The sequence below is a fragment of the Pongo abelii genome, chromosome 10 (assembly GCF_028885655.2).
Source record: "Pongo abelii isolate AG06213 chromosome 10, NHGRI_mPonAbe1-v2.0_pri, whole genome shotgun sequence".
Taxonomy (NCBI): domain Eukaryota; kingdom Metazoa; phylum Chordata; class Mammalia; order Primates; family Hominidae; genus Pongo; species Pongo abelii.
Window position 1 is genome coordinate 119492240 of NC_071995.2, and position 69848 is coordinate 119562087.

At 49.6% G+C, this 69848-nt stretch overlaps 2 protein-coding genes and 1 long non-coding RNA gene across 11 annotated transcripts in view; 2 read left to right on the forward strand and 1 right to left on the reverse strand.

The window, feature by feature from the left end:
• Positions 1-2987: 2987 nt before the first annotated feature.
• LOC100938883 (uncharacterized) lies at positions 2988-14703 on the reverse strand. Its single transcript, XR_152045.3, has 2 exons — positions 14251-14703; positions 2988-4724 (listed from the first exon to the last, which is right to left on the reverse strand). It is a non-coding gene; the product is annotated as an uncharacterized LOC100938883 (long non-coding RNA).
• A 123-nt stretch (positions 14704-14826) lies between these two features.
• On the forward strand, positions 14827-41455 carry CABP1 (calcium binding protein 1). 4 transcript variants are annotated; one of them, XM_024257387.3, is made up of 7 exons: positions 23260-24863; positions 30204-30383; positions 33983-34013; positions 34301-34444; positions 34837-34946; positions 35172-35319; positions 41006-41455. In XM_024257387.3, exons 1-7 carry the CDS (start codon positions 24819-24821, stop codon positions 41029-41031), a joined length of 684 nt encoding a protein of 227 aa, XP_024113155.1. In that variant the 5' UTR covers positions 23260-24818; the 3' UTR covers positions 41032-41455. The 4 variants fall into 4 exon arrangements, with proteins under 4 accessions (XP_024113154.1, XP_024113155.1, XP_024113158.1 ...); XM_024257388.3 differs by having other exon boundaries at positions 23292-23808; XM_024257386.3 differs by lacking the exons at positions 23260-24863; positions 30204-30383 and adding an exon at positions 14827-15534.
• An 18909-nt stretch (positions 41456-60364) lies between these two features.
• The window catches only part of MLEC (malectin), a 16010-nt gene continuing 6526 nt past the window's right edge, over positions 60365-69848 (forward strand). Inside the window, exons 1-7 of one of the 6 annotated variants that reach the window (XM_054528326.2) lie at positions 62610-62677; positions 65151-65286; positions 66115-66267; positions 66767-66863; positions 68616-68794; positions 69345-69521; positions 69616-69673. In XM_054528326.2, the coding sequence (XP_054384301.1) occupies positions 62625-62677; positions 65151-65286; positions 66115-66267; positions 66767-66863; positions 68616-68794; positions 69345-69521; positions 69616-69673 (853 nt within the window). In that variant the 5' untranslated portion in view covers positions 62610-62624. Of the gene's footprint in view, positions 61911-62609; positions 62806-65150; positions 65287-66114; positions 66268-66766; positions 66864-68615; positions 68795-69344; positions 69522-69615; positions 69674-69848 lie in introns of those variants that run through there. The other 5 variants (XM_054528327.2, XM_054528328.2, XM_054528329.2 and 2 more) reach the window with 5 other exon arrangements.

Genomic DNA, 69848 nt, shown 5'->3' on the forward strand with positions numbered 1-69848 from the left:
AGCCCGTGGGAGTTACAGTGAGAGAATGCAGTTCAATGCCTGCCACCGGGTGGTGCTCAATATACTCACACCCCACCTTGACCTTTCAGGTGATCTCTGGAACCCCCCCAGCCCCACTGCTGCACCGTTGCCTGCCCTCACAACTTCGGGGCGGGGCTGGAGACAGCCTGCTGAATAATCGCCCTGCGCATGCGCAGCCGCCATGAGTCACGTGGCCCGACGCCACCGAAGTCCTCAAGAGCAAGGCCTCAGGAACTTTCTGTCGTCAGTGGGGACCCTTGGGACAGCTTTGTTCTCACCTCGGCTGGAGCTTGGGGTCCTTGGAACACCCGAGTGTGCAGTTGAGGGGCTGCGAGAGAAGGCAAAGACCTTCCAGAACTTCAAATGAGGGTTCTTTTGACCTTCGTATGTTTTCTGTTTTGAGACAGGGTCTAGCTCTGTTGCCCAGGCTGGAGTGCAGTGGTGCGATCACAGCTCACTGCAACCTCTGCCTCCCAGGTCAAGCGATCCTCTTGCTTCAGCCTCCTGAGTAGCTGGGACCACAGGTTCGCACAATCACCCAAGCTTTTTTTTTTTTTTTTGAGACCTAGTCTCATTTTGTCTCCCAAGCTGGAGTGCAGTGACGCGATCCTGTCTCACTGCAACCTCCACCTCCCGGGTTCAAGCGATTCTCTTGCCTCAGCCTCCCTAGTAGCTGGGATTACAGGCGGCTGCCGCCACGCCTGGCTAATTTTTGTATTTTGGTAGAGACGGCGTTTCACCGTGTTGCCCAGGCTGGTCTCGGGAACTCCTGAGCTCCGGCAATCCGCCTGCCTCGGCCTCCCAAAATGCTGGGATTACAGGCATGAGCCACCGCGCCCGGCCCACCCAAGCTATTTTTAAAATTTTTTTGTAGAGAGGGGGTCTCACTTTGTTGCCCAAGCTGGTCTGGAACTCCTGGCTTCAAGCGACCTGCCCGCTTTGGCCGCCCAAAGTGTTGGGATTACAGGAGGTGCTCCCAGCCACCCTTTCCATGTTTGAGGGAGGCTTTCCCAGGCCCCTGGGACTAAAGGAAACCAACCAGGGAAATGGATTCTGGGCAGCCCTTCCTCATTCGTTCACCCAGGTAAGAAATGAACCCTTCCCTGGTGTTCAGCACCAAAGATACCGTGACAAGGACCTAGCTGGGGAGATAGACTTTCCCTGGAAAGTGGAAACTGAGTGGAAACTGAAGGCATGCATCCGAGTTAATCTGGGGGAGCTGGGAGAGGAAGAGGTTGCAGACGGACCAGGGACATTGAGGAAGGTAAAAGCTTTCAAGGGGGAATGAGCCTGGATGGTCTCGAGAACTGATGGGTGTGGGAACAGTGGCCCTGGGAAGAATTTTGGACTTGATCCTAAGAGCGGCAGGAAGCCACTGAAGTTGGGGGATAATGTAATCTTTAGAGTCCTGCACTGAATCATTTTGCTTTTCTTTCTCATTCAGAAAAATGGATTTTGAATTCCACACCTGCCATACTAATTTTTAAAACTTTATTTTCAGAAATAGAAAATAAGAGAACGATGGACTATGTGTTTCTTCTCAGGGTTAAATATGCTAAAAGATGCAAATTGCCTAGCATTCTATATGTGGTCTATAAATGGTAATTCCCTATCTCTCTTCTAAATTCCATTCCACAATTTCCACCCTTCCAGGAGCATTGAATGAGATCAGTCCTCTCTACAGACTAAAGATAAATTTCATTTGAAGTACCTGGATGGATGAAAAATTTGATTGGTTCAAAAGATTACAGGGTAATTATTTTACAAATTATTATTCATATAGTATGCTCCCCATGAGCATACAACATATTATTTGATTTATGGAATTGCAATTTACATTCAACTTTTTAGGAGCACATTTATTTATTTACTTAAAAAAATCGTTTTGCGACGGAGTCTTGCTCTTTCATCCAGGCTGGAGTGAAGTGACATGATCATAGCTCAGGCAGCTTTGATCTCCCAGGCTCAAGCAATCCTCCCACCTCAGCCTCCCTAGTAGCTGGGATCATAGGCATGTGCTACCATGCCTGGAGGATTTTTTATTTTTAGTAGAGATGAGGTCTCATTATATTGCCTGAGCTGATCTCAAACTCCTGGGCCTGAGCAATCCTCCCACCTCAGCACCCCCAAAGTGCTAGGATTATAGGTGTGAGCCACTGAGCCCAGCCTAGAAGCATATTTATTTTAGAAAACAAGACTAAGTTTCAAAAAGGCAGGGGCCACATCTATGTTTTTCTCCACTGTAAGATCACCACCTTGCTGGACACGTAGTAGACTTTCAAATATCTGTTAGATAGATTTAAATACTGAAATATATTTTCTGCTACATTGAAAGTCAGGGTCCTCAATTCTAGGGTTTTCTCTTTACAGTTGTTAACATGAATTTTGATGGCATGAAAATGCTTGTTCTCTGAATTATATTTAGCTCATACAAACTCTACTGCACAATTATGTTGTAAAGGGGAATTAAGTTTTATCTTTAAGTTGTTATTATAGCCTTGGGAAAAGGTGAACATTGAGAATAACTACATGAAGTGGTAGCATATTGTATTGTTAATTTTGCTACTTTTCTTTTTCTTTTTTTTTTTGAGACGGAGACTCGCCCTGTTGCCCAGCCTGGAGTACAACGGCGCAATCTTGGCTCACTGCAACCTCCGCCTCCTGGGTTCAAACAATTCTCTTGCCTCAGCCTCCCGAGTAGCTGGGATTACAGGTGCCCGCCACCACGCCCAGCTACTTTTTGTATTTTTAGTAGAGACGGGGTTTCACCATGTTGGCCAGGCTGGTCTCGAGCTCCTGACCTCGTGATCTGCCTGCCTCGGCTTCTCAAAGTGCTGGGATTACGGGCGTGAGCCACTGTACCCAGCCCTACTTTTTCTTTTTAACGTGGTGTAGGGCCTAGAACAGACTGTCACATGTGAAAGGTATGTCAGGCAGGGTCTGTATAAGAAACAGATGGCACATTCAAATTAGATCATTAGAAGAATATTTAATAAATGGACTATTTACAAGGTTGAAGCAGGAAGTGGGGAAGCTATAAGGGATAGTGCCGTAGCCATGGGGCCTTTACCACTCTTAGATCTGAAGGTTGAGGGGAGGGAGAAATGACAGAACCCAGAAAGAGAGAGTTGTGTGGAGCAGGCTGCCTTGAGAAAGAGGGGTGACCTTTTATCAAAAGGCACAACCAACCTAAGGCCATCTGGCAGGAGGGAAGTGGGGAAAGAAACACTTCACCCGTGCTGTCCTCCTGCCCTCCCATCTCCTGCTGCCGCTCCCATTGGCTGTACCCGCCTGGAAGCTAGAGGGCAGGAGAGTGAGCTGCTGCAGTCCATGTAGGTCAGCCCGCCAGGGCCAAGGGCAGCACGGAGAAGGGTGGAAGAGCGGATCTGGAAGGCAAATGGAAACTATCTGGTACAGGAGACTTCATTTGCATGCTGGATAAAGACTTGATATTTAAATCCTGGTATCTTAGGGAGGCTGTGAAACCTTAAGGGATGGAACTATGGCAGCAGGTTCAGGGTTCTCATTTGTTCATTCCTCAGATCTCCTGAGGATACTAGAAAAAGTATTGTGCTGGGCATTTGAGAGACGCCCAGCAATGGCAAAGCACTCTGAGAAATTCAATGCATTTTCCTTCCTGATGCATATATATATATATATATATATTTTTTTTTTTTTTTTCTGATGCGTATATTTTTAAGAACACATCCCTCCTCTATCAAGAGCACTTGTTTAGAGCTCTGAATAGTAAATACAATCCTACTGGTCTCAGAATGAGACACTGCTTCCCCAGAAGCAAGAAAGTTCAGGCAAAGCTCACAGGTTCTGATTTTTTATTTTTATTTTTTTTGAGACAGCGTCTCACTCTGTTGCCCAGCCTGGAGTGCAGTGGCGTGATCTTGGCTCACTGCAACCTCTGCCTCTTGGGCTCAAGTGATTCTCGTGCGTCGGCCTCCCGAGTAGCTGGGGTTACAGGTGTGTGCCACCACACCCAGGTAATTTTTGTATTTTTAGTAGAGACGAGGTTTCACTGTGTTGGCCAGGCTGTCTTGAACTTCTGACCTCACATGATCCATCCACCTCGGCCTCCCAAAGTGCTGGGATTACCAGCATGAGCCATGACGCCTGGCCTCCAGCTCTGAATCTTATGGCTAGCAACTGACAATTATGTTCCTCACCAGGTCAGTACCCTTTAGGTTGTAGCTGGATGGACATTTTTTCAGGCCCAGGGACCAGAATAGAATGTGTGAGAGCGACTCTGGAAAGTGGACTTGCTCTTATGAATGGAGTGGCTTGTGGTCTCACATTTTCTGAATCTGTGAAATCATTCCACTCTTTAATGAGGTCCTCTTAGAAGGGGAGGGAATAGATCTCCTTTAGTGACATGACTTTGACAAGCAAATCAATTCGTTCCATTTGTTTCCTCTTTGAAAACAGCAATCCTCGAGTGTTACATAACCTAATCTTCATGCCTCACTGGTTTGTTCTGTCCTCCTGAGGAATTGGCAGATGGTGCCAATGCGGAGACCCGCGCACACGCCTTGCAAGCCTCATGGTAACAGGAGAGTTGCTCACAGTGTCTGTCTCTCTGCTGTGGGGTCCCTCGCTGGCATTTGTTTCCCTGGATCGGTTGGCTTTTTAGCATCCCTCAGGCACCGCTGGCTTCTTGCCCTCGGCTCTCATTCCAAGATTAATTGGAAATGCTGAAAGCAGATAAAAAGAGAACAGAAAGTGAAGTTGAAAGGGCAGAGAATTTGCTGGATTTTTTTCTAAAAGCCCTCCTCCGTTAAAGGCCGAGCATCTTTGGAGATTTTTAGCTTCAGAATGGTGACTCCCTCCTTCAGCCTGGTCCCTGTGCACATCTTTGTTGCTGGGTTACACACAGCACAGGGACAAGGCTGGCTGTGTCAGAGCTGGGAGAGTAGAGATCTGCTTGATAAGGTCTCTGAATTTCTCCAACAGCGAGTCACATATCTGCAGAAATGATTGTTCCCCAGATAGGGCAGTTACCTGGAGTCCACCTTCAGGTCGGTGATGTCACTTACGAAGGGAAAATTATCTCAGAACTCTGTAAGGTGAGGAGCCTCCTGGCAAGGCCCTGTCAGCCAGAACTACAATGCTGAGATGTCCTAGTAAAGGCACTGCCTATACATCTTGTTTAAAAATCTGGAAGTGGCAGCTTCCAAAGGAAAGGAGTGGTGGGCAGAGTTCTAATATTTAGGACTGGAAAGCGGCTGATGTGCTCTGGTATTGCTTTTCAATTGTTAAAATATTGAAATACTTCCATACTACTGGGTAAAGAGTTGGATCTTTGAATTCCCCATGCTCTCATCCCTCTGCTAATACTTAAGTCTGTTGAGAGGGTCTTATTTTATTCAATTTCATGAGGAGCTCTACCTGTCCATGCAGCAATGGGAGCTTCCTTTGCTGAACCCACTTTGCTTTCACCGTGCAGTACCAGTAGGTCTTCTTGGTGCAGGGCCAGGCACCACTCCAAGTGCCACAGATGTAACCGCCCTGCTCACAGACTGCACTGTTGGCTGACTGCTTTTGGACAGAACCTCCAGGCAATTAAAACATAGAACCCTCCTGCCTGTGGCGAAAACATGCCTGGTCCTTAAAGGTCACATACACCTTTATGCTTGCTGTCACTCAGGATCCAGGTTGTATTTGCACGCAACAGAAATGAGCTGTCTGAAGGAGAACCACAGCCCCTGCAGCATCTTCTTTTATGGCCACCCTCCCCCATGCACTGGGTCCAGGCATAGAGGACTCATTTCTATAAAAGCAATAATGGGCCGGTGCGGTGGCTCACACCTGTAATCCCAGCACTTTGGGAGGCCTAGGTGGGTGGATCACCTGAGGTCAGGAGTTGGAGACCAGCCTGGTCAACATGGCAAAACCCCGTCTCTACTAAAAATATAAAAATTAGCCAGGTGTGATGGTGCACGCCTGTGATCCCAGCTACTTGGGAGGCTGAGGCAGGAGAATTGCTTGAACCTGGGAGGCAGAGGTTGCAGTGAGCCGAGATTGCACCACTGCACTCTAGCCTGGGCGACAGAGCAAGACTCCATCGCAAAACAAACAAACAAAAAGCAATAATAGTTTTCTTTTTAAAAATTTGTTATTCATTCACTAAATAATATCGTGTGAGCACCTATCATGCTATTATGTTTTGGTCACTGTGCTAAGTGCAGGATGTGTATAAATCAGAGCTTGTCTCTGCTTTCATGGAACATATAGTTTAGTGGGATGTGGGAAGACAGACCATAAAGGAAGCCACGGTGGCTGGAATGTGGTGGGGTCATCTGAACATGGGTTGCATTTCGCCTCACGGAAACTGCATAGATGTCATGGGTGGCTTCTGGTGTGTGGTCGACTTATCGAATGTATCTACCCTGTTAGAACACTGGGGTGCATGGCACCAGTATTAAAGGTGCAAAGCATAGGGGGTGACCACTTCCTGCATCCAGTGAGGATCTCCGAGAGGTTGGGAACTGCTCTGGATTGGGCAGAGATAGGGGGGAATATTCTGAATGAGGAATGGAGACGATAGGTTCTAACATTTCGAGGTCAGGCGTGCTATTTATTTATATATTTATGTATTTATTTATTTATTTATGACAGAGTCCTGCTCTGTCGCCCAGGCTGGAGTGCAGCGACAGGATATCGGCTCACTGCAACCTCTGCCTCCCGGGTTCAAGCGATTCTTGTGCCTCAGCCTCCCAAGTAGCTGGGATTACAGGCTCCCGCCACCACGTGTGGCAAATTTTTGTATTTTTAGTAGACATGGGTTTCACCATGTTGGCCAGGCTGGTCTCAAACTCCTGACCTCAAGTGATCCACCCACCTTGGCCTCCCAAGGTGCTGGGATTACAGGCATGAGCCACTGTGCCTGGCCAAGTGTGCTGCTGGAGTGCAATGGCATGATCTTGGCTCTTAGCAACCTCCGCCTCCTGGGTTCAAACAATTCTCCTCCCTCAGCTTCCCGAGTAGCTGGGATTACAGGCATGCGCCACCGTGCCCGGCTAATTTTGTATTTTTAGTAGAGATGGGGTTTCTCCATGTTGGTCAGGCTGGTCCCGAACTCCTGACCTCAGGTGATCCGCCCACCTCAGCCTCCCAGAGTGCTGGGATTACAGGTGTGAGCCTCCATGCCCGGCCCCAAGTGTACTGTTTTTAAAAGACAGTAACTTCTGACCCATCAGTCATCTGTAAGGGACAGGATTTCCTTCATCAATGTTTATTCCCTCCTTTGCCTCATTAACCAAGTGAGTTCAGTCACCAAAATCATAATTCATGCCCCTAAGATGGTCCAGTCGACCGTTGTACTTATCAGTATTATTTTTGTTCTATCTGTCCTGATGGTTTGATTTTACTTTTTATTGAGTTATTATTTATATGCAGTGAGATGTACAGTCTTGAGTGTATAGTTCAGTTTTTGACCCATGCATATATTTCATTTTTATGTTAAAAATGGAGGCCGGCTACAGTGGCTCATGCCTGTAATCCCTGCACTTTGGGAGGCCGAGGTAGGAGGATCGTTTAAGCTAAGGAGTTTGAGACCAGCCTGGGCAACTGAGTGAGACCTCATCTCTACTACAAATAAAAAAAAAATTAGGCCGGGCGCAGTGGCTCATGCCTGTAATCCCAGCACTTTGGGAGGCCAAGACGAGCAGATAATGAGGTCAAGAGATCCAGACCATCCTGGCCAACACGGTAAAACCCCGTCTCTACTAAAAATACAAAAATTAGTTGGGTGTGGTGGTACGTGCCTGTAGTCCCAGCTACTTGGGAGGCTGAGGCAGGAGAATCGCTTGAACCCAGGAGGCGGAAGTTGCAGTGAGCCGAGATGGAGCCACTGCACTCCAGCCTGGCAACAGAGCGAGACTCTGTCTCAAAAAAAAAAAAAAAATTAGGTCCAGTCAACCGTTATACTTGTATTATTTTTGCTCTATCTGTCCTGATGGTTTAATTTTTCTTTTTATTGAATTATTATTTATACACAGTGAGATGTACAGTCTTAAGTGTATAGTTAGTTTTGATCCAGGCTTTTTTTTTTAAACCGAGTCTTGCTGTGTCACCCAGGCTGGAGAGCAATGGCACAATCTCCACTCACTGCAACCTCTGCCTCCTGGGTTCAAGTGATTCTCCTGACTCAGCCTCCCAAGTAGCTGGGACTATAGGCATGTGCCAGCACACCCAGCTAATTTTTGTATTTTTAGTAGAGCCAGGATTTCACCATGTTGGCCAGGCTAGTCTCGAACTCCTGACTCAAGTGATCACCTGCCTTGGCCTCCCAAAGTGCTGGGATTACAGGCATGGGCTGCTGCGCCCAGTCCCAGGCATAAATTCTTGTAACCCATAAAAACCCTTTTCATTTTTACTTTAAAAATCTTGGAGGCCGGACGTGGTGGCTCACACCTGTATCCCAGCACTTTGGGAGGCCGAGGTGGGAGGACTGCTTGAGCTCAGGAGTTTGAGACCAACCTGGGCAACTGAGTGAGACTTCATCTCTACTACAAATAAAAAAATTAGGTGGGCATGGTGGCATGTACCTGTAGTCTCAGCTGCTTGGGAGGCTGAGGTGGGAGGAATGCTTGAGCCTGGGAGGTCAAGTCTCCAGTGAGCTATGATGGCACCACTGCACTCCAGCCTGGGCAACTGATTGAGACTTTGTCTTGAAAAAAAAAAAACTTGACATCCTCTCAAGTGATGAACATTTGGGTCCAAGGGCAGATTATTGGAAAAGAATCCTCTATGTAGCCCACTGACTATTACCCCCACCCTCTAAAATCTCATCCAATCCTTTCCTGAGTTTCCCAATCACACAGAAGACTTAAAACCGTAAGAACATTTTGTAATCCCAGCTTTCTGAAACATAACAGAGATATTGTCATCTGAAAACAAGGGGAGATTAAGTGCAAAATTTGATTCTGACAATAGCAGAAAGGAACAAGTTAGACAAAGAACGTCACAGAGTGAATTCAAGCACCACCGTGTAAATGCTCCACAACCTTTTTCAAGACTCTAAACATGACACACAGTCTTGGTGAGGAAACAACAATTTTTAAAGGAGTTTGCTACAGGGACATGGCATCATCAAACTGCGATCTGTTAAATGAGAGATCCAGGTACATTTTAGGAGTTTTGCTCTTAACCCTGCCTTACTCTTTCTGGATGGATTCTCTTAGAAATGAGGCATAAAGACAGCTAAACACACGTTCTCTCTACACTGATGCAGTCCTCCCCAAACCCACCTTTTCTATATCACTGCCCTTGTATGCTGAGATGCCTTTCCAGTGCTGCAAAACAGCTCTTTTTCTGCCTAGTTTTCACCAATGATTATACAGCCAAATAACATAACAACAGGTAATTATTTAATAATTACAATTTGTGTAACACCTAAAGGCAAATGAGAGGCTTTATGTGAAAGTGCCTTTTTTTTTTTTTTTTTTTTTTTTTGAGCTGGAGTTTCACTGTCACCCAGGCTGGAGTGCAATGGCACGATCTCAGCTCACTGCAACCTCCGCCTCCCAGGTTCAAGCAATTTTCCTGCCTCAGCCTCCTGAGTAGCTGGGATTACAGGCACCCGCCACCACACCCGGCTAATTTTTGTAGTTTTAGTAGAGACGGGATTTCACCACGTTTGCCAGGCTGGTCCCGAACTCCTGACCTCAGGTGATCCTCCCGCCTTGGCCTCCCAAGGTGCTGGGATTACAGGCTCGAGCCACCGTGCCTGGCTGTGAAAGTGCTTTTAAAGCTGTAAAGGTCTATACAATCCAAAAAGATTCTTTTAAAATCGTTTTTACATGGCAGGATACTTTGAAGCAACTGGATTTCCGTTGTATCTCACAATCAGTGAGGCAAGCCATTCTCATTTTCCATATTCAGGATTTTCCATGTCTTAGTGATGGTATTTCTGGAATATTCCTGGATCTGACCCAGCCTCTGAAATTAGTCCTCATGTCCTCCCCACCAGACTTAAAATCCATGAAGAAAGGTATGATATTCACTTATTAACTATTCTATTCCTGAGGCCTAGCCCTTGGTGGGCATTTAGTAATTTCTGTTAAGCAAATGAACGTCATTGGTCTTGCCTTCAGTCTCCTTCCAGCCCACCTGACAATGTATTTTTTGCATTGCATTTTTGAAGCATCATTTCAAAAACACAGTTCTGGGCCGGGTGCGGTGGCTCATGCCTGTCATCCCAGCACTTTGGGAGGCCAAGGTGGGCGGATCACTTGAGGTCAGGAGTTTGAGACCAGCCTGGCCAACCTGGTGAAACACTGTCTCTACTAAAAATAAAAAAAAAAAAAATTAGCTGGGCATGGTGGCAGGCACCTATAATCCCAGCTACTCGGGAGGCTGAGGCAGGAAAATTGCTTGAACCTGAGAGGCAGAGGTTGCAGTAAGCCGAGATTGGACCACTTCACTCCAGCCTAGGTGACAGACCGAGACTCCATCTCAAAAACAAAAAGCAAAACCCAAAAAAACCACAGTTCTGCTTGCATTTTGCATTGCATTTTGAGGCATCATTTCAAAAACACAGCTCTGCTTGCATCCTACACAAACTCACAAAACCTTCAAGGATTCTCCATTGCCAATAAAATAAAGTACAAACTGCTGAATGTCACACTCAAGATCTTTCATGGTCTAGTTCCAAACCACCTTTCTAGGCCCATTTCCCAGCCCTCATTTTCCTTCCCCCTTCAATCGCCAAATGATTCCCAAGCACGCCATGCAGGTTCACACTCCCAACCCTGACTTAATCTATGCCCCCTGCCTGGCATGACCTTCCTTTGGCCCTCCTTATTCATCTGAGGGAATTTCACTTATTCTTCAAAAAGCAGCTCAAATGTGACCTCCTCTAATGCTTTCTCTAGCTCCCCTTAGGGTTCTCCCATATAACTTAGCTCATAATCCCCTTATTACACATTTCCCATTATAGTTTAGTTGGTTTTCTCCCCTGACCCTCTGCCTTTTTTTTTTTTTTTTTTTTTTTGAGACAGGGTTTGACTCTTTTGCCCAGGCTGGAGTGCAGTGGTGGGATCTTGGCTCACTGCAGTCTCTGGCTCCCAGGCCCAAGCCATCTTCCCACCTCAGACTCCCAAGTAGCTGGGACTACAGGTTCATGCCAACAAGCCCGGCTAATTTTGGTACATATTTCTTTGGTAGAGATGACGTTGCACCATGTTGCCTAGGCTAGTCTTTAACTCTTAACATCAGGCGATTCCTCCTGCCTTGGCCTCCCAAAGTGCTGGGGTTACAGGCATGAGCCATTGTGCCTGGCCCCAGTGGTGCTTTAATAATGTCAACTGTCATATGCCACCCACTGCTGCAAACTCACCAGTGGCTTCCCTTCACACTTAGAGGAAACCCAAAGCCTTGACATTTTTGGACCCTGCTTTCCTCTCCAGTTTCTTTTTTTTTTTTTTTTTTGAGACGGAGTCTCGCTCTGTCGCCCAGGCTGGAGTGCAATGGCACGATCTCGGCTCACTGCAAGCTCCGCCCCCTGGGTTCATGCCATTCTCCTGCCTCAGCCTCCCGAGTATCTGGGACTACAGGTGCCTGCCACAACGCCCGGCTAATTTTTTTTTTTTTTTTTGTATATTTAGTAGAGACGGGGTTTCACCGTGTTAGCCATGATGGTCTCGATCTCCTGACCTCGTGATCCACCCACCTCGGCCTCCCAAAGTGCTGGGATTACAGGCTTGAGCCACCGTGCCTGGCCCCCTCTCCAGTTTCATCTCTCCTACTTTCCCCCTCGCTCACTCCAGCCTCCTTTATCTCCGCTTCTCCTGGAACATGCCAAGCTATTCCCTCCTCAGGACTTTTGAACAGCCTCCCTCTGCCAGGGAGGCTCTTCTCCCAGGTATATACATGACTTGTTCCTTTACTTCATTTGAGTTTCTACTCAGATATTCTGTCTGCAGAGAGGCCTTCCCTAATCACTCTCTAAAAGAGCACCCTTAGCCAGACACAGTGGCTCATGCCTGTAATCCCAGCATTTTAGGAGGCCGAGGCGGGAAGATTGTTTGATGTCAGGAGTTCAAGACCAACCTGGCCAACATAGCGAGACCCTGTCTCTATGTAAAAATATTAAATACATAAATAAAATAGCACCGCCCGTTAAGCCCTAGTCCCTTACCTGCTTTATTTCTTTCCATGGCACGAAACACCACCAGTTTGTCACCATTACTTTTCCATGCATTTATGTATTTGTTGATTTGTTGCTGAGGATAGAGACCATTTTGTTTGCTATCATATCCCTGGTACCTAGAACACTGCCTGGCAGATAACAGGCACTCAATTATTTGTTGAATGAATGGATCAATCTTTGTATCCAAGATGACTACTGCAGTGCTTGGTTGTATACATATTTGTCAAATAAGTGACCAAATTAATACATTTTACAAATGAAATGGAATCCTGGCATACATCCAGGATTATCTGGGATATGAGTGAAGGTGTTTCATCCACTTTGCTTCATGGACATAATTTTTATTTATTTACTCTAGTAATCATAGGTAACATAATCAGATTCTTCAGTTTTTCAGAAACTAGTTGGTGACTGAGGTCTTGCCCAAAAATATTTAGGGCATTTCAGAAAGGTTACCAACAGTGGCACAGCAGGGATTTAGAATACCCAGCAGTCCTCTGCCTCTCATTGGCTCCTGAGGGTTTCTGATAAGGTTCTTTATCTCCTGTGATTTATATTGAATGTGCCTTTGTTTTTAATCCTGCCAAACACTGATTATTCTGAGGGCTGGAGCAGGTAAGACACTGACTGACCTCGAACTCAAAGGGTGGACTCATTACACCCTGCATATCCCAGTGGACCCTGCAATGAGCCTTCAGGGCTGCAACGCCCCAGGCTGCTTCAGGGTTTGGGCTTTAGGAACCTGAGTGGCTTTGATATGGCAATTCAGTCCCTTAAGGGTAGCTGATCTGGGGAACAATTTGCCACACTTTCCTAGTTTACTTTAGCCTCTGGGCAGTTGCTTTCCCAGCCCATCCATTTTCCTTAATTCCTTGCCTACGGGTAAGTAAAAGAGGCACACAGGGCCCAGCGTGGTGGCTCACGCCTGTAATCCCAGCATTTTGGGAGGCCGAGGTGGGCAGATCATGAGGTCAGGAGATCGAGACCATCCTGGCTAACGTGGTGAGACCCCATCTCTACTAAAAATACAAAGAATTAGCTGGGCGTGGTGGCGGGCGCCTGTAATCCCAGCTACTCGGGAGGCTGAGGCAGGAGAATCGCTTGAACCCCGGGGGCAGAGGTTGCAGTGAGCCGAGATTGTGCCACTGCACTCCAGCCTGGCGACAGAGCGAGACTCTGTAAAGAAGCAGACAGTGCAGAGAAGGATGAACTCTTGGATGAACTCTTGGCATGAGTGAAGTGTAATATCGGCAATCTGTTTGTGTATCCTTCTTTTTTTTTTTTTTTTTTTTTTTTTTGAGACAGGGTCTCACTCTGTTGCCCAGGCTGGAGTGTAGTGACCCAATCTCGGCTCACTGCAACTTTCACTTCCCGGGTTCAAGTGATTCTCGTGCCTACAAGTGGCTGGGATTACAGGCGCCCATCACCATGCCTAATTTTTGTATTTTTAGTAGAGACAGGGTTTCACCATGTTGGCCAGGCTGGTCTCGAGCTCCTGACCTCAAGTGATCCGCCCACCTTGGCCTCCCAAAGTGCTGGGATTACAGGTGCGAGCCACTGTGCCCGGCCTCGTGTATCCTTTTAATGAGGCCGAGCGGTGACCAGACTGTGGATGGCATTGGGGCCAGGGACCAGAACAGGGAGAGCCTGGGAGGAACCCCTCCAGCCCCCCGCAAAGCTCAAGCACCGGATACTAAAGAAGAATGGTAGATGGGGCCTCATGATGTGCTGGGGGAAGGGAACTGGCTTAACTGGATGGTCCCCTGTCCAAGCACTGGGCTAGGCCTTTTGTGTGCATAGTATCGTCTGCTGTTACCAAGAAATTAGTTATGCTTATCATCTGCATTTTACAGCAGAGGAGAACAAGGCTCAGAGAGGTTGATGACACCTGCCCAAGTTACCCAGATGGTAGGTGGCAGAGCTGGGATTTGAGATTCAGATCAGGCCTGGGAGGCTCCCTGACTGCCCACCGAGAGCAGGAATTTCTGTAGCATCTAGAAAGGCGTGAAGGTGAAAGAGGGGACAAGAGCTGGAGGGGCAGCAAATGGGTCCTACCTGAGACTTACCATCATCAGGTGCTGCCAGACCTGGCTTCTCTTCTATTCTGAGAACTGATATCCTGTGGCTGACTTACCAGGGTCGTCCTAGTCCCCCCGCACGGTATTGGGAGTGGAGGCAGCCCCACACGGAGGCGCTGGGAGCGTTTCCTCCCAGCAGTGTCCTGTCACTGCATTCCGGCCCCTGCGTTTGTAGGCAGTGGTGTCACAGAGTGCCTTCATGCTTCTCGGGTCTCCGGTTCTCCCCGCACCTCTGTAGTCCTCATTGCCAAAGTTGTACCCCCTGGAGAGTGCACCCTGCCTGCATTTCTGGAGGTTCGGGCTGTTCCGGGGCTCTGCAGGAGCCTCCAGGCGTGATAAAGAGCGCTGCCGGCACTCCCGGGGTCTCGGCCTCTTTGGGGCCCATTGCCAAGCCCCTTCCCTCCTCGTGCTCCCGCTCCGCGTTGCAGCGTCCCCTTCGCCGCCAGGGGCCGCCCGGAAGCGGGGCTCCCCCAAGGCGGGGCGGGGCAAGGGGCGGGGCGCGGCGGTACCTGGGCCGCCAGGGAGCCGGGGGTGGGCTCTCCGGGGACAGCCGGCAGCGCCCCCAGATCTGCACCGCCAGCCGCCGGGAGCTCCGGGCTCCGGGCGTAGAGGCTGCGCTGTCACATGGGCGGCGGCGACGGGGCCGCATTTAAGCGGCCGGGGGACGGCGCCCGCCTCCAGCGCGTCCTCGGGCTTGGCTCCCGCCGGGCGCCCCGTTCTCTGCCCGCCGGGGGCCCCGCGCCACGCCGCACCGCGCCGCCCCCGCCGGGCCATGCGAGCGCGGGCCCCGCCGCGATGAGCTCGCACATCGCCAAAAGCGAGTCTAAGACGTCGCTGCTGAAGGCGGCGGCGGCGAGCGGGGGCATCCGGGCTCCCCGCCACGGCCCTGCCCGGGACCCGGGGCTGCCTAGCCGCCGGCTACCCGGCTCCTGCCCGGCGACGCCGCAGTCGTCCGGGGACCCCAGTTCGCGGAGGCCCCTGTGCCGGCCGGCGCCGCGAGAGGAGGGCGCGCGGGGGAGCCAGCGTGGGCTCCCCCAGGCGCACTGCAGGCCCCGGGAGGCGCTGCCGGCCGCGGCGTCCCGACCTTCGCCGTCGTCGCCGCTGCCGCCGGCCCGCGGGCGGGATGGGGAGGAACGGGGACTGTCCCCGGCGCTCGGCCTCCGGGGCTCTCTGCGAGCCCCGGGCCGCGGGGACTCCGTTCCAGCCGCCGCGTCCGAGGCTGACCCGTTCCTCCACCGGCTGCGCCCCATGCTCAGCTCCGCCTTTGGCCAGGTAAGGGCCGCGCCTCCCGTCAGCGCTCCGGGGAAAGGCGCTCGGGACCCTGCCGGCCGCGACTGCGCGTCCACAGCCGCCTCCCGCGGTCCGTGGCCCCCCACGGGTCACGCCTCGGCTCACCTCGTCCTCCCCGGGCCGGCGCCGTTGCCGGCACTCTTCCTCCCCGTGCCTGGTTCAGCACCCCGTGCGCTGTCCACGCTCCGGGCCTCTTGGGGCAAGGCCCTCCCCGCTAGCCTCCCTCATACCCGCCGGAACCCGCCAGTCCTGGAAGAGAGCGACCTCTACGACCGTCCTGGAGATTTGCCGGGGTCAAGGAGGGGCGCTCCGAGCAGGTGGCACCAAACCCACTCCTCTGGCCTCTGGCCAGTACCGCCAGGGAGCGACTCAGGAGAGCAAGCGGTTTGGAGTCTGGGGGTCAAGAGAGGGGACCTCAGAGAACACAGAATTACTTGAGGGCGAGGGACACTGGCCACTGCCTATCATGTCCCTGAAAGCCTGAGAAAAGTTAGGAGATCCAAAAATATGAGGAAAGAAAAGAGGTGTCTGGGTAGGCATGGAGGGGCATGCAGAGCTGTGGCTCAAACTGGAACTTTGGAGTGGTTTAAGGAGACTGTCACTCCAGGGATGCCATTGGAAGGGTCAGAAAGGCCACGAAGAGGTCATCAGTGGTTCCCTCAGGCCTTTCCCTCAAGAGTCCCAGGCACCTGGGAGCCTGCCCTTTAAAAGCAGCTCCGTAGTCACAATTCAGGTCTACAGTTTGAGGCTGTGCTGCTGGGGAAACAGGCTCAGTAGAAGGAAACCTCTGAACTCCTGAGGAAAAAAGCCAGGGTTTCCCCTAGTTCGGAGTCTGTAATCAAGTCAAACTCATTGGCACAGCTTTGAGACAGTTCTGTGGCAGCCTCCGAGAGGTGTCATGCAGAGGTCTGATTAGAGCATTTGCGTGGTTTGTAGGGAAACAGGGGGGCCTGTGCCTTTCTGTGCTGAGATCTAGCATAAAGAAGCCGTTTCAAGCTCCTGGTTTGCCACGCTGGATCAGAATTCCAAGGAGGCCCTGTGTGTTTTGCTTCAGATCTGCACATTTCTTTTCAAAATACTACTCGGCAGTGGCTGATGCTGGTGGAGGTCTGACATGAAGGCAGGCCGCACGTGGATTTGGGTTGCGTGGGGCTGCTGTGGTGGGGCCATAGGGCAGTGGTGTGTGGCTTTGTTCCTGCAGGGAGCCCTCGTTAGCCGAGTTAGCTGGAAACAGTTCTCTGGAGTAGAGATTTGGATGCAGAGCCGTGAGAGTTAGTGAGGCGATGTGTCAGGGGAGTTCACTGCAGTGGTTTGTGTTAATGAGGAGGTGTAGGCTGTCAGGGCACGAGTGGTCTTTGGATTGGGGCTGGGTTGCAGCAGGAATGCTGGGTTGTTGAATGGGTGATACCAATTCGTTCATTTATCAATTATTTGTTGAGCATTTATTAAGGAAACCTTCAGGGGTTTCCTTAGTTCCTGTGGTTTGTTTGTTCAGACATTTGCTAGACACCATTGAACCAGATAGCCAGGGCCCTGGCTGTACCTAGCAGTTTGGAAGGGTAGGTCATTGGCCTAGAATCATACACTTTCTGGTTACTCAGCTTGCTGCTGATCTGACTCAGCTCCTGAAAAAAAAAAAAAAAAAGAGTCCTTTCTTTCCTGTCTTGCAGAATTTGCCTACATGAGCCCTTTCTGAGCTCCGAGCATTGTAGCGACGTGCTTTTGTTTCTCCTTCTAATTTCTCAGTCATTAAATGAATTCTCTGGCCCAATGTTCTGAAATGTCACCAGGGTCACCTGAGTCAGAAGGAGCTAGAAGTTCCCATCAAATATTTACTACCTCCCTGTGGAAGCTCTTGCCTCTCAGAGCTGCGGGCTTTTACTTTAAAGCCCAGCACATTCAGTTTGGGCTTCCATCTGACACCTCCAAGTCATCTACGTGAGCAACAACAGCAAACCCTGGCTGGGACTTTTGTGTCAGAGCCTCCAGTCTCCTGTGACAGAGAGGAATTAATCTTTTCTTCCCTTTTCTCCGTATTGAGATTTCTGTCCTTAGAGGCAGGGTCAGAACCAAGAGAAGTCAGATGGGGTTCTGAATACAGAAACTTTTAGTTAAGATCTGCTTAGGACAAAATACAGCCCTGGGGAAGTATATTTTTCATATCTCCCCAAGTTTCATTTGTTTTTAACTTAACTGAATTGCTTAACCTCATTAAGTCTATTTCTTTTTTAAAAAATATATTTTATAATAGAGACAGGGTCTCACTATGTTGCCCCGGCCGTCTGGAAATCCTGGGCTCAAGTGATCCACCTGTTTCAGCCTCCCAAAGTGCTGGGATGACAGGCATGAGCCACCGTGCCTGGCCAAGTCTGTTTCTTTGCCTGCAACGTAGGGATCATCAGGGTGCTTGGGAGATTAAATGAGATATGGAGAGATAGAGAGAGCTTGGCCCAGGCCTGGCACGGAGCCCTTGCTAACTCTATCAGTGTTAGTTATTTTTCTTCTTTGTTGTTGTTGTTGATTAACTACTAAGGCCTTCTTCCTTTTCATTTGTAATAGTCTCAGTCTCAGAGAGCCAGTGTTCAGAATGACACTGAAGGCACCAAGATGAATTCCTACCTTAAAGGAAACAGGGATGAAAACTCTCCCAGTGACCTCATAGAGCATCCTTATTGATATGCATGGAGACAGCATGGTTCTGAGGCTAAGGTGTGGAATGGTGGCTTGGGAGATAGCAGAGATGCAAGTTCTAATCCTGGCTCTGTCACTTTCAGTCTCAGTGACCTTGGGCATGTTATTTTCTCTCTCTGGTCTTGGTTTCTTCATCCAGGAATGAGACTGACAAAAACTGCTTTGCAGTTATTAGGAGGCTTACACAAGATTAAGGATATCAAATGCCTGGCTCATAGTGGGTGCTGGATAAAGGGCAGCCTTCATTAATGTTATTGCTGTTATTAATAGGGTAATTGAATGAGGGCCTGGGTAAGGTACTTTGAAAGCTGATTCTGAGCCAGGTGAGGATGGCTATTAAGGGAAGGAGCTGAATGTAAAAGGATCTTTCGTACTCCCTCTTTGTGGCCAGCTAGGGACATGCCACCCAGCTGCCTAGAGAAGATGTGATGTCAGAAATTAACTCGGCAGAGGCATGATGACATGGGGCTTTGGGTCTTGGAAGACTATTTTAAGAAACAGACTTTCTGCCCCTTACCCTGAGCTTGAGAAGAAACATGCCTGGTGGAGGAGGCAAATGTGGATAAAACCCACAGCTCTGTCCCATCCTTCCCATTTTTCCAGCTGTAGAAGCATGTCTCCTAATACAGTTAGGCTATCCCTATTGCCATACTGCTTTGCACATAGCAGGATCACAGTATTTAATGAATGAATGAATGAGTGAATGAATGGAATCACCAGCCTCCAGACTTCAGAGGCTTCCTTAGTTCCTGTGGTTTGTTTGTTTATTTTGAGACACAGTGTCACTCTGTCACCCAGGCTAGAGTGCAGTGCTATGATCTTGGCTCACTGCAACCTCTGCCTCCAAGATTCTAGCCATTCACGTGCTTCAGCCACTCGAATAGCTGGAATTACAGGTGCCTGCCACCGCACCTGGCTAATTTTTGTATTTTTAGTAGAGATGGGGTTTCACCATGTTGGCCAGGCTGGTCTCGAACTCCTGACCTCAAGTGATCCGCCCACCTCAACCTCCCAAAGTGCTGGGATTACAGGCGTGAGCCACCGCGCCCGGCCAGTTCCTGTGGTTTAGATGGGGAGAGAGTCCATGGTGGTTTGGGTCATGGATTTAATTGCACTAAGCCTAGGTTCCTAAGATAGGGCTGTGTCTATTCCTCACTCCTACTCCAGTCATGTGTCTCCCTCCTTCTCTCTGAGAGGGCTTGGAGTCCCTATAGGCTTTCTCTGGGGCCTGGGGAGAGGGAAAGCGAGGGTCAGCTTGTGGCTAACGTCAGCCACAGGTGATAGGAGTGGCTTGGAGTCAGTTCAGTGAGAGTCCTCCAGGAGGTCAGCCTTTGCCTCCAGCTGTTTTTTGAGAGGCAACAATGGCACTTGAGGTCTCAGTCTAGAGCCCACTGCACAGTGGACAAAGTGTCTTCTTATCTTCACAGCTACCTGTGAAGGTCAGCATCATCAACTCCCCCCACCCCCACCACAACAATTTTAGAAATGAGGAAGGCTTGGCCAGGCACGGTGGCTCGCACATGTAATCCCAGCACTTTGGGAGGCTGAGGCGGGTGGATCACTTGAGGTCAGGAGTTTGAGACCAGCCAGGCCAACACAGTGAGACCCGTCTCTACTAAAAATACAAAAATTAGCTGGGTGTGGTGGTGGGCACCTGTAACCCCAGCTACTTGGGAGGCTGAGGCATGAGAATTGCTTGAACCCAGGAGGTGGAGGTTGCAGTGAGCTGAGATTGTGCCTCTGCACTCCAGCCTGGGTGACAGAGGAAGACTCTGTCTGGAAAAAAAAAAAAAAAAAAAAAGAAATGAGGAAGGTTCAAGAGAGAGGAAGTGACTTGTCCAAAGGTCATATAGTAAGTACATGGCAGGGCCAGGTGTAGTGGTTCACATCTGTAAGTGCAGCACTTTGGGAGGCCAAGTCAGGAGGATTGCTTGAGCCCAAGAGTTTGAGGCTGCAGTGAACTATGATTGCACCACTGTACTTTAGCCACAGTGACAGAGTGAGACCCTGTCTCTAAAAATAAGTAAATAAGTAGGTGGCAGGACTGTGCTGAGAATTGTGGTCTGCCTGTCTCTGAAAATACCTGCCTGTTCTGTATGTGCCATGCTGCTTTGGTGGGAGGTCACATAAGCGTGTTCCCTGTTCGTCAGAAGCATCTGCAAAGCACCTCTCACATTACAGTCCAGCTTTCCCTGAGTTTCTTAGTACCGGGCTGTCATCCAAGTTCAAAGGCTGGTGATAGTTCAAATGCTGGTGATAGTTCAAATGCTGGTGATAGAACTGACCAGGGCCAAAGGCCAGCCTCCCTTCTAATCAGGAATAATCAGCAATGAGTTTATCCTTCTCATCCCTCTGATCCTATTATTCCATTCCAGCACTCAAAATAGGGCTTCTGGAGGCCCAAGGGCTGCTGCCACAGTGGATAGAGATGGGAGGTGAGGGCATATAACATGCTTCACTCCTTACAGGAAGCCCCCGCCATTCAGCCTTTTTTGTTTTTTGTTTTGTTTTGAAGAGACAAGGTCTTGCTCTGTCACCCAGGCTGGAGTGCAGGGTACAATCATAGCTCACTGCAGCCTCAAACTCCTGGGCTCAAGTGATCCTCCTGCCCTAGCCTCGTGAGTATCTATGACCAGGGGCACAGCCGCCATGCCTGGCTAATTTTAAAATTTTTAATAGAGATGGGGTCTTGCTATGTTGCCCAGGCTGGTCTTGAACTCCTGGCCTCAACTGATCCTCCCACCTCAGCCTCTTGAAGTGCTGGGATTATAGGCATAAGCCACCATACCCAGCTGTTCAGCCCTTTAAAAATTTCCTACTGAAGGCTGAGCCATCTGTCCCTCCTGCCTACCTGCCCAGCTCAAGTTAGCTTAAGTAAGCTTTAAAGCACATCGAAATCCCTGGATCCCTTGCTATCCTCAAACCTCAAGGTAGTATCAGCTCCTGCACCTGCCCCCAAAGCAGGATGGGATTTCTTCAAAGTGTGTGATTTTTCCATAGGGACCTGGTTTTGCCGGCTCCTGTCTCCTGTTTCCAACGACAGAGGCATATCCCAAGGTCGACAAGTGGGTGCTATGCCCGGAATGGCCTGCAGGGGGCAGGAACCACCAGATTTGACTGAGTTGATGCCCTGCTGAACAAATGGATGCCACTCTTGGCCCTTTAATACCAATGCTGGGCAGGGGAAGACGGCGCTTTCTAGATGCTTGGCACAGTGCCAAGCCCTTTGCATGTATTATCTCATTAGCTCCTCACAAGAGCCCTGTGGGAGGTGCCATTAGAATCCCTATTTTATAAATGAAGAAACTGAAGCCGAGAAAGATCAACATGTCCTCTAGGCCACATGGTTACTAAGCAGCAGACAAGAATTTTTTTTTTTTTTAAATAGAGATGAGGTCTCACTATGTTGTCCAGGCTGGTCTCAAACTCCTGGGCTCAATGATCCTCCTGCCTTGGCCTCCAAGGATTACAGGTGTGAGCCACCATGCCCGGCCCAGGACATGATTTGAATCCAAGTCAGCGTGACTCCGCAGTCCAAGCCTTTTTTTTTTTTTTTTTTTTTGAGACGAAGTCTTGCTCTGTCGCTGAGGCTGGAGTGCAATGACGCAATCTTGACTCACTGCAATCTCCACTTCCTGGGTTCAAGGGATTCTCTTGCCTCAGCCTCTCGAGTAGCAGAGACTGCAGGCACCTGCCACCACGCCCAGCTAACTTTTGTATTTTTTTTTTTTTTAGTAGAGATGGGGTTTCACCATGTTGGCCAGGCTGGCCTCGAACTCCTGACCTCAGGTGATCCACCTGCCTATGCCTCCCAAAGTGCTGGGATTACAGGCGTGAGCCACCGCACCCCGCCCCAAGCTCTTAGCCTCTACATCAGTGCTTCCCAACACCGGCTGCAGGCTAGAATTACCTGGGAGTACTGAGCAACACCAATGCCCAGTGCCCATCGGAGACAGAATTAAGTCGGAATTTCTGGGGAAGCTCCCCAGTTATGCCAGTCTATAGCCAGCCTTGAGAATCTCTGCTTTACGCTGTGCTGTTTTGGCCTTTACATATATCCACCCATTCATACCTGGACCTTAACCTGAGCTTCCCTCTGGGGTCCCTAGTGAGCACTATTGTTTCAAAGGAGCCTACATATGGTCTATTTTCTAGATTTTGCCTGCAAGTCTTTCCTGAGCCCCTAGACTCAGACAGATTCCCCTCATTCACATTCTCAGAGTTTTTGTGTTTTCCCTTCATAGCATTTATCTGAAATGTAATCAGATAACCGTGTCCCAGTTCTAATATCTCCTGCCCACCTGCTAGAATGTAAGCGCCCTGAAATCAGGAACTGTGTTTCTCTTATCCTCCAACAACGTTCCCAGAGCCAAGCATGGTGCCTGACATTTCTCCACTGGACAAGTGATACTTCTTTCTTCCATTTAAATAATTACTGATCCAGTAGCTATTCGGTGTCTCACACTTTCTCATGTATGCTATATAAGCAAGCTAGGGAAAACCCCATTTTCCAGTGGAGGAAACTGAAGTTCAGGCATGGGAGGCAGCGCTGGGCATGGTGGCTCATGTCTGTAACCCCAGCACTTCGGGAGGCCAAGGCAGGTGGATCACCTGAGGTCAGAAGTTCAAGAGTAGCCTGTTCAACGTGGTGAAACCCCATCTCTACTAAAAGTACAAAAATTAGCCAGGCATGAAGGTGTGCGTCTGTAATCCCAGCTACTCAGGAGGCTGAGCCAGGAGAATCTCTTCAACCCAGGAGGCAGAGGTTGCAGTGAGCTGACATTGCGCACTGCACTCCAGCCTGGGCAACAGAGCAAGACACTGTCTAAAAAAAAAAAGAAGGTGGCAGAGCTAGACTCAACCCCAGGCCTCCCCGTCCTTCCCATTCATCGGAGTCCACTGACCCCTGCCTGGGCCTGCTTCCTTCATGCTGTTTCCAGGAGACACGCATCATCACCCTCTTTTCTGTTCTTTAGTCATCAATACCCGCCCCCCAGGCTCCTCCTCCTCCATCTCCCCCTCCAGAGGTTTGGCCCAAACAAGGCTGCTGAGTAACTCCCCTGACTAAACCATTGCGTGGTTGTCAGCAGCAGCACCGGGGAGGTCAAAGAGTTATCCAGGGACCTCCTTCCGAGCTCCCTAGGAGTGAGCACCCTCTGGGCAGCGCCCCTACCCATCTTCCTCACAGGAGTTCTGAGCAGCCACCCCACACGGGACAAAAGTTCCTGGGAAAGGAGGCTCTCCGGGCTGAAAACTGAGCTAGCGTTCAACAATCGGCTTGGGAGGAGTTCTGCTTCCAGTCTATCTCTGGTGCCCCCTGCTGGAAAAAGCTGGGTGCAGGAAACAGGGACACTTGCACGCGGGGAATCTGGCTGGGGCTGTAGGTCTCAAACCGGACATCTGAGGTGTGAGATGAATTCATATCAAAGCCGACCCTGGAGGGACGAGGAAGAGCCAGTCACCTAAAAAGCTCCAGCTGTGGGACCTCGAAGAGCGCTTCGTAAAGGGCTTCTTCTCTGCTCGGCACCCCAAGGAAGCTGGGGAGAGGTCTTTGCTCTGGATGAGGTAGGGGGCGAGGAGGAGGAGGTTCAGAGACCTTTTGCTCATGCCCTCTCTGCCTGCGCTGCCTCCGTCATGCTCGCCTCGGGGCCATCTCCTGGTTTCCTTTGGGTCGGAGAAATTGCACACAGAGCAGAAGGATCTGATCTGACTGTTGGCTCATCTGCGCTGCCGGCCCCCGAGCCTCGTCCCATTTCAGTGACAAGGCAAGTGTGAAAAATGGAGCATGATGGAGGCGTCACCAGACCTCCCAGGCTCTCGACTGGAGCCGCAGCTCTCAATGCAGCTGGAATTGCCAGGGGCAGTGAGTGCTTGTCCAGCTCACTGCTCTTTGGAAGGGGCATTCATCTCCCTGAGTGCTTGTGTGTGCATGCATGTGTGTGTGTGTTTGTGCGCGTGTGTGTGTGTGCATGCACGTTTGTGTGTGCGCGCACACACAAGGCTGGGAGCTGTGCGGCAGGCACCCTGGCTTCGGGAACCCAAACTAGCCAGCTTCCCTTTCTGGGCTTGCTGGCCTAATTCCCAGCCGCAGCTGCCATTCTGGGCCCCCCTCCCTGAGGCCATCTCCCTGCAGATTTGGCAGCGGGGAAAGGAGGGGCCCAGAGCAGGGGAGAGAACCAGAGAGAGGACTGAGCGCTAATCTGATGTAGATGATCCGGCAGCCTTCTCCAGCTTGGTTCCCCTCTGCCATCAGCTCTCCAGGTGATTTTCCCTGTGCCCTGCACTCTCCCCTTCTGCTTTCATCTCCTTAAGAAAGTGGCCAGAAAGTTAAACCCACACACAAACACACACACAATCCACCCAAAAAAAAAAAAAAAAAAAAAAATCGGAGAGCAGGAGCGGGCAGACGAGTAAGAGAGCACGCGCGCAAGAGAGGGCTCACATCCGTCCTGGAGGAAGAACGGCACAGACGGAGGGAGGCTGGGGTTGGCAGAGATTGGGACGGAAGTCCCTCAGTCCCCCAGGAGCCTCCTTCATGGACCCGGGGATCCCAAGAGGGGCTGCCTCCACTTAGGATGGGCAACTGTGTCAAGTCTCCACTGAGAAATCTCTCAAGGAAGGTATGTTTTTGGAGTTTCCAAGATCTGGGGCTGGGGATTGGGGGTATCTCACCATCTGTCTCAGAGGTTGGGCACAGAAAGGGTAGCTGGAGCTTGCTACCCTTCCCAGGGGTTCTGTCCAGGGCTGCCTCCCTGCTTCTACCCCAAACACCCTCCTATTGCCGTTTTCTGTGTCCCAGGCTTTGGGCATGGGGGTCGGGGTGAAACTGTGTTTGGGAATTTGCACAAGGCTTAGGAAAGAAACTGTGTAGCTTTGGGGTTTCTGGGATGTAAAATGAAAAGGGTGGATCCTTAAGATGTCAGTGAACTTGACTGGCACCTCAGTCATTCAAGGGACTGGCCGAGTCCCTTAAAACCGGCAGAATCTGAAGACCCTTCCCAGCAGCAAGGCCAGGGACTCATTCATATCCTTTGAGGGTCTGTGAGCCTCTCTGATGGCCTCTAAGCCTTCAGAATTGTGGATTTTGAAGCAGACCATTGCTACTGAAAGGAACCAAACAATAATTCTTCCTCAATAATTCTTGAGTTAAGTCAGAGTATCTCAAATAGGACCCGAGTGGCTTTAGGGCCCAGAAGTTTTTCCATTAAGAAGTAGGCTGCCCGGGTGATGTGTTGAGCAGGGGTTGCATGTAAGTCACTTTCTGTGGTGGTTTTATCGCCAAACACTTGGATTTTTTTTTTGTTTTTGCAAAAATTCTTTTTAGAAAGAAAATGATCATCTCTAAAGCATCTTTCATGCAAGGCTGGGTTTGCACCTATAGGGTTTTGGGTTAGGTGGGCTCTGCCTATTTTTCTAGCCCTCTGTAGCCAGGCCATAGAAGAGACTCAGATATTATTTAAAGGAAGAGGGAATGATGGGGTTGTTTTCCTCCAATTCTTCCATTTTCCAGACAAGGAACTTGATTGACATTCAGTGGGAGGGGTTAAGTGACTTACCTATGGCCTTGGGTGAGCTATTGGCGTCTCTATCCCCAACCCCATCCTATCTCGGTCAGTTTAACAGCCTCTCAATTTAGGACGTTTTGGGCTTTTCTGCTTGTCGTCTTCCTCATTTGGCTAAGCTGCTCACATCAAATTCCTTCTAATCTTCGCTGTTCCTTGGATCCTTCCAAGGGCTTGTTGTTTCTTCCATGCACGCCTCCCCCATAATCTGGTATCTTCTTAGGGGAGTCTTCTGCATCGAAAGTGCCCTCTGCGCTGTTCCAGAGAAGCAGAAAGTGATCTGAATTAGCCCTTGTAATAGGTTTCATCCAGAGCTTGAGGAAGTGAACTTAAGAACAAGGATTATCCTTCTGTCCCACCCATCTTCCCTTACACAACAGCGTGCTTATGAGTCAGATTACACAGGCCTCGTCTTTCTGGCCATGTGACCTTAGACAAATTACTTAACCTCTCTGTTCCTCGATTCCTTTGTCCATCCATCAATTGGACATACCAATATCCACCTCTTAAGGTGATTCTGAGAATGAAATAAAGTGCTGTGCACAGTGCCTGGCCTATAGTAGTCAATAAATGTTAGTATTCTTGTCATCATAACCATAATTATTCCACTCTGGGTTTTAGAGAAGCGGGATGGAGGAGAAACAGGAAATAGGAGAGATTTTCAGTCCATAGAGTAAAAGATAAAAAAAACTTAACTGCATTCAATTTCATGTTTCTATCATAGTATTAATAATTGCTTTTTTTTTTCTAAATATCTACAACATACCTAATGTCTGTTATCTCATTTTCTCTTTTCCACTACGTAGTTCTTTTGGCTGTTTTATAGAGAAAGAAGCTGGACTCAGAGATAGAGCCTTCCTAAGGTTACACAGTCGATAGGAAGCAGAGCTGGGATTTAAACCCTGGTCTGTGTAAAATCAGAGCTGGCATTTTATTTTTATTTTTTCCTCTATGAGAGGCTGCCTCTCTCTTTCCCCTGCTGTCAGAAATGTTATTCATAGATTTCTGGATCTGACCTTAGAAGTCGTCTAGTCCAAATTCCCGCTCAGCGCATCAGTCCCCTCCCCGCTCACCAGGCACTCCCTCATTCGGCTTCTCCTTGAAGACCTTCATTCGGCAAGAGGGAGCTCTGATGTGCATACTCTTGGTCAGCTTGTGTTATTAAAAAGCTGTTAGGTCATGAGGCACACTTGCCCCTTCTGTTGCCGTGCCACACTTAGGAGACGTCGCCTTGGTGCCAGGAGAAATTGTCGGTCCATGGGTTGCTGCCCACTTGGCTTCCTAAGCGGTATCTGGGGAACTGGAAATGGTGAGAGGCAGCCTGCACCAGGCTCAGAGCTGGGCAGGACCAGGCTGTCAGGTGCCATCATTGGCCAGAGAAGAATTGCAGCCTCTGGGGCAACTTGGTGCCAGGCAGTATTATGATGAAGAGATGCAGTGGAAATTCCCCAGCTACCACTGCTCCATTCTTCATGGGAGCAAATTCCTCTCCATCCTTCTCATTTCTTTTCTGATTGGCAGATGCTCCCCCACTTCCTCTGCAGCCAGAAGTAAATGCCTTCTGGCACCCAGCATCTCTTAAATTACATCACTGCCACCACCATCATCATCGCCATCATTGCCATCACTATGGCAACTCTATTTATTCACCTCCTCTTGCCATGCCCTAGCCACCATGCAGAGCACTTTATGTGTATAACTCATGACTTGCCACAGGAATCCTGTGACTAGTCATGATCATCTCCCACAGTATGAAGAAGGAAACTGGAGCACAGAGAGGTGAAATGACCTGCCCAAGGTCACACAGCAAGCAAGTGGCAGAGCCAGAATTTGTCCCTAAGACTGTTTGAGCCCAAAGCCACCAGACTAAACTGCCTTTTAAAGTTGTTTTTTTGTTTTGTTTTGTTTTTTGGTTTTTTGTGTGTGTTTTTGAGATGGAGTCTCGCTCTGTTACCCAAGCTGGAGTGCAGTGGCGCATCTCGGCTCACTCTGCCTCCTGGGTTCAGTGATTCTCCTGCCTCAGCTTCCCAAGTAGCTGGGATTACAGGTGCCCGCCACCACACCCGGCTAATTTTTGTATTTTTAGTAGAGACGGGGTTTCACCATGTTGGCAGGCTGGTCTTGAAGTCCCAACTTCAGGTCATCCACCCGCCTCGGCCTCCCAAAGTGATGGGATGACAGGCATGAGCCACCACGCCCGGCCTGCCTCTTGGAGTTCTGTGCCACCTGCTACCTCCCCGCCTTCCTGGGTTATGCTATCTCTGAGCCAAGTGCAGAAGATTCAGCCAGAAACAAAAACGCTGACTCTCTGCAGACATCTCCTGAGACTGGTTCCTGGGGTTCGGCCAGTCACTGTCATCTCAGGCATGCTTTGATCCACTCTCCCAGATGGGAAGGTCTCTCTTGTTCTGCCTTGCTCTAGTCTTGCCTCGCTCTAGTCTAGGTCCCAGAAGTCTGAGGGAGTGAAGCTGAGGCTCTGAATCACAACTCTTTGGGATATCAAACCAGGAGGGGCTCTTGGCCTGTCTGACATCCCTCAAGTTCTGGGATCACCTAAAACAGACATTTATTGCACTCATCGAACTTGACCCTGGGACTGAGTTCTTTCACCTCCAGCCTGAGTAGCTGCTTCCCCTTTGAGGAACCAGAATACTGCACCACCCTCTCTAGGCCTGGAAGGGGCTTAGGAAGTTGGAAGGGAGTCTCGGTCTGTAGCCCCCCAGGGCTTTGGGGAGAGGAAACAAGAGAGGACACGGTGGGCAGGGGGTTGTTCTGCGTCTCAACCTGGAAGGACAGGCTGCCCCTGGGTCTTGGGATGTTCTCCTAAGCAGGGTCTTCTCTGCCCTGGAGGAATCTGATTGCAAGTAGAATGCAGTAGGATGAAAGGATAGGGTGCGCAGACCTGCAGTTCTCAGACAAAGAGCCCTCAGGGTTTCAGCTCCTGTCGCTCCTTGGGAAGGTCCTACTGTAGCCAGATCCCCCCACATTGAAGGAAGGTATGCAGGCTCCAGGCTGAAGGCAGAGTGCAGGAGCTGGATTCTGTAGAGACACTGGGCAACCCGGGAGGCTGGGGAGAACTGAATGTTGTGTCTGGATGCTGCTGTTGTCCTAAGGGGAAGGTCTGTGGGCAGTGCTGACTTTTTATAGCCGCATGGGAACCTTCAGGGCGGAGGATCGGCTGGTCAGGGCCTGGGAGCACAGCTATATTAGGTAAGCGGAGAAGGCCCCTGCCTTAGCCTCTAGAGGTCCGGCACTCTGGGCCAGGCAGGGAGCCAGGGAAGGCGGGACAGAGGAAAAGGAGAACTGGCGGATGGCAGAGAGTGTCTAGTCTTGAAATCACAAACTGGGTGGAATCCTAGCTATGGATGTGCCTTGTGTGGTCCACCCGGTGCTTTAAAGCAGATCTGGTTACACTGGGCTGGAATTAAGTAGTGCTACCTCTTCAGAGGGGGCACCATCTCAGGCTAGGTGCGGTGGCTCACACCTGTAATCCCAGCACTTGGGGAGGCTGAGGCAGGAGGATCACCTGAGATCAGGAGTTTGAGACCAGCCTGGCCAACATGGTGAAACCCCATCTCTGCTGAAAATACAGAAAAAAAATTAGCCGGTGTGGTGGTGGGTGCCTGTAAACCGAGCTACTCGGGAGGCTGAGGTGGGAGAATCACTTGAATCCGGGAGTCAGAGGTTGCAGTGAGCCGAGATCATGCCACTGCACTCCAGCCTGGGCGACAGAGTGCACTAGCCACACACAAAAAAGGAGGGGGCATGTTTCCACTTTGCCCCAGTCCCCACCTCTCACACCCTGCCTGCTTCATTTATGTCAGCAATGGCACCTGCATGTGCAACCTCCGGTCTGGCAGACCAGCCAAGCCTGGTCTCCATGCTGCCAGCTCCGATTGCCCTCACAGCCTTCCAGCAGGGATCTGGCTGGGGTAGGACAAGTCCTTTTGGGAGCTGGGAGGAATGACTTAGCCCTGGAGATTGATTGAACTGGGAGGTTGGGAGCATTTTGGGAAAGGATGTTATTTCATTAGGCTCTGAGTGAACACTTCCCATTGGTGAGAATAGAAGCCCCCCGCTGCTCCTGTCTCTTCATGCACATGGGTGTGTGATTCTGTGTATATGTATGTGCCAGTGCATGTGTGTGTGTGCACGTGTGCATGTGCCACACAGAGGGCATCACATTCAGCTCTCCCCGGAACCACCATTTCCGTCAAGGATTGGAGACTCCGTCTGTTGGACCGATTTGATGCCTGTGCACTCTCAGGGCTCTCTGAACCCCGCTCCTTGACTCTCAGTGTCCCCTCTTGTGAAAAGCCCCTCCCGGGACCAGGAGCCAGGCTGGGCAGGGAGGTGACACCCTGCCTCTCTTTTGCATTTGCTTGGTGCTGGCTGAAGATGTGCCAGGAGGAACAGACCAGCTACATGGTGGTGCAGACGAGCGAGGAGGGGCTGGCGGCCGACGCCGAGCTCCCGGGACCGCTCCTGATGCTGGCCCAGAACTGCGCAGTCATGCACAACCTGCTGGGCCCTGCCTGCATTTTCCTGCGCAAGGGCTTCGCTGAGAACAGGCAGCCTGTACGTAAGTTGGCCCAGTGGAGCCCGCTGAACTCGGCTTCACAGGGCGTGAGGAGGTGCTGGGATGAAGAAGGGATCTATACAGAGCTCACACCCCCAACTTATGAATCTGATCCCCAAAGTTTTCCACTCATGGCTACAAAGTGCTGGTGAGTCCGTATCCACCAGCAAAATAATAGCAATAACAATAATGATAATAATAATAATATCAGATACATTGTTTTGAGCACTTACTAGGTGAGCACTATGCCTAGTGTGTTGGCGGATTGCTTCATTTAAGCCTCAGAGCAACTCTAAGAGGTAGGTGCTTTTATCATCCCCATTTTACAGATGAGAAAACTGACTTGGGCTGGGCGCAGTGGCTCACGCCTGTAATCCCAGCACTTAGGGAGGCCGAGGTGGGTGGATCACTTGAGGTCAGGAGTTTGAGACCAGCCTGGCCAACATGGTGAAACCCCATCTCTACTAAAATACAAAACTTAGCTGGGCGTGTTGGTGTGCGCCTGTAATCCCAGCTACTCGAGAGGCTGAGGCAGGAGAATCGCTTGAACCCAGGAGGCAGAGGTAGCAGTGAGCCAAGGTCGTGCCATGGCACTCCAGCCTGGGTGACACAGTAAGACTTCAACTCAAAAAAAAAAAAAAAAAGAAAGAAAGAAAACTGGCATGCAGAGGTCACATGCTCGAGGTAACAGCTTGCTGGTGGTAGAGGTAGGATTCACACTTGGGTAGTCTGACTCAAGAGCCTCTTGTGCTCCTAATGACAACTCCGTATACGTGGCACTATCTGGTAGAACTTTCTACAATGATGGAAATATTCTAAATTCCGTGCTGTCCGATACAGTAGCCACTAGCCACATGTGGCTGTTGACCACTTGAAATGTGACTAGTGCAACTAAGGAACTGAATTATGGATTTTATGTTATTCTTACTCAAATTTACGTAGCCACATGTGGCTAGCGGTTACTGAATTGGCCAGCTTTCTACAAGTAGCTAAATAATTCAAAGAGAGGAGAGGACTAATGAGGATGTTATAGAGGTAAACATTTGTAGGTTGCATTTATTGAATGCCACATGCTAAACACTTTAATAGCTTGTCTCACTGAATGCACACTAAGGCCCTGTGAGGTGGGTACTGGTATTAACCCATTTTACAGATGAGACTGTGGCTCAAACAGCAGAGTGACCTGCCTGAGGAAGCAGATCTGAGCTTCATACTCAGGTCTGTCTGCCTCTAGAGCCCAAGTGCATCTCCCCAGCCACATGAATTGGGGAGAAAGGTGTGTTCCTGCACCCCATTCCACCTGACCCTGAGTTGCTGCACGTGATCTTCCTGGCATATTAGTGGGCATCCCTGGCTCTACTCCAGGGCAGAGAACACACATAGCTACTGCTGTGCACGGGGAGTGTGATCCAAGGACCAGCCATCAGTGCTCAGCAGACCAGCTCTGGTGGCGGGCACACCCCGTGAAGGGGCACCTGGCTTTGCTGGCCCTGGGGCTTTGGGCGTACAGGAGGAACGGGAGGGGCTGCCATGGGGTCAGCAATGCCTGTTCCTCCTGAGTCCTGCCGAACTGGGCCCTGGGGAAATGGGAGGCTGCTTAAGGCTGATGCGTGGAAAAGAATTTATTGGGTCTCAGTAGCTGGTCCTAGGGCGTGTGCTCTGCATGTATGTGTACACACGTGTGCTTACTCACTCGCTTTCACGGACTGCTGGTATGACCCATTGCACAAAACATCCTTTTTGGTCACCCAAAAATGTCTAGGAACATATGGGTTTGTGTTGGAATGGCTGTGACCTACCCTTGAGCCAGGCACCATCACCAGCTTTTTTTTTTTTTTTTGAGACAGAGTCTCACTCTCTTGTCCAGGCTGAAGTGCAGTGGTGCAATCTTGGCTCACTGCAATCTCTGCCTCCCAGGCTCAAGTGATTCTCGTGCCTCAGCCTCCCGAGTAGCTGGGACTATAGGCATGCACCACCATGCTTGACTAACTAAAACAAGGGTTTTTTTTTGTAGAGACGAGGTCTCACTATATCGCCCAGGCTGGTCTCGAACTCCTGGCTTCAAGTGATCCCCTTGCCTTGGCCTCATAAAGTGCTAGGATTACAGGCGTGGACCACCGTGCCTGGCCCATGGAGAGCTTTTTAGGTGAACGTCCGTGCAGTCATCTCAGAGACACGCCTCCCTTCGGATGACTCCTATCCCCAGCCTGGCGGAGCTGGGAGCTTGCAGCCTGCTCCCTCCAAGCTCACACTCACTCTCAACACTGTCCTGCCACACAGAGCCGCCTCTGAGCCCTTGGTCCTATGCACCTGGTTGTCCCATGAGATGTGACTCAGCAGCCCTTCCCTTTCTAGATGATCTGCAGATGTTCTGGTGTTGTCGTCTTTTGTCCTGGGGCCAGTTTGGAGTGGCTGTCTCTACCCAACCAGGCCCCATTGGCTGGAATGGCCTGCGTGCACAGTGGAGGTGCCACACGCTCACTGTGGCATGCCTGCGTGTCCGTGTTCACGAGAGGTATGCGCATACCTGTGTGAGCCTCTTCAGGACGCGCACACCTGCCTGGTGTTCTCCCTGCCCAAAGGCAGAGAGCTGCAACACGGAGGAGGCTGGACGCTGAAGGCCACTTTTGGAGTCTACTAACCAGGTCCAGCTGGGCACCTGTATCCATTTCATGCCAGCCTGTCTCCCTCCTGGGCAGGCCCAGGGCGACTGGCAGCTCACCAACCTGAGCTTCCTCCAGGACTGCTCCTCAGAGACGTCTCTGCCATCTGTTCTGACGCCTAGATTCAGGGTTGCCTTGATTGCCCAGGAGACCTGAGCACTGCTTGAGGCTGGAGACATGTGCTTTTTGGACCCTGGCTGCAACCAGAAGCACTGGTGGCCCCCGGGGTCCTATGTGGTGTCCTATGACAGGGGAACGTATAGGGATGGGGGTCAAATTGGAGAAGGTGGGGCAGTGCCTGGGAAGCAGGCACAGCCCCATTCTGCTGCCACGTCTCCTCCTGACTCCTCCCTGTCCTCCTACCCCCACTTCAGGATAGCCCTGCCTTCTCTCCCCTCCTGCACCTCTTCTGTTGTCTTGCAGCCTCTGCCGCCCCTGCTCTTCCTGTTTCATTGGGTGGTGCTCTCTTCTGCCTGTTGTGACCTCCCTGGACCCTGTTTTATTTGCAGGTTTTTGCCACCAGACAAGCTCTGTTCCCTGATTCATTCTTTTTTTGTTTTTTTTGAGACAGGGTCTCACTCTGTTGCCCAGGGTGACAGAGTGCAATGGCACCATCATAGCTCACTACAGTCTCAAACTCCTGCTGACCCATTCTTGTATCTGGAACAAGGGGCTGGAGGCGCAGAGGTTCTGTGCCCAGGCTGGTGGGGCTGGTGGCTCCTTGGGCATCTCCTGTTAGGGGCCCAGGAGCTTCTATGTCTAAGGGAGATGTGGGGCTTTCTTTTCCCCTCAAGGACCTGATCCAGGCACACCTGTGCTGCATCCTCGTCACCTCCTACCCAGTGCCTGCTGCCACTTGGATGGCCCCCAGGTTAGATATTTTGTGACTTCCAGGTCCCTTGTCGCGGCTAATAGGACATGTTCTTTTGTTTCAGGATAGATCACTGCGACCAGAGGAAATTGAAGGTAAAACTGTGCCCCTTGGGGGAAAGGACTGCCTAGCCCTCTAGGAAGGTGTGGGAAGGGAGGTTGATGGGAAGAGAGGCCCCTGGGAATGGGGCCTGGTGCAACGCGGGGTATCTTCTGTGAAACCAGCTGCTGAAGGCGTGCACAGGAGGCAAGAGAAGTGCCCCAGCATCCTGGGAAGCTCCTGGGCCTCTCTTTCCATGCCTGTGGGCCTTTGGGCTGCCTTTGCCCACAGGGTCTCTGCGGGTCCTACCCCCGACCACATCCACCCTTGCTCACTTCCCCAGAGCTCCGAGAGGCCTTCAGAGAATTTGACAAGGACAAGGATGGCTACATCAACTGCCGGGACCTGGGCAACTGCATGCGCACCATGGGCTACATGCCCACCGAGATGGAGCTCATCGAACTGTCCCAGCAGATCAACATGAACCGTGAGTCCCTCTACCAGGCATCTGCCTCCCTTCTGGTCCTCACCCTTGCCGTCCTCTGCAGTCAGACAGGACTGGCTTCAAATTCTGCATCCACCTCTTTCCAGCTCTGTGATCTGGGGCCAACCACTTACCCTCTCTGAGCCTCAGTTTCCTCACCTGTAAAATGAGGGCCGAATTGGAGGAGTGGAGCCCAGAAAGTAGATTAGGGAATATCTGTAAAACAGCCCAATAACTGGCTCACAGGAAGAACTGAACAGAGGACTCTTGTTATTATTAAGTTTGTCTCTGTCTGACGAGCAGGTCAAGGAGGGGTTGCCCATTCTGTCAGTTGTCTAGTTGGAGACAGGGAATGGGTATATCGGGGGTGACCTAGCCCTTTCCTCTTTTTCCAGTGGGTGGCCATGTAGATTTTGATGACTTCGTGGAGCTAATGGGGCCTAAACTCCTGGCAGAGACAGCAGATATGATTGGTGTAAAGGAACTGCGAGATGCTTTCCGAGAGGTAACGGACAGAGGCAGGCAGGCATGGGGCGGCTATTGGAATCCTATCTGCAGTATAAATACTTCAAAAGAAGCCTGAGCCCCAAGTCCCAGATCAGGGGAGGGAGCTTGGACAGAGAAAGGTCTCTGGTAAAGGGGGGCAATGACACTGGAGAAGGAGCTCAACTTCCCAAAGTTGCCAATTGCCATGTTGGGGCGACCTCTCCTCCCTTCTTGCCTTCTCTAGTTTGACACCAACGGTGATGGGGAAATAAGCACCAGTGAGCTGCGAGAGGCTATGAGGAAGCTCCTGGGTCATCAGGTGGGACACCGAGACATAGAGGAAATTATCCGAGATGTGGACCTCAATGGGGATGGACGAGTGGACTTTGAAGGTAGGTGGGGCTTGAAAGTGGGAGAGAAGCAAGCCAGCAGTGGCCATCCATGGAGCCATCCAATTGTGTATCCATCATGCAACCATCAGTCCACCCTAACTTTCCAACCCCCAGCCCTTTCATCCTCCTATCCCTCCATCCATGCCCCCGTCTAATCCACCTCCAATCCCTTCCCCTTGCATCTATTCATGCATCTGTCCATCCATCCGTCTATCCATCCTCTACCTTTCCATTCATCTGTGCATTTATCCATCCATTCATCTACCTATCTATCCATCTGTCCATCATCCATCCATCCATCCATTTATCTACCCATCTATCCATCCATCCATCCTCTACCTATCCATCCGTCTGTCCATTTATCCATTCATCCATTCATCTACCTATCTATCTGTCCATTATCCATCCATCCATTTATCCATTCATCCATCCATCCATCCATCCATCCATTCGTCTACATAGCTATCCATCCATCCATCCATCTACCTATCCATCCATCTGTCCATCCATTCATCTACCTATTCATCTATCTGTCCATCTTTCCATATCTATCTCTCCATCTTTTCATCTGTTTATCTCCTTATCTGTCCAGATGCCTATTTATCCATTCCTCCATCTCTAAACAATCATTCCTATAGCAATTTATCCATGCATTTATCTGTCCATTCGTGCATCTATTCATTCTTCTCTACATTCACCCATGAATCTATCTACGTATTCATCTACTCATATAGATCTCTCTCTGTGTTCATACTTCTAAACTTCCATTCACACACTCATGTCTCTTTGTCTGCATATACTTCTACCCATACTTGCCTTGATCTATCCATCTGTTCAGTCATTTCCCCATCTATATCCATCTACTCATCCATTCACCCATCCCTGTGTCCATCTGCACCCATCCTTCTCTATCCATTTATCTGTCTACCCATGCACGCATCCGTCCACGGTAGGTGTTTTCTGAACATTACGTTCCTCAACTTGACGCTCAGGCTCCCTAAGATCTGATCACAGCTCACCTCCCCAGCCACAACTCACAGTCCTTCATTCACACTCCACCAAAATACTTGTGATCAGTGAAGCTGCTAGGGTCCCTCTTGAATACACTGATCTTTTTGCCAGGAGGGCTTTTTTGTTGTTGTTTGTTTGTTTGAGACAGAGTCTCACTCTGTTGCCCAGGCTGGAGTGTGGTGGCAGGATCTTGGCTCACTGCAAACTACGCCTCCCAGATTCAAGCGATTCTCCTGCCTCAGCTTCCCAAGTAGCTGGGATTACAGGCGCCCACCACCATGCCCGGCTAATTTTTGTATTTTTAGTTGAGACGGGGTTCCACCATGTTGACCAGGCTAGTCTTGAACTCCTGACCTCAAGTGATCCACCTGCCTCAGCCTCCCAAAGTGCTAGGATTACAGGCGTGAGCCACTGCGCCTGGCCACCAGGAGGGCTTTTATCCTGTTTTTTGTTTGTTTGTTTGTTTTTTTTGAGACAAAGTCTTGCTCTTGTACCCCAGGCTGGAGTGCAATGGCATGATCTCAGCTCACTGCAACCTCTGCCTCCTGGATTCAAGCGATTCTCCTGCCTCAGCCTCCCGAATAGCTGGGATTACAGGCACCTACCACCACGTCCAGCTAATTTTTGTATTTTCAGTAGAGATGGGGTTTCACCATGTTGGCCAGGCTGGTCTCGAACTCCTGAACTCAGGTGATCCGCCCGCCTCGGCCTCCCAAAGTGCTGGGATTACAGGTGTGAGCCACTGCACCTGGCCTATCCTGTTTTTTACTTGGGCTAAGTTCTGTTAGCCCAACAGACATTCTTCATGACTCGACAGTGGGACTCCTTCTTCTAGCACCCTTCCCTGGTTCCTCAAACTGAACTTCCTCTTTTCTGGGTTTTCACAGCACGTCAGACTCACCTGTTCTTCACACTGTCCCCTAACTGCTGGTTAGAGTTGTCTTCCCAATTGACTCTGAACTTTGAAAGAAGAACCCTATTTTCTTAATCTCTGCATTTCCTGCATAACACAGCTAGTGCTCAGTGAAAGGTTATTTATTTATTTATTTTAAGACAGGGTCTTGCTCTGGTCTTGCTCTGTCGCCCAGGCTGGAGTGCAGTGGCATAATCTCGGCTCACTGCAACCTCCGCCTCCCGGGTTCAAGTGATTCTTGTGGCTCAGCCTCCCGAGTAGCTGGGACTATAGGGGTGCGCCACCATGCCTGGCTAATTGTATTTTTAGTAGAGACAGGGTTTCACCATGTTGGCCAGGCTGGTCTCGAACTCCTGGCCTCAAGTGATCCACCCGCCTTGGCCTCCCAAAGTGCTGGGATTACAGTCGTGAGCCACCGCGCCCAGCCTCAAAGACTTTCTTTTTAAAGAATCAATAATAATCATAATAGTTATAATTTACTGTACACTTATGTGCAGTCATTGTACTAAGTAGCTTTACACATATTATTACATTTAATTCTCACAATGACTCTATAGATTGCATTATTATAACCTCATGTTACAGATGAGGAAACTGAGGCTCAGAGAAGTAATATAACTAGCTCAAGATTGCCTGCCTACTAAGAGGCAGAGCTGGGGCACAGCCCCAGGCCTGAAATCACAGCAGAATGCAGTCTTGTGCACGACGCCATGCGAGGCACTACGGGATACAGGGAAAGGGTAAAATGTTGACTCTGCGCACCAGGAACTTGCATTCTGAGCAGAAAGACAAGATAAGCATGTGCCAGAGACCGTGAGTGTCCATAACACAAAGGCTGGGAGGTTTTCTCTCAGGAGCAATCGGCCTTCAAGGCCGGGGAGCGTGGATAGTTGGAGAGAAGGCTTTGTTATCACCAGATCTGAAAATCTCAGGTCTCCCTGTATCCAGGTAGCGCCCACCACAGATGACAGCCTTGCTCTTGAAAGCCTGGCATCCCCCATTCATCCTACGAGGATGCACTGTACATCTGCTGTGTGCTAAGATCTGGTCTCTGCCTCGAAGAGCCCAAGACCAGCAAGAAAACCAGAGAAAACAATAGCATAATCCGTGTGTGCTGGGGGAAGCACAGGGGGCTGCGATAGAGGGGGCGCCTGTGCCAAGCTGCAGGGAGGGTTAGGGAAGACTTCCTGGAGGAGGTTATAAATAATTAGAGCCCCCCAAAATGAGAAGAGTCACCAGGTAGAGGGAAGGGCAGGTATTTACCCAAATGAGTTGAAAACCTGTGTCCACACAAATCTGTACATAGATGCTCATAGCAGCTTTATTCATAATTGTCCAAACTTGGAAACAACCAAGGTGTCCTTTCAGTAAGTGATGGATAAATAAACGGTGGCACATCCAGACAGTGGGATATTGCTCAGTGCTAAAAAGAGATGAGCTAGGCCGGGCGCTGTGGCTCATGCCTGTAATCCCAGCACTATGGGAGGCCGAGGTGGGCAGATCACTTGATGCCAGGAGTTTGAGACCAGCCTGATCAACATGGTGAAACCCCGTCTCTATTAAAAATACAAAAAAAATTAGCTGGGTATGGTGGTACGCACCTGTAATCCCAGCTACTTGGGAGGCTGAGACACAGAATCGCTTGAACCCGGGAGGCGGAGGTTGTAGTGAGCTGAGATGGTACCGCTGCACTGCAGCCTGGGCAACAGAGCAAGACTCTGTCTCAAAAAGAAAAAAAAAAAAAGAGAGAGAGAGAGATGAGCTATCCAGTCACGAAAAGACATGGTGAAGAGGGGACACAAATGCATATTACTAAGTGAAAAGCCAATCTGAAAACACTGCATACCATATGATTCATCTATATGACATTCTGGAAAAGGCAAAACTATGGAGACAGTAAAAAGATCACTGGTTGCAAGGGGTTGGGGGGAGGGAGGGATGAATAGGCAGAGCAGAGAAGATTTTTAGGGCAGTGAAACTATTCTGTATGAGGCCAGGTACAGTGGCTCATGCCCTGTAATCCTAGTATTTTGGGAGGCTGAGGCAGGAGGATCACTTGAGGTCAGGAGTTCGAGACCAGCCTGGGCAACATGGTGAAACCCCGTCTCTACTAAAAATACAAAAAAAAATTAGCCAGGCTTGGTGGCGCATGCCTGTAGTCCCAGCTACCTGGAGAGTTGAGGTAGGAGGATCGCTTGAGCCTGGGAGGTCAAGGCTGCAGTGAGCCGAGATTGTGCCACTGTACTCCAGCCTGGGTGACAAAGTGAGACCCTGTCTCAAAAATAAATAAATAAATAAAAATAAAAAGAAACGATCTGTATGATACAACAGCAGAGGACGCATGTCATTATACATTTGTCCGAACTCATAGAATGTACATCGCCAACAATGAACCCTGATGTAAACTGTGGTCTCCAGGTGATAACAATGTGTCAGTGTAGGTTTCTCAGTTACAACAAATGCACCACTCTGTGTGGAATGTGGTTGGTGTGGGAGGCTATGCATATGCGGGGACAGGGGCTGCAGAAAAAAATCTGCATACTTTCTAATCCATTTTGCCGTAAACCTAAAATTGCCCTTAAAAAAAGAGAGAGAGAGGCCCGGCATGGTGGCTCATGCCTGTAATCCCAGCACTTTGGGAAGCCGAGGTGGGCGGATCATGAGGTCAGGAGTTCTAGACCATCCTGGCTAACACGGTGAAACTCCGTCTCTATAAAAATACAAAAAATTAGCTGGACGTGGTGGCGGGTACCTGGTCCCAGCTACTCGGGAGGCTGAGGCAGGAGAATGGCGTGAACCCGGGAGGCAGAGCTTGCAGTGAGCCAAGATCATGCCACTGCACTCCAGCCTAGGCGACAGAGTGAGACTCCATCTCAAAAAAAAAAAAAAAAAACCAAAAAAGAAAAAGAAAAAAGAGAGAGAGAGAGAGAAGGGGCTGGGCAGGGTGGCCACACCTGTAATCCCAGCACTTTGGGAGGCCAAGGCAGGAGGATTGCTAGAGCCCAGGAGTTTGACTTTACAGTGAGCTATAATCATGCTACTGCACTTCAGCCTGGGCGACAGAGGGAGACTCTGTCTCTACATTAAAAAAAAAAAAAAAAAAAAGAGGAAGAAGAAGAAGAGAGGGGGTACAGGTTGCTTTTAGAAAAGCTGAGAGGAGACCAGCCTGGCCAACATGGTGAAACCCTGTCTCTACTAAAAGTACAAAAATTAGCCAAGCGTGGTAGTGCGCACCTGTAATCCCAGCTACTAGGGAGGCTGAGGCAGGAGAATCGCTTGAACCCAGGAGGTGGAGGTTTCAGTGAGCTGAGATAGCATCACTGCACTCCAGCCTGGGTGACAGAGCAAGACTCCATCTCAAAAAAAAAAAAAAAAAAAAAGTGCTGAGAGGTGAGAGAGAGAGTGCGCCAGCTGCACCTGAGGGGCTGAAAAGAAGATCTGTGTAATTGGAGCACAGAGGTTGGGAGTTAGCCCGAGAGATATGGCTGGTGATGTCAGCCGGGGCCAGATCAGGGAGGGCCATGAGGCTGTGTCAGGATATTGGAGATTTTCCAGTGGAGACCCGTGGGAGGTTTACGCAGGGGTCAGATCCGCAGATCAGAACACTCTCGCTGGCTGCTGTGTCCATGGATTGGAGGGGACAGAATGGATGGGGGACCAGCACAGAGCTGGGGCAGTGGCAATGGGGTGGGGTCTGAAGGCAGCAACCTGGAGAGGCCTCTGGCTGCTGCTTGCTCCCCAGCTGCTCCTCTACCCTTCTAGAGTTTGTCCGGATGATGTCCCGCTGAGGCCGCGAGGGCCCCTCCAGGACTGCCAAGCTCCCAAAGGCGGGGCTAAGAGGAGCCAGAGCTTGCCTCACCCGCTGTAGCCGCCGAGAGCCCAGGATGTACTGGCGGATGGGGCCTGCCTGCACCCCGGGGAGGCACCCACCCCGGACCCCCACCCCTCCGCACTGTGAAAGACTAACTCCTGCAACTGGAAAGCGGGGGCGCCCGCCGACGAGGAGGCCACCGTGCCAAGCCGGCAGAGGTCATGCCAGGCGCCAAGGGCCATGTGCCCAGCTGCTGCTGGCTGGGTGGGCCAGGGAGCCCGCCAGCAGACCCCACACAGCATGTCCGCCCCAGGGCAAAGCCTCCCACCTTCGCTCTGCGCCCGTCCCAGCTCGCCTCAGCCCTGTTATCTCAGAACCAATAAAAATATTTCCAAGAGCAAGACAGCCGTGATGGTCTTTCCTCCTTGGGCCTGGTTAGATGACCCTCACATTTCCTGAGTACCAACTGCATGCCCAGAACCTGCTGATCATTTTTGCATTCAGCATTTTTTATTTGTTTATTTATTTCGAGACGAAGTCAAATGAGGGTTCTTTTGACCTTCCTGTGTTTTCTGTTTTGAGACAGGGTCTAGCTCCGTCACCCAGGCTGGAGTGCAGTGGCGTGATCTCAGCTCGCTGTAACCTCTGCTTCCCAGGTTCAAACGATTCTCCTGCCTCAGCCTCCCGAGTAGCTGGGATTACAGGCGCCCGCCACCACGCCTGGCTAATTTTTGTATTTTTAGTAGAGATGGGGTTTCACCATGTTGGGCAGGCTGGTCTCAAACTCCTGACCTCAAGTGATCTGCCCGCCTTGGCTTCCTAAAGTGCTGGGATTCCAGGCATGAGTCTCCATGCCTGGCCAACATGCATTTATTTATTGAGTACCTATTATGTACTCAGTGACCTCCATTCTCATCCATGGGCCGGAACCTGGGACTGCTAAGGGAGACTGAAGAATGTAGTTAGTTATTTAGCTGGGTACTCAGCTTCCCCAAACAAAATCAGGTTCTATAAGAAGAGAAGCATTCAGCAGGGTCTGTATCACTTCTGACTTTCTGAAACTTTCATACTGGTTGGGGAGACAGGCATGAGAGAAACACATCATTATAGGATTACAAATTGTGATACTGCTATTAAGGAAAAATATAGGGACCTTCGGCAGGATATAATAAGGAGGGCTGGCCTCCTGTAGGGAGGTCAGAAAAGGCTTGTCCAATGAAGTGATGACAAGGGTTTTGCCCTGGAGGAAATCCCAGAGTGTGTGGACAGACAGTTATAGACACAGCTGCCACTGGCTGGGTGCCGTGGCTCATACCTGTAATCCCAGCACTTTGGGAGGCCGAGGCGGGAGGATCACTTAGTTCAGAAGTTCAAGACCAACCTGGCCAACATGGCAAAACCCTGTCTCTACAAAAATAGAAAAATTAGCTGGGCGTGGTGGCACACGCCTAGAGTCCCAGCTACTTGGGAGGCTGAGTCAGGAGAATCGCTTGAACCCAGGAGGTGGAGGCTGCAGTGTGCCAAGATCACGCCACTGGGTGACGGAGCGAGACTCTGTCTAAAAAAAGAAAGAAATAGCTGCCATCCTCTCTGCTGAATGGGAAGAAGATGTGTAGCCGATAGGCCCAGAGTTTGCTTGCTGTGTGACTTAGGGCCAGTCGCATCCCCTTTCTGAAGCTCAGTTTCCTCATGTGTAATGTGGGGATGATAAAGGATGGGGTCAGTGCATAGCAAGTGCCCTCAGGGCATTGCATGGCACTGCACACCCCAGGGACTGCTATTCAGACTGCAGTGGAATCATGCAATTGAAAAGACCCATTGTAATTCGTTTCTATAAGTGAAGTCTTAAAGGAGCCCAAAGGAGAAATTTGTGGGTAGAAGTTGCCGAGTCTTACACAGGCTTGGAGCGTACTTGGGCAGGTGTGAGGGGTGGCCCGTGTACCTCACGCCATTGGTTCCCAAACCTTAGCATACAGCAGAATTGCCTGGAGCATTTGTGAAGCCCAGATCTGGGCCACCCCCGCAGTGATTCTGATCCCATGTCTGGGGTGCAGTCCATGAATTTGCATCTCTTACAAGTTCCCAGAGGATGCTGATGCTGCCAGTCCGTGGACGACAACCTGAATAGCACTGCCGGAAACCCCAGACACAAGGGAGGCTGGTGTGCCTCCAGGCAGCCAGGGGAGGCTGCGGGCTTGATGGCTGGGGGTGGGAGGTGGGCAGAGCATCTGCTGCCCGCTGTGCTGCCGCAGAGGGAGGATCCTTATTCTCAGACCTGGCAGGGAATGTGGAGGATCGTGGGCCCCAGCCAGAGGCCCGGGTAATCCTCACATTCCCGAGGTCAGTGGGGCTGGGACCTCCAAATTCACTCTAATAATCCAATTCTGAGACTAAGCCCTTGGCTCTGTGCCCTGCTAGGCAAGTCTGCAGCCCTGCCTGCCTCTGTACTAGCTTGGCTCCGCCCAGAGACTCCAGAGTTTCACTGTTTCAGAAACGCAGTGGCCTTGGAGGGCAACCTGCAGGAAGAGGGCTTCTGTAGACATCTCTATCAGCTGGCAGGGTGAGCCCCTAGGAACACCACTCAGGATAGACTTAGGGATAAACTAGGACTCATTTGTCCCCAGTGTGTGGCTGCCTAAAATCAAAGAAGTGGCAAGCCTGGCCAACATGGTGAAACCCTGTCTGTACTAAAAATACAAAAATTAGCCAGGCGTAGTGGGGCATGACTGTAATCTCAGCTATTAGGGAGTTTGAGGCAAGAGAATTGCTTGAACACGGGAGGTGGAGGTTGCAGTGAGCCGAGATCATGCCACTTCACCCCAGCCTGGGCGACACAGTGAGACTCTGTCTAAAAAAAAAAAAAAAAAAAAAAAAAAGAATCATAGATATGCCAGTTGTGATAAAGGAAATGGAGAATGTAGCCAGGCTACTGTTTAGAGGTCCCTTAATGCTCAGGGTAAGGGGAGGCCCAGGACAGGCCTTCTGCCTCCTCCCATGCTGAAGCTAGGACTCCTCCCCAGTAATGTCTTTTTGTTGGTTTGTTCATTTTAAAATTATTTTTATTTACTTTTGTTTTTTGTTTTGGCTCCCGCCAGGAAACGATTTTTTTTGTTTCTTTGTTTATTTTAGAGACAGGGTCTCACTCTGGCACCCAGGCTGGAGTGCAGTGGTGGGATCATAGCTCACTGCAGTCCTCGAACTCCTGGGCTCAAGCGATCCTCCTGCCTCAGCCTCCTGCATAACTAGGACTACAGATGCACACCGGCTGATTTTTAAATTTTTTTATAGAGACAGGGTCTCAATCTGTTGTCCAGGCTGTCTTGAACTCCTGGCCTCAAGGGATCCTTCCACCTCAGCTTCCCAAAGTGCTGGGATTACAGGTGTGAGCCACAGTGCCCAGCAACTTGTCTTATATTTTGGGGTTCCTAGTATGATTGTTTGAAGAAAGGGCTTTGAGACTTTTCAAGGACTGAGATGCACTTTCCTAGCCAAGAGTTCTTTCTGCAACCTGCACCACTACCTTCCCTGGTGGGGAGCTCTGGGTGTGTCATCTTAGAAAAGCTCTTTGTCTAAGGCCGAGTGAGGTGGCTCATACCTGTAATCCCAGCACTTTGGGAGGCCGAGATGGGTGGATCACTTGAGGTCAGGAGTTCGAGACCAGCCTGGGCAACATGGTGAAACTCCGTCTCTACTAAAAATACAAAAATTAGCCAGATGTGGCAGTGCATGCCTGTAATCCCAGCTATATGGGAGGCTGAGGGATGAGAATCACTTGAACCCGGGAGGCAGAGGTTGCAGTGAGCGGAGATTGCACCACTGCACTCAGCCTGGGTGACAGAGTGAGACTTTTGTCTCAAAAATCAAAAAGAAAAGCTCTTTGTCTGAAAGCTCTTCTATTGCACCTGGATTTGCCTCCTGCTGACTCATAAAGGCCAATTTGTCTGCTCATTCATGCACACATGCACTTGATGTTTATTGAGCTCCTACTATGTGCCAGGCCCCATGCAAGACTTCCTGTCCTCAAGGAGTTCAGACTCTAGCAGGGCAAATAGATCAGAAACCAAACAAATGTAATCTAGTGGCCTAAGTGCTACATATTAGTAGTACCCACTAGGTTAGCCTAGAGCCCTGGAGGTACATAAAAGGCACCCGATTCAATCTGGTGGGTGGGTGTGGGGAGGAACGGACAGATCTGCTAGGACCTCAAGGATCAGCAGTGCTTAGTTAAGAGAGGTGGGCAGGTGGGGTGGGCATGGTGGCTCATGCCTGTAGTCCCAGCACTTCGGGAGGCCAAGGCGGGTGGATCACTTGAGGTCAGGAGTTCGAGACCAGCCTGGCCAAATGGTGAAACACCATCTCTACTAAAAATACAAAAATTAGCCAGGCATGGTAGTGTGCGCCTGCAATCCCAGCTACTCGGGAGGCTGCGGCAGGAGAATCACTTGGGAGGCAGAGGCTGCAGTGAGCCAAGATTGCGCCACTGCACTCCAGCCTGGACAACAGAGCAAGACTCTGTCTCAGAAAAAAAAAAAAAAAAAAGAAGAAGAAGAAGAAGAAGTGGTGGTCAGGGGTACTATTTCTGGTCTGGGAACAGCATATGCAAAGGCCCCGAGGTAAGCGAGAGCGTGGCCCTTTTGGGAAACTAAGTGGAATTTTGTCTAACTGATGTACTGGGCTGGAGAGAGGAGCAGAGAGAGGTGACGCTCAACAGGGCGGCAGGACCCCATCTCTCCACAGACCTTGGAGTGTGGAGAGGCTCAGATGGGAACTCTGAGGGGCTGCCTTCTGGCATTAGCCAGGCCCACGGCCACAGAAACGCTGGTGCTATGAAGGGCTCACCTTTGGGGACAAATATGTCCAGAAGATAGAAGAAAACCCAGGCAGCTGAGGGTAGCCAGGAGGCGTCCCCATAGCAGTGTGGTTAAAGGCATGAGCTCTGATCAAAAAGCAGAGAGCTAGGCTGGGTGCAGTGGATTGCACCTGTAATCCCAGTGCTTTGGGAGGCTGAGGTGGGAGGATCACTTGAAGCCAGGGGTTCAACACCAGGTTGGGCAACATAGTGAGACCTCATCTCCACAGAAAATTTTAAAAATTAGCCAGATGTGGTCGCATGTACCTGTAGTCCCAGCTACTTGGGAGGCTGAGGTGGGAGAATTGCTTGAGCCCAGGAGTTCGAGTCTGCAGTGAGCTATGATCACGCCACTGTATTCCAGCCTGGACAACCAAGCGAGACCCCATCTCAAAGACAAACAAAAATACCAGAAAGCCAGACATTAGATACCACTGATGAGAGAACACAACATCAGCCCCTGGGGTTGCTGAAGGGATCAAATCTGAATCTGATCATGCCTTGAGATCCAGCCAGCAATTTGCAAAAAAATCCAGGGGCAGAGAAACATGTTGAGCTGTACCATGAGGAGGACATCAGTTTTTGACATCCACAAACTCCAAACTGGGAAAAACAATACAGGTCAAATGGCTCATATTCTTCAAAGCAAATTACAAGAAAAAGAAAGAGATGGGCCAGGCATGGTGGCTCACACCTGTAATCCTAGCACTTTGGGAGGCCGAAGTGGGCGGATCACCTGAGGTCGGGAGTTTGAGACCAGCCTGACCAACATGGAGAAACCCCATCTCTACTAAAAATACAAAATTAGCCAGGTGTGGTGGCACAGGCCTGTAATCCCAGCTACCTGGAAGGCTGAGGCAGGAGAATTGCTTGAACCCAGGAGGCGGAGGCTGCAGTGAGTCAAGATAGCGCCATTGCACTCCAAAAAAAAAAAAAAAAAAAGAAAAAAAGAAAGAGATGGAGAGAGAGAACTTATAGATCAAAAGAGACTAAAAAGTATTGTGTTTTAAAAAGTGGGCCTGACTAAATGATAGTATCTAGGGATGTGCACTTGGGTGAAAAAAAAAAAACACAAAGAAACCCAAGGGAGGCCGGGCGCAGTGGCTCATGTCTGTAATCCCAGTACTTTGGGAGGCCAAGGTGGGTGGATTACTTGAGGTCATGAGTTCAAGACCAGCCTGGCCAATATGGCGAAAATCCGTCCCTACTAAAAACACAAAAACTAGCCAGGCATGGTGGTGTGCGCCTGCAATCTCAGCTACTCAGGAGGCTGAGGAACGAGAATAGCTTGAACCTTGGAGGCAGAAGTTACAGTGATCTGAGATCGTGCCACTGCACTCCAGTCTAGGCGATACAGTGAGATTCCATTGCAAAAAAAAAAAAGAAAAAGATTTTTAAAAAGAAACCCAAGGGAATTATTCCTATAAAAGTCAGGAAAGTGGTTGCTTTTAGAGATAAGGAGGGAAAAAGCTATGATTGCGAAGGGGCACGGAGAGGAGCTTCTGGGGTGTCTGACAAAGTTCTATTTCTTAACAAGTAAGGTGATTACAAGAGTGTTTGCTTCATGATAATTCACCAGGTTGTACATTTGTTCTGTGTGGTTTTCTGTGTCTTATTTTACAATAAAAAAAAATCTAAAAAGGCCTGGCGTGGTGGCTCACACCTGTAATCCCAGCACTTTGGGAGGCCGAGGGGGGAGGATCAAGAGGTCAGGAGATCGAGACCATCCTGGCTAACATGGTGAAACCCCGTCTCTACTAAAAATACAAAAAATTAGCCGGGCATGGGGGCAGGCACCTGCAGTCCTAGCTACTCAGGAGGCTGAGGCAGGAGAATCGCTTGAACCCAGGAGGCGGAGGTTACAGTGAGCCGAGATCGTGCCACTCACTGCACTCCAGCCTGGGTGACAGAGCGAGACTCCATCTCAAAAAAAAAAGTCTAAAAAAAACCAAGTGTAGGTTCAGGAGCCAGCTATCTGGGTTCCAATCTGAGCTCTACTACTTATCAGCCGCGTCATCTTGGGTAGGTTATAAGACTCTTTAGGTCTCAGCTCCTCATCTGTAAAATGGGGATGATGTTATAGGGAGGCAGGAATTCTCCCACTAACCACCAATGCTTCCTGACCAGGGGGATGGTGTGATAGGGTTGTTCTGAAGATGAAACAAATGATTCTATGTGAAGCCTTTGGAATAGGGCCTGGCACGCAGTAAGCATTGTAAATGTTTTTGCTGCCTGGTGTGGTGGCTCATGCCTATAATTCCAGCACTTTGGAAGCCCAAAGTGAGAGGACTGTTTGAGGCCAGGAGTTTGAGACCAGCCTGGGCAACACAGCAAGACCCCATCTCTATTTTAAAAAATTAAAAATTAGCCAGGCATGGTGGTGGGAATCTGTGGTCCCAGCTACTCAGGAGGCTGAGGCACAGGGATCACTTGAGCCCAGGAAGTTGAGGCTGCAGTGAACCATGTTCATGCCACTGCACTCCAACCTGGATGATGGAACGAGGCCGTATCTCAAAACAAAAAATTAAATAGAAGTGTTCACTATCATTCTTGCCAGTTGTCATTCTCCAGTTGCCTACCACTCTTTCCCATGTGTCATCACGCCTCAGCGATTCCTTCTCAAGGAAAGGGGAAGAGAAAGTTGGGCATGGCATTCTTGAATGGCTATGGCAGAACCTCTTATTGACAGTGACAAGATAATCACGGCTTAAATCTGGGATCTGGCTCTAGACCTGGGAGGGGCTGTCTGCACCGCGTGGTCCTGCAAGGCAGCCCTGATCCTGCTGTGCCTGTAGCAGGGACTGCAGGGCTGGAGTATCCTTTCATCCCCCTGGAGGTGCCTGCTGCCTGCTTCTGCACTCCAGCTGATGGTTGTCTTTCCTACAGAGGGAACAGGGGTCTGAGTATCATCATTGAGGGATGAGCTTTGCTGTTAACAAGCACATGTTTTTTGGCGGGGCGGGGTAGCCACGCCTGTAATCTCAGCACTTTGGGAGGCCAAGGCGGGTGGATCACCTGAAGTCAGGAGTTCAGACCAGCCTGGCCTGAGACCAGCCTGGCCAACATGATGAAACCCCGTCTCTACTAAAAATACAACAAAAATTAGCTGGGCATGGTGGTGCGCACCTGCAGTCCCAGCTACTTGGGAGGCTGAAGCAGGAGAATCGCTTGAACCCGGGAGGCAGAGGTTGCAGTGAGCCAAGATCCCGCCACTGCGCTCCAGCCTGGACAACAGAGAGAGACTCTCTCTGCCAACACCCGCCTCCGCCAAAAAAAAAAAAAAAAAAAAAAAATCCAAGAAAAAGAAAAGCACCAAAAATACCAAGCACCTGGTTTCTGACCCCAGCTCTGCCACTTAACCCTTAATGCAATGGTTAATTTCTTCACATCCACCCCACAGGGTAGATAATTTATTATCATTAATAACAGATAATGGCCGGGGGCAGTGGCTTACGCCTGTAATCACAACACTTTGGGAGGTTGAGGAGGGTGGATCCCTCGCTATTTATTTTTATTTTTAGTTTTTTTAAACATTAATTTTTTGTTTTTTGGGGCAAAATCTCACTCTGTCACTCCTGCTGGAGTGCAGTGGTGTGATCTCGGCTCACTGCAGCCTCTGCTTCCTGGGTTCAAGTGATTCTCCCGCCTCAGCCTCCCAAGTAGCTGGGATTACAGGTGTGCACCGCCACGCCCAGCTAAATTTCGTATTTTTAGTGGAGATGCGGTTTTACCCTATTAGCCATGCTGGACTCAAACTCCTGACCTCAAGTGATCCACCCTCCTCGACCTCCCAAAGTGTTGGGATTACAGGCGTAAGCCACTGCCCCCGGCCATTATCTGTTATTAATGATAATAAATTATCTACCCTGTGGGGTGGATGTGAAGAAATTAACCCTTACATAATGCTTAGTGGAGGGCCTGGCTCAGGGCCCTCACACATGCTGTTCCCTCTGCCTGGAGTGCTTTTCCCTGCACTCTTTGAATAGCTAGATCCTTTTCATTTCTGGGGTTGAACTTAAATGTCTTTTTCTTGACTTATCTTTTGAAGGAAGGACGGAAGTCACCACCACAGCTCATTTGTATTCTTCAGAGCACATATGAAATCTCTGGCCTGACATATTTATTATACGACAATATGTTTGTATCTGCTTATTGTTTGAGGCTTCCTCCCCCTCACTAGAATGTAAGCTCCATGTTGGTGGAGACCATTTCTACCTTGTCCAGCATAGTGTCTTCAGTGTCTAGTAGGCATTTAGCAATGATTTATTGTATCGGGCAGGCACAGTGGCTCACACCTGTAATCCCAGCACTTTGGGAGACCAAGGCAGGCTGATCACCTGAGGTCAAGAGTTCGAGAGCAGCCTGGCTAACATGACGAAACCCCATCTCTACTAAAAATACAAAAATTAGCCGGGTGTGGTGGTGGGCACCTGTAATCCCAGCTACTTGGGAGGCTGAGGCAGGAGAATCACTTGAACCCGGGAGGTGGAGGTTGCAGTGAACTGAGATTGCACCACTGCACTCCAGCCTGCATGATGGGAGTGAGACTCCATCTCAAAAAACAAAAAACAGCCTTGATTCCTAGTCTCATGGAGGTAATAGTCTAGACTCTGCTGTCCAATATGGTAGCCACTAGCCATATGTGGCTATTTAAATGAATTAAAATTAAACAAAGAATTAGTTCTGCAGACATACCAGTCACATTTCACCTGTTCAATAGGCTTATGTGGTGTGGATAGACTACCTTCCCATCATGGCAGAATGCTCTTGTCTGGAGGGGCAGCTGACAAGTAACCTGGCCATTTATAATCCAATGTGCAGGTGCTGGCTATAGGACTCCTTGTTACCTCCCTAATGTGTCTGCATCTAGGAAAGAAACTGAAAAGAATAAAACAGCTGCTTTCTTTCTTTCTTCTTTTTTTTTTTTTTTTGAGATTGTTTTGCTCTTGTTGCCCAGGCTGGAGCATGATGATGTGATCTTGGCTCATCACAACCTCCTCCTCCCAGGTTGAAGCGATTCTCTTGCCTCAGCCTCCTGAATAGCTGGGATTACAGGCATGCGCCACCACACCCGGCTAATTTTGTATTTTTAGTAAAGATGGGGGTCTCTCCATGTTGGTCAGGCTGGTTTTGAACTCCCGACTTCAGGTGATCCGCCTGCCTCAGCCTCCCAAAGTGTTGGGATTACAGGCATGAGCCACCGTGCCTGGCCAGCTTTATTTATTTCTGAGTATGTGTACTTTAGTCCTTTTTATTCACCATCTCACTCTGTCTTTACACCTCATTTCCAGGTGAGGAAACTTAGGTTCAGAGAAGGAATGTGACTTGCCAAGCTTATACTGACAGTGGATAGTAAAGACCCTCCTGGCATTCCTGACTCAACAATTGTGTCCTTAACACAATGTAAAAAGTCTGGGAGATGATGATATAGGCAGCTAACAAGCCGAGTGCAGTGGTACACGTCTGTAATCCTAGCTACTTGGGATCAGTTAGGGCCAGGAGTTTGAGTGCAGCCTGGGCAACATAGTGAGACTCTGTCTGTAAGTCTGTAAGGCATTCTCTTGAAGTTTGTGGGGTTTTTTTTTCCTGAGATAGAGTCTCACTCTGTTGCCCAGGCTGGAGTGCAGTGGCGTGATCTCAGCTCACTGCAACCTCCGCCTCCCAGGCTCAAGCGATTCTCCTGCCTCAGCCTCCCGAGTAGCTGGGACCACAGGCTCCTGCCACCATGCCTGGCTAATTTTCGTATTTTTGGTAGAGACAAAGTTTAACCATGTTGGCCAGGTTGGTCTTGAACTCCTGAACTCAAGTGATCTGCCCACCTTGGCCTCCTAAAGTGCTGGGATTACAGGCATGAGCCACTGTGCCCAACCTTCTTCTTCTTTTTTTTTTTTTTTTTTTTGAGACAGAGTCTCACTCTGTTGCCCAGGCTGGAGTACAGTGGCACGATCTTGGCTCACTGCAGCCTCTGCCTCTTGGGCTCAAGTGATCCTCCCACCTCAGCCTCCCAAGTAGTTGGGACTACAGGCATGCGCCACAATGCCCAGCTATTGTTTTTATTTTTTGTAGAGATGGGAGTGGGGGGTGTCTCACGATGTTGCCCAGGCTAGTATTGAACTCCTGGGCTCAAGCGGTCCACCTGCCTCAGCCTCCTGAAGTGTTGGAATTACAGGCGTGAGCCACAGCACCCAGCTGAAGTTGCTTTCTATCGTACTCATTGCAACTCTAGGAGGCTGAAAGTTATCACCATCTCATTCACAGATGAGGAAACCAAGGTGCAGAAGGGAAATGACTTGTCCAAGGCCACCCAGAAGGGAAGGCACTCGCTTTTTCTGTTCTCTGCCTAGACCATGAGCACACTGGGCCTGGCTGGCTTCTTCGCTGTGACTCATATCCTCTTGGGGGAAGTGAAGACACGCCAAGTCCATTCTCCCTCCTGCGAAGTTGGGGACCCAGCCAGGTTTCTCAGTTCGAGTTGCACCCTGGGGGCCAGGACCAGCAGACATGGTGGGCTGGCTCCCCACCTCTCTGGATGGCTCTGGTCCCTCTGTGGTCTAACTCCCAGAGGCCCAAGGTGAGCAAACTTGGTCTTGGGTCTAGACCACCTACCTCAGAGTTTCAGGGCTGGCAGGACTGGCTCCCACCCTTGCCTTGTGTTTGCCTTTTGAACTTTTATTGTGAGTTTATCTTTAAGGGGGAAAAATATCCCATAAACTTAAAAATAGGCAGGACTTAATTAATAGTACGCTTTGTTCTTCTGATCCTTATCTGGACAGGAAGACACAACCCTTTTCAGTTTTATGGGTCAAGGTGAAATTGCCTCTCAGGGCTCAAACACAGCTGCTTCATCTTCCCCTTTTGAACTCTGGCTCCCTTTGGTTTTTTCTGCCTTGGGGAGAAGGGTATTTCCCACTCCTTAGCCTCAGCACTTCATCAACGTCTTTTCTATTTATCAGATTGCCAGTAGTACCTGTTATAATTATTTCTTCATACATAATTAATAGCTTCTGTGCACTGAGGACTTCTATGGGCCAGGCACACTGTGAATAGCTCCTAACAGCCCCACACGGTAGGTCTTCTAATTATATCCATTGTACAAGTGAGACAACTGAGGCCCAGAGAGGAGAAATGACTTTCCAAGGGCCACACAGCTCTAAGAAGTGGAGCTAGGCTTTAAATCCAGGTCTCTATGCCCCAAACACCCACGACTATGATTTACTGATCATTTAGCTACGTGCTCAATGGTCCCACAATGCTAATTTTAAAAACCACATCCTGGACGGGCGTGGTGACACATGCCTGTAATCCCAGTACTTTGGGATGCTGGCGGGGGGGCAGATCACTTGAGGTCAGGGGTTCGAGACCAGCCTGGCCAACATGGTGAATCCTTGTCTCTACTAAAAATACAAAAATTAGCCAGGCGTGGTGGTGTATGCCTGTAGTCGCAGCTACTTGCAAGGCTGAGGCAGGAGAATCACTTGAACTGAGGAGGCCGAGGTTGCAGTGAAACGAGATCATGCCACTGCACTCCAGCCTGGGTGACAGAGCGAGACACCATCTCAAAAAAAAAAAAAAAAAAAATCCTTTAATTTTTTGTTCATTTAAAATATGTCTTCTTATTTTTAACACTCCTACAAGGTGGGCACAATTATTCTCTCCATCGCACAAATGAAGAAACTAAGGATCAGAGAGGTGAATTCATTTACCCAAAGTCACACAGTGACTATGGCAGAGCTGTGATTTGCACCAAACTATGTTTGCTACATAGCCAGACTCAAAGGAAAAGAAGTATATTAGATGCCAAAACATTGGATTCTGGCTGTTCATTGTGTGACTTTGGACAAATCACTCAACCCTCTGAGCTTTAGCTTCTCATCTGCAAAAAAGGGAACATGACCTATTTTTCCAACGTTTTGAGGTCATTAAGAGCATCAGATAAGTAGGAACCAATGATTATTGAGAAGCTGCTCTGTCAGAATCTGGGTTTATATGCCTTATTTCAGTTTTGGATGAAATTTTGGTGAATTTTGGGCTGGGCGCAGTGGCTTATGCCTGTAATCCCAGCACTTTGAGAAGCCAAGGTGGGCGGATCACCTGAGGTCAGGAGTTCAAGACCAGTATGATCAACATGGAGAAACCCCGTCTCTACTAAAAATACAAAATTAGCTGGGCGTGGTGGCGCATGCCTGTAATCCCAGCTACTAGGGATGCTGAAGCAGGAGAATCACTTGAACCCAGGCGGTGGAGGTTGCGGTGAGTTGAGATCGCGCCATTGCACTCCAGCCTGGGCAACAAGAGCGAAACTCCATCTCAAAGCAAGAAAAAAAAAAAGAGAAAAAAGAAATTATGGCGAATTTTATCTTTAAAAAAATCTCTTCTGGCCAGCATGGTAGCTCATGCCTGAAATCCCAATACTTGGGAAGACTGAGGTGGGCGGATCACTTGAGGTCTGGAGTTTGAGACCAGCCTGGCCAACATGGTGAAACCCCATCTCTAGTAGAAGTACAAAAATTAGCCAGATGTGGTGGCACATACCTGTAATCCCAGCTACTCAAGGAGGCTGGGGCAGGAGAATTGCTTGAACCTGGGAGGCAGAGGCTGCAGTGAGCAGAAATCACACCACTGCACTCCAACCTGGGCAACAGAGTAAGACTCTATATGGGAAAAAAAAAATTCTCTTCTATGTCGTCTGCATTTTCTACAAAAAGTGTATCTTTCTTCCACAGAGAAAAATAACTGCTGCCCATTTAAGAACTACCTATTTAGTCCTTACATCAATGTGATGTGCGTTTCAGGAGAAAGGAGACTCAGCAAGAAAGGAAGTGATGTGACCGGGAAGCCGCTGAGGAAGGAACTGAACCCAGCTCTGTCTGTCCCCCAAATCTTGGTTCCTGTTACTCTAATGAGGGCAAGTCCTCCATCCTGAGAGGGTGCTGGAGGATTTGCAGAAATGTGTGCATCAAACCAGCCCCAGCTGAAGGAGGTGGGAATGCAGCCGCCCCAAGTGTTTCTGGGCTCTCAGATGGGGATGACCTTCCACAGCAGGGAGGGGAAATGGGAGAGTGGAGCCCAAATTCCTCATTGTCTACAGAGAAATGGCCTGGACCCAGGGCCACCTGGGGACTGACACTCTTCTCAGCTTTCCCAGGGCTCAGACTCCATGCCTTCTGCATGGTCCATCCTGAGAGCAAACTTGTGGTTATCTGGGGACCCCTCTGGGTCAGTGCTTTTGGCTATAATCCTGCCCTGGGTTCAGGCCCTCTAGCCTGACTCTGACCTTTTTGTCTTCTGCCCCCAATCCTATCAAGGCTCATGCCTGTAATCCCAGCACTTTGGGAAGCCGAGGCAGGAGGAAAGCCCAGGACTTTGAGACCAGCCTGGACAATATAGCAAAAGACCTCATCTCTACAAAAAAAAGAAAAAAAAATTCAGTGGGGCACGGTGGCACATGTGTCTAGTCCCAGTTACTAGGGAGACTAAGGTGGGAGGATCCCTTGAGCCCGGGAGGTAGAGGCTGCAGTGACCCATGATTATGTCACTGTACTCCAGCCTGGGCAACAGAGGGAAACCCTGTCTCAAAAAAAAAAAAAGGACCGGGTGCAGTGGTTCACGCCTGTAATCCCAGCACTTTGGGAGGCCAAGGCGGGTGGATCACCTGAGGGCAAGAGTTCGAGACCAGCCTGGCCAACATGGTGAAACCCTGTCTCTACTAAAAATTCCAAAATTAGCTGGATGTGGTAGCACGCCTGTAGTCCCAGCTACTTGGGATGCTGAGGCTGGAGAATTGCTTGAACCCAGGAGGCAGAGGTTGCAGTGAGCCGAGTTTGCGCCACTGCACTCCAGCCTGGGCAACAGAGAGAGACTCTGCCTCAAAAAAAAAAAAAAAAAAAAGGCATAGATCTAGTAGTCTTTTACAGTACAAGATGGGGGTCCTACTCCTGATACCACCTCAGGTGCGCAATTTTTTTCTTTTTTTTTTTGATACGGGTGCTTGCTCTGTCACCCAGGCTGGAGTACAGTGGTGCGATCTCAGCTCACTGCAACCTCTGCCTCCCGAGCTCAAGCGATTCTCCTGCCTCAGCCTCCCTAGTAGCTGAGACTACAGGCGCACGCCACCACGCCTGGCTAATTTTTGTATTTTCAGTACAGACGGGGTTTCTCCATGTTGGCCAGGCTGGTCTCAAATTCCTGACCTCAGGTGATCCGTCCGCCTTGGCCTCCCAAAGTGCTGGGATTACAGGCGTGAGCCACTGTGCCTGGCCATTTACTTCCTTTTATTCCTGCTCTAAAACTTGTCTCTGTCTCTCTCTCTCTGTCTTTTGCCCCTTAGTTGAATTCTTCTGAGGAGTCAATTTTTTTTTTTTTTTTTGAGACAGAGTCTCACTCTGTCGCCCAGGCTGGAGTGCAGTGGCATGATCCTGGCTCACTGCAACCTCCGCCTCCTGGGTTCAAGCGATTCTCCTGCCTCAGCCTCCTGCGTAGCTGGGACTACAAACGCATGCTACCACGCCTGGCTAATTTTTATATTTTTGTAGAGGTGGGGTCTCGACATGTTGGCCAGGCTAGTCTTGAACTCCTGACCTCAGGTGATTCACCTGCGTTGGCCCCCCAAAGTGCTGGGATTACAGGCGTGAGCCACCACGCCCAGCCAAGAATTGAGGTGCTGTAGACTCGTACGGATTTGCGGCTACAAATAATTTTATCAAGAGCTCCTAAAAGCATATTTCTGGGACCAGGTGCAGTGGCTCATGCCTGTAATACCAGCACTCTGGGAGGCCGAGGTGTGAGGACTGCTTGAGCCCAGGAGTTCGAACCAGCTGGGGCAACATAGCAAGAGACCCCATCTCTACAAAAAAATAAAAAAATTAGTGGGGCATGGTGGCACATGCCTGTAGTTCCAGTTACTTGGGTGGCTGAGGTAGGAGTATCCCTTGAGCCTGGAAGGTTGAGGCTGCAGTGACCCATGATTGTGCCATTATACTCCAGCCTGGGCAATGGAACGAGACCCTGTCTCATTAAAAAAAAAAAAAAAAAAAAAAAAAAAGCATAGATCTAGCAGCCTCTTACAGTACAAGGTGGGGGTACAAGTTCAGAAGGCAAGAACTCAAGAGACTTTCTTTTTTGAGACGGAGTTTCGCTCTTGTTGCCCAGGCTGGAGTGCAATGGCATGATATCGGCTCACCACAACTTCCGCCTCCCGGGTTCAAGCGATTCTCCTGCCTCAGCCTCCTGAGTAGCTGGGATTACAGGTGTGCACCACCATGCCCGGCTAATTTTGTATTTTTAGTAGAGATGGGGTTTCTCCATGTTGGTCAGGCTGGTCTCGAACTCCCAACCTCAGGTGATCCACTCACCTCGGCCTTCCAAAGTGCTAGGATTACAGGCGTGAGCCATCATGCCCGGCCGAGACTTTCATTTCAGAATAGCAATCGGTTAAGTGCCTTGGCTTGTGCCAGGCATGAATCTGTCAAAAATAAAATCAGATCAAGTTAAAATTTCAGGAGTTAATTGTGCATACAAAGGAAGAGTCTGTGAACCGGGAGATTACAAGATTGGCAAGAAGTCTGAATTGACAGCAGTTGTAGCACAAGAGGAAGCATTTTGACCCTTTCCACGATTGGCTGACATATATTTTTTCAAAGGCAAATAGAGCTGCTTAAGCTGATTTGTCTATGGCTGATTGGTTTAATTCCGTGGAATCATGCTAATAAGGGAAGAAAATTTATTCTTGTGCTTTGTTTATGTTTAGAGTTAGCATTTTGGAAAATCAGGTGCTAAAATTTTGGTTATGTGGCTATGGTGGTTGGTCTCGGAGCATCTAAACAATTGTTTCAGCTCTTTATCAATTCTAATGACTTTATTATATGCATTACCACCTTCTCCTTCTCTTCTTCATGTGGTTTTATTACCTTCTTTAATCCTCACATCTGCTCTCTGAAATAGAAACTATTCCAGGCCAGGTGCGGTTGCTCACACCTGTAATCCCAGCACTTTGGGAGGCCAAGGCGGGTGGATCACTTGAGGCCAGAAGTTCAAGACCAGGCTGGCCAACATGGAGAAACCGTGTCTCTACTAAAAATACAAAAATTAGCCAGGCATGGTGGTGCATGCCTATAATCCCAGCTATCTGGAGGCTGAGGCACGAGAATTGCTTGAACCCAGGAGGCAGAGGCTGAAGTGAGCCGAGATCATGCCACTGCACTCCAGCCTGGGCAAGAGTGAGACTCTGTCTCAAAAAATAAATAAGTAAAATAAAGTATTCCAGTCATGTGCCACATAACATTTCAGCCAATGACGAACCACATAAGGGCACAATGATGGTCCCATGAGATTATAATATTGGCTGGGTGCAGGGGCTTAGGCCTGTAATACCAGGGCTTTGGGAGGTCAAGGCAGGAGGACTGCTTGAGGCCACAAGTTAGAGGCCAGCCTGGACAACATAGTGAGAGTGTCTCCACAATAAATAAATAAATAAATAAATAAATAAATAAATAAATAAAGATTATTGTGTGTGTGTGTGTATACCTACAGATTATATATATATATATATATATATATATATATTTTTTTTTTTTGAGACAGGGTCTCACTCTGTCACCCAGGCTAGAGTGCAGTGGTGCAATCTCGGCTCACTGTAACCTCTGCCTCCCGGGTTCAAGCGATTCTCCTGCCTCAGCCTTCCGAATAGCTGGGATTACAGGGGCGCCCCACGATGCCCGGCTAATTTTTGTATTTTTAGTAGAGACAGGGTTTTTCCATGTTGGTCAGGTTGGTCTTGAACTCCTGGCCTCAAGTGATCCACTCACCTCAGCCTCCCAAAGTGCTGGAATTACAGGCATGGGCCACTGGGCTGGCCAATACTGTGTTTATACTGTATCTTTGTTTAGATACACAAATACTTACCATTGTGTTCAACTGTCTACAGTATTCAGTAAGGTAACATGCTGTACAGGTTTGTAGTGTAGGAGCTATCGGCTATACCATACAGCCTAGGTGTATAGGAGGCTATCCCCATCTAGTTTTGTGTAAGTACACTCTGTGATCTTTGCACAATGACAAAATCGCTTAATGATGCATTTTTCAGAACGCATCCCTGTCATTAAGTAACTCATGACTGTATCTCTATTTCACAATTGAGGAAACTGAAACTCAGCGAAGTACATCACTTGCCCAAGGCCACACAGTGGGTAAATGGGACTAGGCACGGGATGCAGGCAGCCTGTCTTAGATCCCATGCTCAGATCCCGTGCCCTATCTCCAGGGTCTCAGACTTTATGTTTTACTGAAAAGACAGCCTAATTCATGAGCAGCTGGATCTCAGAAAGGGAGCCAGGCTCCTTGGTACAAAGATGGCCCAACCACGAATGGTATCTGAAGGGCTCAATAACAGGAGCCAGCCGGGTATCTTCTTCACCCTCTGGGGTGACCAAAGACACGAAGGACTGAGAGAAGGCCTTTAGAGGCCTCCCCCAAAATTTAATGCATTTTTGTGATTGTTTCTCCTGGACTAGACTGCCTTGAGGATAAAATAAACATGAGCTCCTGGTGGCAGCGCAATACGTGAGTGATACGTGGGCTCTGCAGGCCAACTGCCTGGAGGGAGGTAGCCCCATCAACACTACTTGTGTTTATGTTCCCCATTTGCACCACACCCCTCCTTTGAGGGTAACTGAAGCCTCTGAGTTGTCAAGATCCTTAAAAGATGACAGTTTGAGAGAGAATAGTAGAATTAGAAACCCCAAGAGGCTTGGTGTGGTGGTTCACACCTGTAATCCCAGCACTTTGGGAGGCTGAGGCCGGCAGACCCTGAGGTCAGGAGATCGAGATCATCCTGGCCAACATGGTGAAACCCAGTCTCTAATAAAAATAAAAAAAACTAGTTGGGCGTGGTGGCACGCGCCTGTAGTCCCAGCTACTCAGGAGGCTGAGGCAGCAGAATCGCCTGAACCCAGGAGGCGGAAGTTGCCGTGAGCCGAGACTGCACCACTGCACTCCAGCCTGGCGACAGAGCAACTGTCTCCAAAAAAGAGGAAAAAAAAAAAAAGAAAAAAAAAGAAACACCTTGGACAGGAAACATGTCTATGGGAGGAAGTTAAGGCCAGATGCTTGCAAAATAGGAGGGAAAGTGAGACCGGGAGGGAACACTTCCAAAAGTTACCCCCGTGGGGTCTGAATTTGGGGCCTGGGAAGGAATTTGGGTGCATTTAGATCCACCACTGATAGTCTGTATTTTGGCACCCTGTTTTGTTCCTGTATAGCACTTACCACTGTTCTAACTAAACAATTAATTTCATTATGGGTTGTGCAAAGTCTATGATTCTCATGCGGGACCCCAGGTGTGTTTTTTGTTCATGTAGCACAAAGCTCATTGCCTAAGTAGTAGGTAGGATTGGCAGATAAAATACAAGAAGTCCAGTTAAGTTTGAATTTTAATAAACAATGCATTTTTTTTTTTTTTAGTATAAGTGGGTCCCATTTGCTTATCTGAAATTCAAATATAACTGGGCTTCTCCTATTTTATCTGCCAAATCTGACAACCCTGGTAGTAGGGACTTGATACATTTTTTTCCTTTTAGGGAGAATTTCTAAATCGACCAGTATTTATGGAAAATACATAAGCGTTTTGTTTTTTTTGCCTTGACTCTGCCCTACACTTGCGGTGCGACCCTTTGGCAACATTCAGTCCCTTTCTGTGCCTCAGTTTCCCCATCGGAAAAATGGGAGTTTGAACAGAGACCGAAGCGCAGGGATCGCCAGTGTGGGAGAGCGCCGGGTGAACTGTGAAGGAGCAGGGAGGGAGCTCGGGCCGTGCCTGTACGGGACAACCCCGGCCTCCACTCCGGGCACCGCCGGTGGCGACTCCCGCCAGCGCCTAGGGTGCCTCGGTCCCGCCCCTACGCAGCGGAGGCCGGCTAGAGGCTGTCGCCATGGAGACGCGAGCAGCCTGGCGCCCCTCGCTCTCAAAGCCACGCGTTTCCGCTGCGTTGGAGCCTTCTCATTGGACGGCCGTCGGGACGATACCACCCGCCCCGAGCCCGCTAAGGGGAGGGGGCGGGGCCTTATCCTCGTGGGATTCGTTCTCTGGAGACCTGTGTCCGCGGCCTCTCTGGGAAAGCATGAGTCCTCTCCCTCACGCGCGGAAAAGGACTGCGTCTCTTAGGTCTGGAGAGTGTCCATTGCTTCTCCTACTAGAATTTATGCTCATGCTGCTCCCTGAGAAAAGAAGAGGGGGCGGGAAAGTCGGCCACGCCCCCTCCAGAGCCTATTTGGTCTCAGGAGCTAGAGCACCGGAAGTGCTGGCGACGTGTCAGTGCGCCCTACCCTAAACCTTCCCCCCCAGGCCACCTTTCTCATTCAGCTGTGGGATTCCGGGGCCGCCTGGGCGCTGCACCCGCCACTTCCGCATCGAACCGCCGCTTCAACCGAACTCACTCCCTCTGCGCGCGCTCCATCTCGTGCCCGCTGCTGGGCCGGCGCTTGGGAGAAGCCACGCCCTTTCCCGCTCCTGACAACCAATGAGCGGGCGCCTCCCGGCGGGGTGGTGGGTAATTAATGAGGGCCGGGCGCTGATTGGCTGCAGGGTCGTGGCCGGGGGCCGGGCGGCGGGGTAGGTTGTTCCTGAGGTGGGAGGCGGTACCCGTGGCTGAGAAGAAGGAGGCCTGAGAGCGACATGTCCCCGGCGGCTCAGGCGGAGCGGCCCGTGGCGCTGTTTTTCTGAGTCCGGGGTGGCCTGGCAGCCGGCCGAAGACGAGGGTCGGCGGGGGCTGCCCCCGTGGTGGTGGCCGCCATGCTGGGAGCCTGGGCGGTTGAGGGAACCGCTGCGGCGCTCCTGCGACTGCTGCTGCTGCTGCTGCCGGCGATCCGGGGACCCGGGCTCGGCGTGGCCGGCGCGGCGGGGTCCGGGCTGCCCGAGAGCGTCATTTGGGCGGTCAACGCGGGCGGAGAGGCGCATGTGGACGTGCACGGGATCCACTTCCGCAAGGACCCTTTGGAAGGCCGGGTGGGCCGAGGTGAGAGTCCCCCTGCCGAGCCGCGGGATCCGGGGCCTGCTGTGCTGGGCGCAGCTGGCCGGGGGCTGCGGGCCCCGAGCCCCTTTCTACCCTGGGGCCGCGTCTCTGGAGCGAAGTTTCTCTCTGCAGCTTCTTCGGGGGCCCGCTCTGAGCTCAGGGCCTGGCACTGGCTCCAAGGTACCTAGAGTCATACAGGCAGAGAGTTGGCCAGAAGTTAGTTATATTTGGATTTCTCGTCCTGCATTTTCTCAACCCCTCACTCCCATCCAAGCTGGGAGAGAAATGACGAAGGCGGCCTTTTGCCACCTCCAGGCCTCGCGGGTTGTAGGTCATGGGTGCCCCTGCTTCTCCTGTCGAGACCGTTCTTGGGAGATTCTCGTCGACCTAGGAATCGGCCGCTTTCCTTGCCCCTTCTGCAGGAGCGGGGCTTGATTCTTAGCCAGAATAGGAAGGAATCTTCGAAGAGAATGGGCCAGGAAAGTTTGATTGTAGCCTCCTCCCCCGCCCTCTTTTCGAGCGAAGAATATGTGTGCTTAAAAGTAGAATCGGCAGGCCGCCCCCAGAGGATGGTTCTATCGAAGCCATCCTGCACGTGAGGCTGGTGGCTGTGTGTGAACTGGGTCAACCAGTGTAAGAATCCGAATGGTCTATCAGAGAATGCCTACAACCTCCCCTAGGTGATCCTGAGAGTTCTAATTCCAGCTTAGGGGGAAAATGATTGTGACTTGTTGGGCAACAGTGGTTAACAGAGCTGCTCCCTTCCCAAAGTTAGTGTGTGTCAGAATTGCCAGGACAGCTGGTTAAAAATGCAGATTCCTAGTCCCCACTCGAAATCGATTATAGTAGATTGAGCTTTTTTGCTGGGACCCAGGTTTCTGCACCAGGGGCTTGTGATGTAGGTTGCCCCGAGACGACTGTTTTGGAAGATCTGCTTTATAATCTTTGTTTCTTCTGTTGGAGGGATTGGAAAACAGGTTTCAGAAGGAAGTTCTTTGCTTCGTGTGTTGGAAGGAGATTGATGCTGTATGCTGGATTCAGAGGCTGCCAAATTGGCAGTATGCCACCTCCAGACAACCAGGAGACAGACTCACTCTTCGCTTTCTCTCGCTCTTTTTCTGCGATGCCCAGATTTGGCTCTTGCTTTTACTAAAAGAGTTAGTTCTTCCCAAGTCGATTGCAGTGTCCTGGAGTTTGTTATATTAAGGAGTTTATTGCCTTTCACACATGTGAGGGTCTTGGGACACAGGGCTGTTTTCTGAAGTTCTATGTTTGTCTTGGAGTTTGTTGAGCCGTGGCATGTAGATCACAGTAGCCTGGGTTCAGCTGACTCAGGGCTCCAGTCTTTAGCAGCGGTCACAGCAGCCAAAGCCAGACTTTATAGCAGGAGGTCATTACTATCTCTATCGTGGACCCTTCCTCTTTCTTAACGAGTGTGGGCAGGGAGGAAGGAGCCCTTGAGGAAACTAGACAGTTTGTGGACTTTGCCTCTTGAGATAGCTGTGGTGAGGGCACTGAGTGGATGGTTTCTTTCACTTAGCAGATACCAGGCCTTACATTGGTTACATCGTCCTATTCAGTCTGTTGTGCAGAGGATGAAGCCGAGTAAGACCACACAGGTTTAGTTCCCAGATACTGCCCTTATTCAGAAATTCCGGTTTTAATTTGCTGATGCAGGTGGTGTGTGTGTGTGTGTGTGTGTGTGTGTGTGTGTGTGTGTGTGTGTGTGTGTGTGTGTGTGTGTGTGTGTGTGTTTCTTTGGCCTGGTCAGCAGTCAGCCAAGAGTGTGTGTGTGTGTGTGTGTGTGTGTGTGTGTGTGTGTGTGTGTGTGTGTGTGTGTGTGTGTGTTTCTTTGGCCTGGTCAGCAGTCAGCCAAGATCTCTGTCCTTGGGTTATTGGCTCATGGTTGCAGTTCCTTGGGAGGAGTTTATTGTAGCAGGTAAAATTACATGAGACCTACCAACGCTTGTGTGTACTGGAGTCCTATTTCGGACACTGGCCCTTGGGGCATTGTATAAATGAAGGTTCTCTGCTAAGGTTCCCCTCTCCATTCTACCAGTCTGGGTGAGAATTGGAGCAGTATTAAGGCATGGATGGGGAGTGGGAGGTGGCGCTTGTCAGCTGCAGTTTGGACCAGCTTGTTCCAACATTGCACTTACCAGGTTCCTGAGAAAGGCATTTTGCTGGCTTTAGGTAGGGCTGAGATGCGCATAAGCTTGCACTCTCAGGAGGCAGCTCTCTACTAAGGAGTCAGTCCTACCAAGGGAAGTCCAGCTGTTCATGCTGCCTTTCTTCTGGGCCTGTTTGGTTAAAGGTGTGCCAGGTATTTGGAGACCCTTGCCTCGTGCAGCTATTTACACTGATTGCAGTAGCAACTGTATGCCTTATTTCTTTTCCCACCTGCCCATGATATTGTTTCCAGCATGCTGACAAAAGTTGATTTTATGTTGAATGAATTCAGGTATTTGTTACCAAGTTAGTCCAGATAAGGATTTGGCCTTCTTTTGAACTTGCTGTTTCTGTATAGTTTCTTTGTAGTTCAACATTCTTATAATTGTGAGTGGCCCAGGGCACCTAGTGGCTTCTGCTTTCAAAAGCAGTTCAGAATATTTATTGAATTTCATTTCTGCCTTGAGGATAGCTAGTGCTTACAGCCTGGGAAAGGCTTTTTCAGCCTGTGTGCTTCCACAGATGGGAGCACCACTACAGAAGGTGGTTTAGAAGCGTTCACCTTGGGGTTTTGGTATGAGGCACATTCCAGGGTTTTTATTTATTTATTTAAAAAAATTTTTTTTGTTTTTTATTGTAGACACAGGGGTCTCGCTATGTTGCCCAGGCTGGTCTTGAACTTCTGTCCTCAAGTGATCTTCCCACCTTGGCCTCCCAAAGTGCTGGGATTACAGGCGTGAACCATCGTGCCTGACCATGTTCCAGATTTGTAACTTGGTCATTTTGAGTTCCTCTTCACTCTGACTAGGAAAAGACCTGGTTATTTGACCTGAGGGCACAGAATTTTGCTTGAGTTTAGGGAAGGCTATTTCCTCTTCATAGAAAGATGCCTGCTAAAGTCGCGTGTCCTCGAGAAACTTGCTTTATGTCTCTGAGCCTTGTTTTCCTTCTCGAAAAAACTCTCATGCTTTAGAAATTTCTGATAAGACTATAAACTCTCCTGTCCAGAGTAGCTTAAAGTGTCTATGTCACTTTTTTTTTCCTTGATGACCTTTTACATGGAATTAAAAATAGGGCAGAACATGGCTCCAGAGGGGAAAAAAGCTGGCTGGGGACCAGAGCCTATCAGGTTGCTAATGCTGTAACCGTAAGGAAGACCCTTTCCTGGGCTGCCTTCCTTTCAGCTGGGGAAGGATTTGGCTTTGCGGAGGTGAGAGCTTGAAAGATGGGATGAGAGAGGAGTCACTGCTGGCTCTGATTTGCTCAAAGCCATGGGAGTTGTTTAGAATTCTCTACCTCTACTGTCACCTAACAGGCAGGCTTCATCTGCAGGCCTTCCAAGTAGTGGAAGTTCACAGGTAGAAAATTTAGGTCCCTGAATTCCTGGGTTCCCTGTCTCAGCCCATTCAGAACAATTCTTTAGGTACTGGCCTCACTTGAGAAAGAAGTGATCCAGAAGAACAGTCTAGTGACCAGGAGATCTGAGGGTGGGGTGGGAGTGACGCTAGAGCACCAAGGGGAGCTCTACAGCTGTGTTCTCATGGAGGACAGGCTTCTGCTCATTCTGGCTTTCCCACTCTTGTGCTTCCCAGTTGCAGTTTTCCAGTTAGTTTTATTACTTCCTTTTCTTTTGATCCATTCCCTAAACTGCCTTGAGTGGAGGCATTTATTTAGTGCTTATTGTGTGCATATCCTTGCCTGGCTAGCATACCCATGTTTCTGTGTCTCTCTCTGTGTGAGGCGTTGTATTGAGCTCTTTATACGGATTGTTTTATCCTTACCACAATGCTGTGGGATAGGTGGTGTCCCCATTTTATAGGTGAGAAAACAGACCTAGAGAAAACAACTTGTTCAGTGACACTTCGTGTATGTCTTTTCCTGAACCCTGTGCTGAATTTTCCAAGGAGCCTAGTTAATACATTGTCTAAAACTAAGAAAGAGCAGACATAATGTAGGCCCTTCGGCCCCCTTTCTTTTTGGTTAACTGAATTATGCCAATTTCAGCAGCATGCTGACTGTACACTTCATTGTATTTTAGAGAAATCTGTTTCTCTGTGAATGCATAAAGGCTAAGGAGGGAAGAAAAACCCTTATTTGCTGCTGCATCTCTTGGGACTTGGGCAAATTCAACTTTGCATGTGGCAGATCTCTTGGGAAAGCCACTTGGGTTTTCAAGGGAAATATTTTAAAGGTAATTCCAAGGTTGTTAAGTAATTTTTGTTCACATGGTTGAGTTTTCTTCACTGTGGGACTGAGACTGCCACAGATTACATTACTGTCAGTTCCTCACTTTTTCCACTTGGCAAGAAGAAAAAAAAGATGCGGCCTGGTGCGGTGGCTCATGCCTATAATCCTAGCACTTTGGGAGGCCGGCGCGGGCAGATCACCTGAGGTCAGGAGTTCGAGACCAGCTTGGCTAACATAGTGAAACCCCGTTTCTACTAAAAATACAAAAAATTAGCCGGGCGTGGTGATGCGCGCCTGTAATCCCAGCTACTTGGGAGGCTGAGGCAGGAGAATCGCTTGAACCTGGGAGGTGGAGGTTGCAGTAAGCTGAGATTGCGCCATTGCACTCCAGCTTGGGCAATAAGAGCGAAACTCCGTCTCCAAAAAAAAAACAAAAACAAAAACAAAAAAACAATTCCCCACCCATGCACAAAATTTTCTGTGTATCTATAAATCCAATGTAGTTGATGTTCCAGATTTGTAAGGATCACGGTCCTCATGGAAGAAGGAAATTCTTAGAGCTCAGTTGGAAGAGAAACAGCAGTCTTTCAGTCTTCATAGGTTTGTATCCCGGGGCAGTGGTTTTTTGAGGCTGGAAAGGAGGGGGAGCATGTTAGCAGTACATCCTTTGTATGCATTGCTCAGCTACTCTTTGATTTCTTGAGGAGAAATAGGAAGAAAAAAGTCTGAAGACAAAAGTGCAATGAGTTTCCTCTTCCATTGTCTCATCAGTCCCTCTGATCTCGTGGCTAATGTCACTTACAGGAACCGTTAACCGTTATGTTTATTTTTTTGAGGTCTTGACCTCAGCCACTGGGTCTTTTTGTTAATCTTTTACCTTTGCCATGTCTTCTCCCTTGTTGATGATTCAGAAGATAAAGCTCTGGGGATGACAGCCCCTGGCCTTCTCCCAGAGGATCTAGTTGCCAGATGTCTTCAGGGTCACCACGTGAGATTGGAAGGCAGTCTTGAAATCTTAATTTCATGCGGGAGGAGAGACTACGTGACTGCTACATCTGTAGTTGGAAAAGTATATTTATGGAGCACTGGAAAGCCTTACTGTGTTTATAGGATAAAGGAGTCAGGCTACTCTCTGGAGGAAGCAGAACTATTTACCTCTGAGACTGAAATGTGATATCTTATATTTGCACAAAAAAGATTCAGCCTGGCGTGGTGGCTCACGCCTGTAATCCTAGCACTTTGGGAGGCCGATGCGGGCGGATCACCTGAGGTCAGGAGTTTAGTTTGTTGTGCGAGAGGAAGAAAAAAACATATATACCACTGTCTTATACCAAGGTTGGGAGAGGGCCAGGGCCAAGAGAGGTTTTCCGCTCTTCTGATACTGACCCGAGTTAAGTAACTTTTTACTTTTACCCTCTCTCATTCCTTGTCAGTTTGTGAAATGTGAAAGGTGATTCCCCTAGGACTTGGACATCTTAGGCAGATTGTCTTTCCCTGCAGGATGCTCTAGCCTTGTGGACGAATGGCATGGCTTCACTGCTTTGCAGGCACCTCCTTCATTGTCATTTGTTCATTCAGCAAACTGTATGAGTGGCGACTATGTGCCAGGTCCCATGCTAGGCACTGGAGGTGCAGTAGTGACTTTTTTTTTCTACTGTTGGTTTATCTGAGTGAATGTTCAAGTGAGTAGGTGAGGTGGAGTTTTTTGAGTCTGTGGGAAGTAGGGAAATTAGCATCACACCTTTCTTTTATGAGCCTGTTTTTGTTTACAGCTTTGGAACTTTTTGAATGAAAATTATTAAAAAAAACCACAACAACTAAAGCTGGAATTTTATTTGTAAGGACAATGAAGAATGACTTTCCAAAGCAGATATCCTGTTTGTTTTAGACTCTGGGCTTTTCTGAATGAGAGAAAACATTCTTTGAACTTCATCTTGTATGGAGTTCCTGGCCATCCCCCTTGTTTTAGGAGGTTTCTCTGAAGCCCTCCCTCTTGGGGAACCAGGCAGCTGCAACACAGCACTTTCTTCTGGTAATGAGTTAGACTTGTTCTCCGTACAGTCAGGGGGAAAAAGTCATTTTAATGTGCTCTTAGAAAGTTCCGCTCTGAGGTTTATAGGGGCTGTTGGCCTGATTAGTGTTTAGTTTCTTTCATTTTACTCTTCCATAGTAATGGCTGTATGATCCCTGCCTTTGTTGGAGCTCTGTTTGGAGCCAGGTGCAGAGTGGGTGGCCCCTTTTATGGAGAGGGTTATTAGCATTGCCCTGGAAATGCCTCTGGCTGTTCTGGGGTCTTTGCTCTTCTTTTGTGTCTTGCCTCTGATGTGCTTTCTCTTTGTCTTTTGTCCTCAGCCTCAGACTATGGCATGAAACTGCCAATCCTGCGTTCCAACCCTGAGGACCAGATCCTGTATCAAACTGAGCGGTACAATGAGGAGACCTTTGGCTACGAAGTGCCCATCAAAGAGGAGGGGGACTATGTGCTGGTCTTGAAATTTGCGGAGGTCTACTTTGCACAGTCCCAGCAAAAGGTGAGGCCTAGTCAGGCTGCTGCTTGACCAGTAGGACATTGCTGCTTTTGGACACTCCACTATTATGGGGCTAGAGAGTGTGAGAGCCTCTCCAGAAAGGCAGAACAGATGAGCTCTAGAGAAGCATGTTCCATAGTCCACAAGGCTGCACTTGCCTTGGGGGCGAGTGAGAGAAAGCAATGCCAGAATCCTTGTTTTGCCAACTAATCGATCCTGTTAAGGCCCTCCTGGCTGCTTCCCTCCGTGGTTTGCCGCACCTTCTTGTTTTTAGCCTTATTTTCCTCTGTCCCTTCCTGTGAATTTCCTTCTTCCTATGCTAAGCTTTTTGTTTGTATTCTTTGTTCCTTAAAGCCAATATAAGACCTCGGCAGCGAAGGAACATGGCTTTGATTTGACCCGGGTTAAGAATGCTAGCCACCCTGGATATCCAGACCCATCATTTCTTAAATTATTTTTGAACTTGAGGCCCAAACAGGTGCATGATGCCCAACTGCTTGAAAGGATGTAAAGCTGATGGTTTTGACATTGTTTCCTTTTCTTATCCTGGAAGGTATTTGATGTACGATTGAATGGCCACGTCGTGGTGAAGGACTTGGATATCTTTGATCGTGTTGGGCATAGCACAGCTCACGATGAAATTATACCTATGAGCATCAGAAAGGGGAAGCTGAGTGTCCAGGGGGAGGTGTCCACCTTCACAGGGAAACTCTACATTGAGTTTGTCAAGGTAATTCCCCTATTCTGCCCATTGCTGAAGAGAGTGGGTACAGGGTAAGTTGTTTGCTGCTGTGTGGGGTTGACCACTGTTTCCCTTTTCCTAGGGGTACTATGACAATCCCAAGGTCTGTGCACTCTACATCATGGCTGGGACAGTGGATGGTAAGTTGTGTTCTGACCTGCTTTTTTGACTTGAGGGATGTGGTTGAGGAAGCCCTTGGGAGGTAATTGAGCTGATCACTATTTTGGAAACACTTAAAGCTAAATTGTAGGGGATTCAGAATCAGTTGGATGAGGATGAAGCATAACATGGTACTAGCCACAAGCTTTGGAGTCA

Bases quoted from the DNA above. Each gene is read 5' to 3' on its own strand.
- CABP1 (XM_024257386.3), top strand. From the start codon at position 14,887: ATGGGCGGCGGCGACGGGGCCGCATTTAAGCGGCCGGGGGACGGCGCC. The intron at 34,445-34,836 runs GTGAGTCCCTCT...CTCTTTTTCCAG, and splicing joins CCAGCAGATCAACATGAACC to TGGGTGGCCATGTAGATTTT. The intron at 34,947-35,171 runs GTAACGGACAGA...TGCCTTCTCTAG, and splicing joins TGCGAGATGCTTTCCGAGAG to TTTGACACCAACGGTGATGG.